This window comes from Gavia stellata, chromosome 19 (assembly GCF_030936135.1).
Source record: "Gavia stellata isolate bGavSte3 chromosome 19, bGavSte3.hap2, whole genome shotgun sequence".
Classification (NCBI taxonomy): domain Eukaryota; kingdom Metazoa; phylum Chordata; class Aves; order Gaviiformes; family Gaviidae; genus Gavia; species Gavia stellata.
The window spans coordinates 19,096,188-19,157,135 of NC_082612.1; the positions used below are offsets into that span (position 1 = coordinate 19,096,188).

General features: G+C 46.9%; 4 protein-coding genes across 8 annotated transcripts in view; 3 read left to right on the forward strand and 1 right to left on the reverse strand.

Moving 5' to 3' along the window:
- NUDT9 (nudix hydrolase 9) overlaps positions 1 to 6,875 on the reverse strand; it is an 8,699-nt gene extending 1,824 nt beyond the window's left edge. The window contains exons 1-7 of the mRNA XM_059826898.1: positions 6,742 to 6,875; positions 4,937 to 5,173; positions 3,408 to 3,503; positions 2,521 to 2,607; positions 1,092 to 1,203; positions 533 to 679; positions 198 to 282 (exon numbers count right to left, since the gene is read on the reverse strand). Of these exons, the coding sequence (XP_059682881.1) occupies positions 198 to 282; positions 533 to 679; positions 1,092 to 1,203; positions 2,521 to 2,607; positions 3,408 to 3,503; positions 4,937 to 5,173; positions 6,742 to 6,875 (898 nt within the window). The remainder of the gene's footprint in view (positions 1 to 197; positions 283 to 532; positions 680 to 1,091; positions 1,204 to 2,520; positions 2,608 to 3,407; positions 3,504 to 4,936; positions 5,174 to 6,741) is intronic.
- Positions 6,876 to 7,651: 776 nt separating this feature from the next.
- On the forward strand, positions 7,652 to 15,076 carry LOC132318687 (estradiol 17-beta-dehydrogenase 11-like). Of its 2 annotated transcripts, XM_059826810.1 has the most exons (7): positions 7,652 to 7,941; positions 9,403 to 9,510; positions 10,095 to 10,226; positions 11,252 to 11,358; positions 12,733 to 12,870; positions 13,127 to 13,243; positions 14,723 to 15,076. In XM_059826810.1, exons 1-7 carry the CDS (start codon positions 7,732 to 7,734, stop codon positions 14,808 to 14,810), a joined length of 900 nt encoding a protein of 299 aa, XP_059682793.1. In that variant the 5' UTR covers positions 7,652 to 7,731; the 3' UTR covers positions 14,811 to 15,076. The 2 variants fall into 2 exon arrangements, with proteins under 2 accessions (XP_059682793.1, XP_059682794.1); XM_059826811.1 differs by lacking the exon at positions 9,403 to 9,510.
- Positions 15,077 to 17,840: 2,764 nt separating this feature from the next.
- LOC132318688 (estradiol 17-beta-dehydrogenase 11-like) lies at positions 17,841 to 23,330 on the forward strand. Of its 2 annotated transcripts, XM_059826816.1 has the most exons (7): positions 17,841 to 18,065; positions 18,931 to 19,038; positions 19,625 to 19,756; positions 20,782 to 20,888; positions 22,010 to 22,147; positions 22,404 to 22,520; positions 23,229 to 23,330. In XM_059826816.1, exons 1-7 carry the CDS (start codon positions 17,856 to 17,858, stop codon positions 23,314 to 23,316), a joined length of 900 nt encoding a protein of 299 aa, XP_059682799.1. In that variant the 5' UTR covers positions 17,841 to 17,855; the 3' UTR covers positions 23,317 to 23,330. The 2 variants fall into 2 exon arrangements, with proteins under 2 accessions (XP_059682799.1, XP_059682798.1); XM_059826815.1 differs by lacking the exon at positions 18,931 to 19,038 and having other exon boundaries at positions 17,856 to 18,065.
- A 20,447-nt stretch (positions 23,331 to 43,777) lies between these two features.
- On the forward strand, positions 43,778 to 57,676 carry KLHL8 (kelch like family member 8). 3 transcript variants are annotated; one of them, XM_059826820.1, is made up of 9 exons: positions 43,778 to 44,020; positions 47,334 to 47,882; positions 50,491 to 50,677; positions 51,366 to 51,509; positions 52,727 to 52,838; positions 54,934 to 55,102; positions 55,677 to 55,836; positions 56,808 to 57,009; positions 57,448 to 57,676. In XM_059826820.1, the coding sequence occupies exons 1-9, from the start codon at positions 43,805 to 43,807 to the stop codon at positions 57,569 to 57,571; spliced, it is 1,863 nt and encodes a 620-aa protein (XP_059682803.1). In that variant the 5' UTR covers positions 43,778 to 43,804; the 3' UTR covers positions 57,572 to 57,676. The 3 variants fall into 3 exon arrangements, with proteins under 3 accessions (XP_059682803.1, XP_059682804.1, XP_059682805.1); XM_059826821.1 differs by having other exon boundaries at positions 47,562 to 47,882; XM_059826822.1 differs by lacking the exon at positions 47,334 to 47,882.
- The last annotated feature ends 3,272 nt before the right edge of the window (positions 57,677 to 60,948 follow it).

Sequence of the window (60,948 nt, forward strand, 5' to 3'; positions counted from 1 at the left end):
ATGGGAACAACAACTACCTGTCACAGCTGAACATCTTAGGAGACAAGAGACCCTCACACCCATTGATTTTAGTCTAATATTTTACACCTGACTTGCATGCCCCCCCTTTTCATTGCCAATCTCAGCCCAACATACATCCCAATTTCAAACCAACACACAGTAAAAAGGCAACTAAGAGCACACGTGGAGACACCCACCGGTTTCGTCATGATAGTTCACCGCCTCCGTCTCCATCCAGGCATTATCAGTGTTACGAGGGTCATCCACATATCCTCTGTACACCTAAGGCCCCGAACAAACCGAAACAAGCTCAGAGTCCCAACAAACAAGGTGGAATCAAGAAGAAGATTCTTTTCTTTCCCTCCAATACATTTGCGCTTACAGAGTTTTTCACCAGTCCCTTCCACTTCCTACACCGTGACAAGCCAAGCGTCACAGTTTATTTTCATTTCAGCTACACTTTTTCAAGTTCCATACAGCCACGAGTTATATGCACAGCTCAAGAGGCTATCACAAGGGGGACAGAGCTCACCACAAAGTGTTCCTGGCTGAACAGCTTGTGGAGTTGCTTCTCCAGTTCTGCTTTCTCCTCAGGTGATTTTTGCAAGGAGTTCAAGGCTTCCTCCTCAAATTCCCGCTTCAGGGTAGCACTAATCTTCTCCCCTGGGTCCACCATCCCCTTAGAGGGGAGAAAGAAAAAAGGTGACTATCCCTCAGATTCCACTTGTTTTTACTCCCCTGTGGCTCTTAGTATGTATGTTACATCCATGCGCATCACACTCTGGACAGCGGAGGAACTTTACACTTAGTTGTAAAGAGCAAGCACGCGCATCCTTCAAAACCTGCAAGGGATTACATCATGCCTGCACTAAGCAAAATACATGGTCAGAATTAAATACGAATACCGCCTTGCAATGCAGAAACAGCAGCAGGCATATCAGCTTGGGCAGAGCTAGTTTAAGGAGCATTTCTCCTCACCTCTGCAATGCGAGGTCATTCAAAAAGCATGCTTATGTCATGCGCATGCCAGTTATCACCTCGTGGCCTTACCAGCAGGGAAACGTCTACTGTCTCCGGAGCTTTGCTCTTACCCCTGGAATGGCCCACTCCCCACAGTCTCTCCTCTTGATAGCTACGAACTGCAAGATGTTTTTGCCAGTAACTGGATGAGCAACTTTATTGCCACTTCCATCCCTCTTCCACCTGCAGCAAACGACAAAACAAGAACATGCTTTGCTGCTGCTTGACAGGAGGGCCTGGGAAAGGAACAGCAAGGCGCCCGTGCTGTCACCTGCGTGGGGGCAAAGTGGAGGAAGAATAGTCACGGGAAGGGGGGGAACAGATGGATGCCGCCCAGCAGATCGCAACCAAGAGCAAAACATTGAGTTTTTCCACACACCTCTACCAACCATGTTTTCCTCAGCCGAAAGGGCAGAAACCACCCAAGAGACCCATTTCAGTAGCCACGCTGATAGCAGCAGCTCCTTTGAGAGCTACGCCCAGCAAGTCCTATCAGCTGCAGTGCTCACCGAGCTGCACTTGTGCCTATCCCTAACGAGAGAATGAGTATGCCTTCTGCTAGAACAGAACATACATGCAGGCTGCAACACCTCCAAACCATCACCCAGCACAAGGCCACAAACACCCACCATTGCCTTCAGTAAAGAATTAAGAACTACTAACAGTTAAAGCAAAAAGCTATCTAAACAAAGACAAAATAAAAACAGCATTTCTTTTACTTTCAAGGAAACAACTCAGTAGCATTGGCAGCCTTCTGAAAAGGGGGAGAAGTAAAATGCATTAGGATGATTTTCACACTGGTTCTATCTTTAGTACGGCACTTCCTAGCTTGCACCTTTGTTAGCTACACAATCTTTTCTGAACTATTTCTTTATGTAAAATAGTTAACACGTACACACAGATCCCACTGGCAAAAGCGACATTAAAACAGAGCATACGCTGACCAAAAAAAGAGCCTAACCCCACCTCCTCCTACAATATACTAAGCCAAGTTAGTATTTCTTACAGAGTAAAAGCAGGCACATTGCTTTTTGTTTGCAGTTGAGTCATTATGACAGAAAAACCTATCCCCGCAATTTAACGTGCCTCATCTAAGGCCTTCTGGCATATTACATATACAGTATCGAAGTATCACGTAATCCTTTGTTTTTACATTCGTTACTGAGGATTATTTGTATAATGTATTTCTATTGAATTACACTTCCTGGGTTATTTTTTTTTAAATTGACTTCCTCAGCATTTCAGAAGCGACTTCTTGTCAGTAGCAGTGAGTCCTTACTCTTTTCCAGAGGCAAAGACTAAAATATTATGAAATCCGTGTTCCACATGTCTATATAATCACTCCATTCAGATACCCGTATCTGAATGGGCTTACACATAGAGGAACACACACAAAAGGCCCACAGAAAGTAATAGCCTGTCCAGAGATGCACAGAATAAGCAAAATGCATAGGGTTTTTTCCTCTACTGGAAGGCACCTTTCAGTCACCTGTCCCTTACCTAGTTACAACAGGATCAGCAGCATGGTTTGGTCCCCAGCGCCCTAACAGTCCTCTGCCTGCGAGGCCAGTCCTTCCCACCGGATTTCTGAAATAAGCAGCACAGTACATGAAACATATTTACTTCCCCACATTGAAAATATGCTCCAAGTAGTCTAAAAAAGCAGCTTTAAAGAAGCTTAATTAACAACAAAAGAAGGGATAACAACGTACATGCAGTGCCACCATATGCTTTAAAGAGAAAGAGAGACAAAGCATGGTCTTCTCCTTCATCAACCTCTTTGTGTTTAATAGTACAGGGAAAGGAAATACAGAAAATGGCTTTGTCATTTCCCAAATCTTGTGCCCTGAGACACTCCTGATCAAGCATCAGCCTCATTGTGCACACAACCTTGTCTGAAAATGGAATCTAGTTTCCAAGACTACAGATGCAAAGAGCATTCAATTACGTACAAACGGCAGAAAGAAAAGAAATTATTTTTAGGTGAGATTACCCATCTGTGCTATGCCAGGACTTGACAGTGGAAGGAAACACTCTTCCGCTCTGCCATAGCACACAAGTGGTACAAAAGCTTCAGAGTCCAACACCTGGTCAAACTGGGGAAACAATTAATTCAACAGACCCTACCATTAACAGTGTCAGACCTCCTCCGCCACCAGCATCACCACAACCCTCTGTTGTGGTAGTACTGGCTAACCTTTTAGTGCCTCTCTGCCACAACCTTCTTCCAGAAAGAACTCTCTGGCCTTGAGGTATCATTTTTCCTGTCTCTAGGGGAGGCTATCTTGATTTTGTTCTAGCAGGTACAGGTCTGTCAGTTTTGATACATGGTAAGAGCTCTGAGATGACATGACTGAAATTAATGTGCAAACAAAAAAACCACTCACCGGGGCCTCCCATTTTCAACCACATATAAGCCATTCAGACTCTTCCTCTCCACTTCTCCATCTCTCTCATTGAATTTGGGAGAAAAACCTTTATCGCTAGGTGGAAAAGAACAATTTAATAGAGATAAGTTATAAAACGCAAAACACCCCTCTGCCCCACAAAAGCTTGAAGGCCAGCCACCAGATCGGCAACACCCATTTGACCAATGAGCAGCTTTTACCAGAACTTAAGTTGCAGGCCCTCCCTTTTCTACAGGAGGCTATAAAGTCTCAACCTTTACTGACAACAGTCTCCCGGCATTTAGTTCTGCAGACCTAAGTGCGCCCCTCTAAATTATTTAACATTGCGTCTCTCTAGATTTTCATTTAGACAAAGTGTTTCAAAGGCATTCTTGTTAAAGTTAGAGAACATAGAAGGACGTTATCCACTGATAAAATTAAAAAAGATGTTGCTAATTAAAAAAATTGAGCAGAAATTTATGAGATATGATTTATCAGAGCTGCAAGCTAATAATCACCCATTTTCAACATTAGCTTAATACCAGTTTTCAGAGGTGCACATAGGAGACTGGCATCTGTCTACAAAAGTGTATTTCCTTTCCCAAAGCAATTCCTCTCAAGCCATCACAGGTTTCAAACTATTGATTAGCTTCTTCCACACATAATTCATTTGGGAATTTACATTAATACCTAAAAAAACACCCTGCATTTTCAAGTACTACAACACCTACTAAAAGATTACCTGACACTTTCCCAACTCTGCCTTGGCACAACATCAGCAGCCCTACAGACTTTGAGGAGTAGCATGCCTTGCAATCAGCAGAATATTAAACCAAACTAAGAGCAAACAGAAGCACATGTTCACACAGCAATGGGAAACAAGGCAAGTAAGGCTGAAACCTCCAATGCCATTATCTTCTCATCTTTCTACACAGATGTGCAGACACATGAATCACCATTTCACACTGTCACAAGTTAGACTCGATGCATGCATCTAACCTTCTCGCCAAAAAGCATACAGCTTTCCCCGAGAGGAGAATATATTCACAGAATCAATAAAAATGAATACACATATTTACAAAAAAAGAATTACAGTCACGCATTCAACCTGTCACATTTCCTGAGTCAGAGCGCTCAACTCAATTCTACTTTAATTCTCTTCTCATCTTGCATTCAGGCCATGAACAAACAAGCAAGTATACTAGGAAAATGTTCTCCCAAATTCTTAAGGAGAATTAGGAGATTTTTCACTTAGCTCACAACACTGAGAAGCAGCACTACACAGCATCAACAGCTGTCCGTTATTCCAATTAACACTACTCTTACCTCAATCCCCCAGCTCAGTAAAATCATGTGTCAAAGACCTTCACAGCTAACCCAAACCATTCAGTTCTCTAACCACCATTTTTCTAGGTCTTGACTTTCACACACCCCTGTAGAATCATGTGTCACTTAAGCTGATGATCTTATTAACTCAGCTGATCCTGCTTCCATGTTCACAGGAGAAAAGAGCCACAATCTCCACTCACTTAATTTGGGGATCTGCCCAATTGGGTCCAGCCAAAACAGACATTGCAGTGTACTCCACAGGATTATAATCTTTCCACTCAATCTGCCAGCCCACTTTATCTTCAGGAACTTGGCTACGCTCAACATGTGATCCAGGATACGGGGAGGTGAGAGCTTTGCTGTGGTAGAACTTAACATGGTAACTGTTGAACATGTTAACAGGATGAAAACGGGACCAACAGTTTCCAGATGAGTTACTGAAAGAAAAAAAGAGAAAAAAGCACCTCATTCATTAGGCTTTAACCCTGTTACTTAATCCCAGATCTGCACAGTACATTACAGCAAGCGGAACAGACACACATGAAGATTTCATAGCATGAGTGAGAAGCTGAGAACTCAAACTGCCATTCCGGACTGTGTGGAACGCTGACCAGTTATTAACCATACACAAGGAAGACCTCAAAGATACTTACCATAAATGCAGCAGGAAGGCCTGCTTGAGCATTACATCTCCCTGTGGGCATTTCATCGACAAGCCAACCCAGCCTTACAAGAGTCCTGCTCTCACATCCAGTGGTAGACCAGGCAAGAGCAAGAACAGACTATCCAAAAGCCTGAGCAACACAGTTCTGAGTTACTGTGACCACCAAAATATCATTTTGTGCAACACCGAGTAGGGTAACGCATACCTTGTTTTTCAATTTCAAAGCAGGCTAGAGCTATCAAACTAGTTAAGTTAGAAGAAAAAAAAATACTTGAGACATCTAATGATTTTACTTTGCATGGGTTTTCCGGAGCTGAAAGACCAGTCAACAATAAAATATTTCAGAGCAGATTGGGTTACAGTGCCTGATCACCAGCTCCTAAAAACTCTACTGAGATGCAACACACAAAGCAGCCTTCCTGTCCTCAATTTTTTTTAAATTATTACAAAAATAAGGAGAATTACTCTAGACAAGAGGCTCAAAGCTCAGCAAGGGCCTAATAACCTACAAGAGTACTCTAAAAACAAGATATTTATTTAAAAGTTCTTAGGGTAAAGCTTTTTTCTAAAACAAAAAAGAATCACTTCCAGCATATAAGGAAATGTAACTCCTCTGCAAAAATGCATCCAGGTTTTAACAACACCTGAGCAAGGTGATGATGGGGCCAATGAGTTTCAGATGAAAAAGAAAAAAACAACTCATACATTAAGTATTAACCCTGCTATTTGAACCTAGATGTGAATTATAACTAGCAGAACAGGCCAGGCTTTTTCAAAAACAGCAGTCCCAGTTCTAAACCTCACTCATGCTATGAAATCTTCAGGTGCATCTAGGAGAGGAAGTTCTGCTTCACGCTGACGTTAAGAATGCATTGCTCGCAGTTACAGCGTGCGTGTGCTGCTGTGTTCACTGCTGAGAGGGTGTTCTCAAGAGCGCAATTCAGCTCACAAACCGCTCGAGGCTCATAAAATCTTTAACAGAGATGGGGAAAAGAGCATACTTCATAGGGTGCCAACCTCCACCTGCAGGTCAATGTTACATCACTTTTGTTTTTTTTAATAACTACATCAGTTTAAAAGCCAGCCTGATTTTTGTTTCCACCACACCCAAAAGGGACACCCTCAGCTACGCAGCACACCCCGTGCCAAGCTCCCCCTCAGCTGGCAGGGGACGGCACGGCAGCCCTGAGACCTCGGCCCAGCCATGAGGTAGCTGCTCCCCTGAGAACAGGGCACCACCTCAAGGCGACCAAACGCCCGCCGAGCCACCCAGGCGGGCAGGCTCCGAGACTGGGGAGCGCCGGCCCAGCCCGAGCCCCGACCAGCTTCGGTCCACGGTACCTGAGGGGCGGGCGGCGCTGGAGAACACAGCGGGCAGGCTGGCTGGATAGCACGACAGCGAAAGAAAACACGGCGACCGCTCGAGCGAAACCGGGCACCGCCGCCGCACGCAGGGAGCCGGCGAGGAGGAGCATCGACGCCGCCACCGACCTCACCTCGGCGGGAGCAATCCCCGCCTACAGCTCCACAGGGCTGGGCCCAGGCCTGAGATGCGGGCGCGGGCCCAGGCCTGAGATGCGGGCGCGGGCCCAGACCTGAGATGCGGGCGCTGGACCGGCTGGGCGAGGGAGCCCGCTCCGAGCTACCGCCCTCTCCCCGAGCCACGGGCACAGAGCCGCCGGGGCCCCCCAAACACCGTCCGCTACGGGCCGAGCCGGGCCGGGCCACCGCGCTACCGCTACCGCCCCACAGCCGCCGCTTGCCGCCCCGCCAAGGACCCTCTTTAGAAGCTCACCTCTCATTGGGCGAAGCGCCACCAATCGCCAGCGCCTCCGGCCCACAGGCTTTTCCCCGCCCAGGGACACGCCTGTCGCTCTCTGATTGGTTGATACGCCCCTGCGAGGTGGGGCCGGGCGCGCGGCCGGTCCCACCGTTAGCGGCCACCGCTCCTCGCGCCCCGATGGCGGCCCGGCCCCGGCGATCGCGGTCGCCGCGCTTCACGGAGCCCCGCGGGGCGAGGGGATCCTGGGGCCCGGCCGGGGCGGGCCGGGCGGGGCGCGGGGAGGGCCGCGGCCAGGGGGTGGCTCCTACCGGGGTAGAGGCCCGTGACTGACAGGACGAGCGGGGCGCGCTCCGCCGGGCCGCGGGCGCCCCCTGGCGGCGGTAGAGAGCAGCGCCCCCCGGCAGCCCCACCGCGCCCCGGCGAGAGCGGCGCTGAGCGGCATCAGCGCCCACAGCGGCCCGCCCCGCTCCCGCCCCGGGCCCGCTCTGCTGCGTCAGACGTAGCAGGGCCCAGCTCGGTTCGGCAATCAAAGGCCCTTCAGCAGAACAATGAATCCGTTTCTAGATCTTCTCCTGTTTTTGGCTACGCTCCTCTACGCCTACTTAGAGGCTTTCGTGAAGCTCTTTGTCCCCGCGAAGAGAAAGTCTGTCAGCGGAGAGCTCGTTCTCATCACGGGTGCCGGCCACGGCGTAGGGAGAGCGACTGCCTTGGAGTTCGCCAAGCGTCAGAGCAGGCTGGTTCTCTGGGACATCAATAAGGTAACTGTGCAGTTCGTGGCTTGACTCGTTAATCTCCGAGGCCGCTCGGAGGGCTTTGAACAGCGTAAGCAGGGCCGTGTCCAGACTGCACCCACATCACCTCCTCCCGTGGCCGCTCCCCTCGGCTCCCTGACCGGGACGCTGAGCGCCAGTAAAGGCTTCGGCCCCACTCGCACCAGAGGACGCAGGTGTCTGGGGCCCGCGGTTACTCGCTGCTGGTCAGCGAGGTCGCGTGCGCAGCGCGTCAAAGAGTACCTGCGAGAGGGAGCGCAGGGGTCAGCAAGCTGCCGCTGGAACCGCTGCCTAGCTGGCAGAAAAAGGCACGCTCAGACCCGGAGCCTCTTTCTACAGAGAAGCAGCTTTACCTTCTGCTCGCTGTCTCTCTAGCCTCAGCTATTTTGCGTACGTTGCTGGAGGACGCGTCTCTCTTCACTCATATCGACGGGCATCACTGCGTTGAGCTGTGCGGGAGCCCTGCTGCCCTCTGGCACAGTTACACGTGTAGACGGCTGCTGCCGAGTAGAGCGTCGTCCACGTTCACTGGAATGGGGGAAAAAGGAATAAACTTAGTAGCGAGTGAAACCTGGCTTTGGTGCTGGGAAACGTCATAAGGGTGGCTGTAAGCAGACACTGAAATACAGTAGCGGAAGAGGTCTTGGATCCCAAAGGTTTCAGGAGTATGCTTCCCCAATCCAACCGCCTTGACCAAGGCCTCGCTCCTGGGGGCTGTCAGCCTTAAGCAGCAGCTGGGGCTGAGTGGAGCTGCCCGGTCGCCCGTCCCAGGGACCTGCACAGCTCCTGTCAAGTGCTGAGCTGTCCCAGGCCATTTGTGAACTGGGTCTTTTCGCTGCCTGGGTCCCCATCGGCATGGCTTTCTGGCATCTGGGGACAAGGCTACAGCAAAGTCACTTCTGCCCTCACTTAGTGGGTTGATATAATCACTGTGGGGAGCTTCTGTTCTGTGCGTGCCATGCTGTTCTCGTCAGAAAGGTCTCTCTCTGCATCGTGCGCTTTAGAGCATGCCTCTCTTCTCACATCCACTCTGTGAATACAGAAACGCGCAGGGCCCCCATTTCATATCTCGGGGGTGTCAGCTGGGCCCGTGTCTTAAGAGCTCTGCTTACAGTCACAGTGTCTGCCTGCGGTGCTGTGAAAGTCACCAAGTGCCCCCTTTCTGCAGCCCAGCGAGGTGTGCTTTACTAAGGCAAACTCACTCTTGGTGCCACATTCCCTTTCCGGCAGTCCCTCTAAGCAGATCCGAAATTTAATTAATATGAGTCCTCCCACAGAGCCCGGCCAGAGCTCTTTCCCTGGGCAGCCATGAACTGTTCAGGGGCTGGGCAGCGCTTACACCCTCGAAAGACATCTTCAGCCTCCACCCGGGCTGCCGCGGTGCTTGAGCAGCAACATGCGGGCAGGGTAGAGTTGCGCACGCGTGCCTGTCTTTTCTGCCTCTTACAGCATGGCGTCGAGGAGACGGCAGCAGAATGCGAAAGGCTGGGAGCCACTGTCCAAGCCTTCGTGGTGGACTGCAGCAAAAGGGAGGAGATCTACAGCACCGCAGAGAAGGTAGGGGAGCAGGGGCATGTCCAAACGCTTCCACAAACGTGCTTGATTTTCAGAGGAAGTCAGGAAAACAAGAGGAGAGGTATTGTATGCAAATCATGCAAACCCTTGGGATCTCTCCACTTCTCGCTGCTTTCTGTACGGAGAGTGAAGTAGCATTTCTGAGACAGCAGCCAGTCCCATCCTCTTTTGTGAGGCTCTGGCGTATCGCGCCTCGTTGCCTACTTTAATTCTGCCTTTTAGTTTCCTGAAAAGCACACACAATCATTTTCTTGTAAAGGATATGGTCCAGCTGGCTCAAAACACTCTGTACGTCCATAGTCCCCACGGTGACTACACAGAGCACACTGTGTCTGTGGGCAACGTGTGGACGACTATAAATGCCGGCAGTAATTAAGGGAGAAGCATCAGATCGAAAGCTGATTTCACGGTACTACTGCACAGTTCCTACCATGTCTGGAAAATTGGCGTGATCTTCCTAAAAGAAACGGCGTTAAGGATTAAATCAATTGTTGCTCATCTTCCACAGCCTTGCATTTTTTTTGTAACGATGACACACACCTTTCTGTTTTTTTTCTGTCCAAAAGGTGAAAAAGGACATTGGGGATGTCTCCATCCTGGTGAATAACGCTGGTGTGATTACCGCTGCCGACCTGCTCTCGACTCAGGACCACCAGATTGAAAGAATGTTTGAAGTCAACACTCTTGCTCACATCTGGGTAAGGGCCGCTACCATCTTCATACCAACATTTTTTGGGAGCATTGTTGAGGAGGTGTGTTTAGACTAAGAGTTGTTTTCAGCTACCAGTGAATTACAAAAGCGTCTTTCGGACGTCTGTAGCACAGGGGCACCCAGCCAGACTGACTGTTGGGAAACGTGATGAACCTCTTGCTGATCTGAGCCTGGCCCGGCTTTTTCATGCTCTTTTCTCTGCGTGAGCTAGCCGGCGACGGCCTCGCCTGCAGCACGGGTGGGTCTCTGTCAGAGGGGTATTAGGGTTCCTCATCGCATCGGGTAGTTTGGGCACCCGCAGCTGAGTGCCAAGACCCTGCCAGTAGAAGATAACGCAGCTGAAAAATACAAAGGCATGTTTTTAGTGGCTGACCTGCACAAAAGGCGGCCGGCACGTGGCCCGAATGGCCAGGCAGGTGCAGGTCGGGCAGAGCAGGGGAGGGCTGGCCCCGCAGCTCCCAGCACAGCCCGGCCATGGGGCACAGCGAGGCCTGGCCCCTCCCTGACTGCAGCGACCAGCCCGGCCGATCTCCCTGGGCACTCTTGCCCTCGCTGTTTGGACCTCGCTGTGTCGCCGCCTTCCCTCTTGGCTCCTGCAGCCACTTCTGAGGCCGTCTCCCATCAGTCCTGCCTCTCCTTGTGATTTGTACCTCTCTCATCTCTCTGCTGACTTTCTCACAGCTTTCTCCCAGCAGTCAGAGTGGAGGTGACACAGCTGGGCCCCGTCCGAGCTGGGCCTTGGGTCCCTGGCACGTCCGCAGCTGACCCCTGGGCTAGGGCAGCTGCCAGCTGGGCTTACAGACTGGGAGGGGTTCAGCAGTTAAGGACTTGTTGGGTGTGGCAGAAGAAGAGAGATGCTGCAGACTGATGGGCGGTTTATTGTACATGCGATAGCATTAGTCACTTAATTAATGATAGTCAGGGTCAGTGTTGAATACACCTGAGAAAACATTGTTCTTTTCCTCCTTTCCCCCACCCCATTATGGCCTCTTGGTTTAAATGACTTTCAAGACCACAAGAGCTTTTCTGCCAGCCATGATGAACAACAACCACGGTCACATTGTCACGGTGGCTTCGGCAGCAGGTCATTTCGTGACTTCTTTCATGGTGGCTTATTGGTAAGTGCTTTTCAAAGCAGCTCTCTTCATTTTTTTAGTTTTAATTGTGTCTTCTCCATCAGAAAGCACAGAGTAACCAAAATAAGCCTCCCACTGAATACAGTAGGTCCAAAGGACGGTGCCACAGAGGGAAAAGCACAACAGCCAGCGCTTAAGGGTGCCTGTCAATGTGCTTATTTAACCGATTTAAGCCCCAATTTAACTTAACTGCCGATTTAACATAAGGTTCGATTAACCTTAACCGCCGATTTAACTTAACGTTCCTGCCAATTTGCTGCTTAGCTCTGACTGAATCAGGAGCAATGCTCGTATGAAGAAACAGTCATGTGACACATCAACTCATGAAAGCTTCTCCTTTTTTCTCTCCCTCACCCATCCAGACTTTCGCTTAGCAAAAAAGGTATCCTCTTCCCTTCTCCTTCTTAGAAAGTAGCGCTTCTGTGAGTTTTTGCAGTGTTGTCAAGTAAAGCCCTAATGAGTAGCTTTTGATCTTTCTACTGTTGTGGCAGTGACTGTAGTGTATAGAAATACCTCTGCCATCGTGAGTTAAAATTGCTTTTCTACTTGAAACACGCCTAGAAAATCACGGCACGTGAACAGAGAGACTGTTCGATGATTGCCTATTGCCGTTCTGCGTCAGACCTAGCCCTCTGTAACAGCAGCTCCAGGCGGAGCAATCTTCCCCTGGGAACCCTCCTTCTCGGAGAGTCGCTCACTGCTGGCAACATGAGAGCTCCCCAGCCAGGGATTTTACTGGGATTGCAGTGTCCAAATCAATAGCAGTCCATAAACTGATTCTCTGGTTCTGCTTTCTTTTGGGGTGATTTATACTCCTGGCCTGCACCAATTTCTGTGGCGTTAATTGCCTCCATTTTGCACGCGTAACACTCCTCTATTTCAAAACTCACACGCGAGCGTCACGAGACACTCCTATGTAGTACGAGAAACACTAGAGGGTTGTTCTCCATTTCCACCCTGCCCATCCTTCTTCATGTTAGGTATTCAGGCTGCATTCCTTCTACGAATCTTCTCACATGGGAAAAACAGGAACTCCATCGATTGATGCACATCAGTTATCATTTTCTAAGAATTCCTGACGTTTGTCTGTCTGCTCACAACTAAGGCGACTTTTTCTGAAAGATGCCAGCTCTGCTTGCCACAATTACTCCCCCAAGCAGCAATGTCTAATCCAGCACTACACTCCGGCACAGGGAAAGTTAGAATTATTCCCTGCCCTCTCTTCTCACCTGGATTACGGGTTTGGGTTTTTTGCTTCCTAGTCAGTGCTGTGTGATGTTTTAGGCCCTTTCCCTTTGTAGAAAGCTGGAAATAGTATTTCTGCCTTCTCATTTGTGCTTTTCCCCCCTCCTGCAGTTCAAGCAAGTTTGCTGCGGTTGGATTTCATAAAGCTCTGACAGAGGAGCTGTCTACCCTGGGAAAGGACGGAGTAAAAACTTCATGTCTTTGTCCGGTTTTTATAAACACTGGATTTGTCAAAAACCCCCGTACAAGGTAACTATCAAAACTCTGCCTTCCTCTCCTTCCTTCTTTGCATCAAGACACTACCTAGTAGCCCCAGCTTTAGGCCTCGTGGTCCCACTGGCTATATAAAACCAGAATATAGTGTGGGCTCAAGAAAATCTGCAGTGTCATTTAACCCACGTCACGGTTGCGTCTGAATTACCTGGGTTTGCGCGTACGTGAAGCATCAGCCCGTACCACCCCTGTTTTACCTGCCTAGCTCTTACACGTATGCTCTCCTGTGTAGGCTTGGGAAGATTTTGGAGATTGAAGAAGTTGTAGAGGCCCTGATGGAAGGAATACTGACCAACCAGAAAATGATTTTTGTTCCATCACATCTAAACATTGCTTTACTTTCTGAAATGTAAGTAGCAAAAGAAAAAATAAGGGGGGGGGAGGAAAAAACATATTGATGCTAACTACCCGAGTATACAAGCATCAAACGTGTAAAAGAGATGGTTTGGCAGCATAGAGAAACCCTGGAATGACAGATGGACAGCAGAAGTTCACATTTTACCCACTTCCATTTATTTTCTATTAATTATCATCAGTGTTGGGCATCACTATACTTAGTCATTTATCAGTCCAGGTTTGACATTGATATGCCTACAGTAACTAGATAACATGTAACTGTCTGCAGGAGAGAGTATTGTTCTTTAAACAGCCACCCATCTGAAATATTTTACTATGAGAAGAACACATAACAAGGTAATGAAATAGCAGTGGTTCTTTCAAACGACGACAGCAGACATCATACACAAAGATTTTTCTGAGCCCTCAGAGGTCCTTGTGATCCACTTTCTGCAGCTAACTGTTCTCAGTGGAGAACTCGACCGCTCTAGAGGCTGATAGGGAAGGAGAGGGAGAACAAGGGAACACTTTTTCTTCACAGATAGCCGTTTCCCTTGGGCTTGCAAACAACAGCTTCTCTGAACCAGCAGCTCCAGCGTAGTTCCAGACAGAGCTGAGGACCTGCTGCTTGTTAGTGTTTGTTTCTTCATGTCAGCACCAAAGACTGAGGTCACAGAGGCTGGGAACGCTGCTTCAAAAGGGCTCTACTGCTTCTCTCTGCCGCGCAAAGCAAGATTTGTCCTCTCATACGTTTTTAATACCCAGCGTAGCTGCTCTGCTGAGGAGGCGTTTTTACCAGAGCGCAGGTTACAAATCAGGAATTCACATCAGAACAACTAAGTTAACTTTTCAGTTAACTTCTACAGTATTTCATGAAACACTCAGTAATACCTTGTTTGCAAAACCCAACACCAGAGAGCAGGAAAAAGCTTCTAAGTCTTTTTGCATCGTAAAAGAGCTGCATGCTGACAGTGCAAGTCTGCAGAAGTCTGTAGACAACTCAAATCTAATGCTGTCAAAGCCCTTAGGATACTTTTGCTTTTTTTGTCTTAATCTGGGGCAGAGGGACACAAAGAGACATGACTCATAAGAGAAGAAATCCTAGGAGAGGAAACTGCACCTCGGTTTTAACATCTCACCCTTCCATAGGCCTGCTGCTTTTCAGAGCGTAAACCACTCAATACACACCTATCTCTGTTCAGTATTGAACCTTCTTGGATCCTGCAGCAGTATTGCAACCCAAATACTGCCCAGTGGGTACCCGGCCTTGGAACTGTCATAAAAGGAGATGGGTGGGATTGGAGTTAAACTAGACTAAGATTGACGAGGGCTACGTATTCTTTGGAACTAACACCTGGTTTAAGCCTTGGTCTCAGCCTATGAGTACACGCTTCTGCTCCCAGACCAGCTCTTCCCTCACCTGCGGCACTGCTTTTTCCCATAATTTCATTTTCTTATCCTACATTTAATTGCCTGTTATTATCTCTTTCAGGTTGTTTCCAGAACGTGCCTTGGCCGTTCTGAAAAAGCTGACCAATGTCAAGTTTGATGCGGTCGTTGGGCAGAGAAGCAGCCAGTGAAAAGCAAAAATCGATCCTCATTTCCCAGTGGCACGAGTGAAAACAGAACATGTGCTGAGCGTAGTTCAGCTGGTTTGATTCAGAGCAGGACTCAGACAGATGCTGCCAGGCCACCATTTCCAAGCACACCTAAGGGTTTACCCCACACCTGCAGCAGGGACATACCTGCATAAGATGGAGCATTAACAAAGCAGAGCTGCATCTCCAGAAGCCTAAAGGGCTGCTTTGGCTGTACGTCACGTTGCTAAATAAATACCGTTCTCTAACCCAAAGGTGTCTCTCAGCAATAAAAGTGGTAACCAGGTCCGAGCAAGGGCGGCGGAGCAGGTGCCGCACCAGTGAAAGGGCCAGCCAGAGTCTGCCGACTACCAGGCCGGGCTGCGGGGACGAGGCAGGTCCCCAGTCACACCAGGAAGCCACTTCAGGCTCAGCGAGGTACAGGGCCAGGCACGGCACGCCAACAGCGCAGCCCACGCAAGGGCTGCGACCAGAGCCAGGGCTTAAATGCGGGTGGGTGCCAGGCCAGGGGCAGAGGGTGCATGGGGGAAGGCTCCCGACGAGCCTCCTCACAGCTCCTCATCACAAGCCGGCGGCTTGCTCTGACGGGACCCGCCTGACCAGGAGGTTGAACCCCCAACGGTCTTTGGCCTGCGGTACAAGAGAACGGCAGCTGATGAAAGACGGGTCAAAGACCTCCTCGGAGCACCGATTCTCTTGCCACATCCTTGTGCAACTCCCGACTGCGCCAGGGGCGTGCTGGCTCCCAGCCATCCGAGGGAGGCCTGAACATGTTGCCACCTTCGGCACAGCTGGAAATGGGCGGCTTCCATAGAATCCAGCCCGCTCACCTCTGCGTTTCATGTTGCCCTGTAAAGTGAGGTTCTTCAGAAAAGGGAGAGCCCTCGTCACCCAGCTCCTCCTGCTCTCAGGTGGCAACAGGTAGAAGTTTGTGCTGCCGGCGGCACAAATGGTTGCTAAATGTGCTAAATGACACAAAAATGGTTTCCTTTTTGCTCACATAACATAGATGTAACAGGACATTCAGGGTGCATCAGTGCAAGCTGGGAACTTGTGCTTCACAGTGCAAGATTCCTATAGCCGAGAAAGAAAGAGGGATTTTGCAAAATCCAGGGCATCAAAAAAAAAAGTTAAAAGCCAATTAAAGGATACTTCGGTATGGTTTCTATTTCAAACCAAAGCCAAATAGCATGTTTTGTGCTGGCCCTGCTTTTTTTTGAGCTGTGTATTGCCCTCTTGCTAAGATGAAAGTCCTGTCACATATGTCAGACACTTGAAGCCAGAGCACAGCTGTGTGGCTTTTTCATTACGTTCACTTCCACCTATTCTTACCTAGTGAGGAATCAAAGGGTCTAAAAACACAGAAGCTTCCAAAACCCTGTCAGAGGGAGCAGCATACTGGCCAAAATGTTTGTCATTAACACTGGAGCCTAACGGCTAAATAATTTTGTATGATGATTTAAATGATTTGTAGGTATTTGACAGTTGTGTCTTGTATCGCTGGCAAACATTCTTCACTTTCCACCCAGCTCAGCCCTTCCTCGTACACACCTTTCACATTTCAGCTATTTCATGGCTTGAATCTGTGCTCAAAGGAAGGGTACAGTACGGTCCAAAGACTCCGAAGAAAAAGCTCAGAAAGACCCCCACGATAGACAAGTCAAAATCCCGATGTGTAGGCCCTCTTGTCAGACAGAGGAAGGACTGGCTCCAGTAGGACACATCAGACAAGATATTTGGCCTCTCCTGGCCTGCTATTCCCACTAGCCCTGGGCATCATTCCGACTCTGATGGCAGCATTACATTGGAAGACAAAATCCATCTAGGGCATGATAGACAGCGCTCTCCTGCAGAGACTGTTTCTCACCACACTTGCACCTAAGGAAAGGAAGGCTCTGTTCAGTCCTGCTTTGCCAGATCTAGTCCAGTCTCTCTGAGCCCAGAGGAATTACCAGGCAACGCAACATGTGTGCTACTCCACACGTGGCTACGGTTGCTCTCTGTCTCTCCTATGGCTGCAAGTCTTCTGCTTGGCATAAAGAAACAGATGCAAAAGGAAGGATTTAAGCCTTCATCTCCTGAACACCTGGGACAGAACTGAACCATCAAGCCTTCTGGGCTCCTCGGTTCTCTTCCTGTCCACAACAGACAACTGAAGCTTATCCCAAAGCCGGGTGCCTGGCAGGAGCCTCTGCGAGCAAGCTTCATGCAACTGCCTACAGCTAAGTCCCAAATTTGAAGAGCGGTACCTCACACCCTGGCTTAGGACCCATTAAGAGTCAGGTTCGTGACTCTGGCCTCATGCTCTGCCTCCCTCTGAGGCGTCGCTCGGAGTCGGTGCTTCTCTGCCCTCCCTGCCTCCTCCGCCTCGGCCACAGCACTGACTGGAGCCCCGTGCCAGGAAAACGACAGCACCGCTGAGCCGTGCAATTAGGCTCCGGCCCAAATGCCGATGTATTAATTAAGAACAGAAGGAAGTTCCAAGAGGAAAGTGGGAAGTGCCTAGCTCTGAATCTCGCTGCTGGAGCCCACCCAATCTCCTGCAGACAAGATGGGTACCAGTGCAGCCAAACCACCAGGACAAAAAAAGTCCTTTTCAACAAGGCTAATCTCAACGGGAGGCCGATTTTGGTCAGAGGACAGAGCAAGGTGAGCAGCCATAGCGTAAGACGGAAGGCCTGCGTATGGATAACTAACTAATTAAACAGCAGAATTAGAGGGAACAGCCAGCCAAGAGCTCACCTGCCGAGCGCCGCCAGCCGAAAGGCCTCGCCACCGAGCCCAGCACCGCCCGCCCACCGGCTTTTCCCCGCCCAGGGACACGCCTGCCGCTCTCCGATCGGCTGATGCGCCCGTGCGAGGTGTGGCCCAACGACTGGCGGACACCGCTACTTGCGCCCCGATGGCGGCCCGGCCTTGGCGATCGCGGTCACCACGTTTCACGGAGCCGTGGGTAAATGAACAACCACATCCTTATCAAAAGAGATCGAAGTTCAGTCAGGCAATCAAAGGCCTTTCAGCAGAACAATGAATCCGTTTCTGGATCTTCTCCTGTTTTTGGCTACGCTCCTCTACGCCTACTTAGAGGCTTTCGTGAAGCTCTTTGTCCCCGCGAAGAGAAAGTCTGTCAGCGGAGAGCTCGTTCTCATCACGGGTGCCGGCCATGGCATAGGGAGAGCGACTGCCTTGGAGTTCGCCAAGCGTCAGAGCAGGCTGGTTCTCTGGGACATCAATAAGGTAACTGTGCAGTTCGTGGCTTGACTCGTTAATCTCCGAGGCCGCTCGGAGGGCTTTGAACAGCGTAAGCAGGGCCGTGTCCAGACTGCACCCACATCACCTCCTCCCGTGGCCGCTCCCCTCGGCTCCCTGACTGGGACGCTGAGCGCCAGTAAAGGCTTCGGCCCCACTCGCACCAGAGGACGCAGGTGTCTGGGGCCCGCGGTTACTCGCTGCTGGTCAGCGAGGTCGCGTGCGCAGCGCGTCAAAGAGTACCTGCGAGAGGGAGCGCAGGGGTCAGCAAGCTGCCGCTGGAACCGCTGCCTAGCTGGCAGAAAAAGGCACGCTCAGACCCGGAGCCTCTTTCTACAGAGAAGCAGCTTTACCTTCTGCTCGCTGTCTCTCTAGCCTCAGCTATTTTGCGTACGTTGCTGGAGGACGCGTCTCTCTTCACTCGTATCGACGGGCATCACTGCGTTGAGCTGTGCAGGAGCCCTGCTGCCCTCTGGCACAGTTACACGTGTAGACGGCTGCTGCCAAGGAGAGCGTCGTCCACGTTCACTGGAATGGGGGAAAAAGGAATAAACTTAGTAGCGAGCGAAACCTGGCTTTGGTGCTGGGAAACGCTGTAAGGGTGGCTGCAGCTCAGCAAGGTGTGCTTTACCAAGGCAAACTCACTCTTGGTGCCACATTCCCTTTCCGGCAGTCCCACAGAGCCCGGCCAGAGCTCTTTCCCTGGGCAGCCATGAACTGTTCAGGGGCTGGGCAGCGCTTACGCCCTCGAAAGACATCTTCAGCCTCCACCCGGGCTGCCACAGTGCTTGAGCAGCAACACGCAGGCAGGATAGAGTTACACACGCGTGCCTGTCTTTTCTGCCTCTTACAGCACGGCGTCGAGGAGACGGCAGCAGAATGCGAAAGGCTGGGAGCCACTGTCCAAGCCTTCGTGGTGGACTGCAGCAAAAGGGAGGAGATCTACAGCACCGCAGAGAAGGTAGGGGAGCAGGGGCACGTCCAAACGCTTCCACAAACGTGCTTGATTTTCAGAGAAGTCGGGAAAACAAGAGAAGTATTGTACGCAAATCATGCAAGCCCTTGGGATCTCTCCACTTCTCGCTGCTTTCTGTACGGAGAATGAAGTAGCACTTCTGAGACAGCAGCCAGTCCCATCCTCTTTTGTGAGGCTCTGGCGTATCGCGCCTCGTTGCCAACCTTAATTCTGCCTTTCAGTTTCCTGAAAAGCACACACAATCATTTTCTTGTAAAGGATATGGTCCAGCTGGCTCAAAACACTCTGTACGTCCATAGTCCCCACGGTGACTACACAGAGCACACTGTGTCTGTGGGCAACGTGTGGACGACTATAAATGCCGGCAGTAATTAAGGGAGAAGCATCAGATCGAAAGCTGATTTCACGGTACTACTGCACAGTTCCTACCATGTCTGAAAAATTGGCGTGATCTTCCTCTCCCTAAAAGAAATGGCGTTAAGGATTAAATCAATTGTTGCTCATCTTCCACAGCCTTGCATTTTTTTTTGTAACGATGACACACACCTTTCTGTTTTTTTCTGTCCAAAAGGTGAAAAAGGACATTGGGGATGTCTCCATCCTGGTGAATAACGCTGGTGTGATTACCGCTGCCGACCTGCTCTCGACTCAGGACCACCAGATTGAAAGAATGTTTGAAGTCAACACTCTTGCTCACATCTGGGTAAGGGCCGCTACCATCTTCATGGCTACGTTTTTTGGGAGCATTGTTGAGGAGGCGTGTTTAGACTAAGAGTTGTTGTCAGCTATCAGTGAATTACAAAAGCGTCTTTCGGACGTCTGTAGCACAGGGGCACCCAGCCAGACTGACTGTTGGGAAACGTGATGAACCTCTTGCTGATCTGAGCCTGGCCCGGCTTTTTCACGCTCTTTTCTCTGCGTGAGCTAGCTGGCGACGGCCTCGCCTGCAGCACGGGTGGGTCTCTGTCAGAGGGGTATTAGGGTTCCTCATCGCATCAGGTAGTTTGGGCACCCGCAGCTGAGTGCCAAGACCCTGCCAGTAGAAGATAACGCAGCTGAAAAATACAAAGGCATGTTTTTAGCGGCTGACCTGCACAAAAGGCGGCCGGCACGTGGCCCGAATGGCCAGGCAGGTGCAGGTCGGGCAGAGCAGGGGAGGGCTGGCCCCGCAGCTCCCAGCACAGCCCGGCCATGGGGCACAGCGAGGCCTGGCCCCTCCCTGACTGCAGCGACCAGCCCGGCCGATCTCCCCGGACGCTCTTGCCCTCGCTGTTTGGACCTCGCTGTGTCGCCGCCTTCCCTCTTGGCTCCTGCGGCCACTTTCAAGGCTGTCTCCCATCAGTCCTGCCTCTCCTTGTGATTTGTACCTCTCTCATCTCTCTGCTGACTTTCTCACAGCTTTCTCCCAGCAGTCAGAGTGGAGGTGACACAGCTGGGCCCCGTCCGAGCTGGGCCTTGGGTCCCTGGCACGTCCGCAGCTGACCCCTGGGCTAGGGCAGCTGCCAGCTGGGCTTACAGACTGGGAGGGGTTCAGCAGTTAAGGACTTGTTGGGTGTGGCAGAAGAAGAGAGATGCTGCAGACTGATGGGCGGTTTATTGTACATGCGATAGCGTTAGTCACTTAATTAATGATAGTCAGGGTCAGTGTTGAATACGCCTGAGAAAACATTGTTCTTTTCCTCCTTTCCCCCACCCCATTATGGCCTCTTGGTTTAAATGACTTTCAAGACCACAAGAGCTTTTCTGCCAGCCATGATGAACAACAACCACGGTCACATTGTCACGGTGGCTTCGGCAGCAGGTCATTTCGTGACTTCTTTCATGGTGGCTTATTGGTAAGTGCTTTTCAAAGCAGCTCTCTTCATTTTTTTAGTTTTAATTGTGTCTTCTCCATCAGAAAGCACAGAGTAACCAAAATAAGCCTCCCACTGAATACAGTAGGTCCAAAGGACGGTGCCACAGAGGGAAAAGCACAACAGCCAGCGCTTAAGGGTGCCTGCCGATTTGCTTATTTAACCGCTTCTGTGAGTTCTTGCAGTGTTGTCAAGTAAAGCCCTAATGAGTAGCTTTTGATCTTTCTACTGTTGTGGCAGTGACTGTAGTGTATAGAAATACCTCTGCCATCGTGAGATAAAATTGCTTTTCTGCTTGAAACACACCTAGAAAATCACGGCACGTGAACAGAGAGACTGTTCGATGATTGCCTATTGCCGTTCTGCGTCAGACCTAGCCCTCTGTAACAGCAGCTCCAGGCGGAGCAATCTTCCCCTGGGAACCCTCCTTCTCGGAGAGTCGCTCACTGCTGGCAACATGAGAACTCCCCAGCCAGGGATTTTACTGGGATTGCAGTGTCCAAATCAATAGCAGTCCATAAACTGATTCTCTGGTTCTGCTTTCTTTTGGGGTGATTTATACTCCTGGCCTGCACCAATTTCTGTGGCGTTAATTGCCTCCATTTTGCACGCGTAACGCTCCTCTATTTCAAAACTCACACGCGAGCGTCACGAGACACTCCTATGTAGTACGAGAAACACTAGAGGGTTGTTCTCCATTTCCACCCTGCCCATCCTTCTTCATGTTAGGTATTCAGGCTGCATTCCTTCTACGAATCTTCTCACATGGGAAAAACGGGAACTCCATCAATTGATGCACAACAGTTACCATTTTCTAATCATTCCTGATGTTTCTCTGTCTGTTCGCAACTAAGGCGACTTTTTCTGAAAGACGCCAGCTCTGCTTGCCACAATTACTCCCCCAAGCAGCAATGTCTAATCCAGCACTACACTCCGGCACAGGGAAAGTTAGAATTATTCCCTGCCCTCTCTTCTCACCTGGATTACGGGGGTTTTTTTTGCTTCCTAGTCAGTTCTGTGTGATGTTTTAGGCCCTTTCCCTTTGTAGAAAGCTGGAAATAGTATTTCTGCCTTCTCATTTGTGCTTTTCCCCCCTCCTGCAGTTCAAGCAAGTTTGCTGCGGTTGGATTTCATAAAGCTCTGACAGAGGAGCTGTCTACCCTGGGAAAGGACGGAGTAAAAACTTCATGTCTTTGTCCGGTTTTTATAAACACTGGATTTGTCAAAAACCCCCATACAAGGTAACTATCAAAACTCTGCCTTCCTCTCCTTCCTTCTTTGCATCAAGGCACTACCTAGTAGCCCCAGCTTTAGGCCTCGTGGTCCCACTGGCTATATAAAACCAGAATATAGTGTGGGCTCAAGAAAATCTGCAGTGTCATTTAACCCACGTCACGGTTGCATTTGAATTACCCGGGTTTGCGCGTACGTGAAGCATCAGCCCGTACCACCCCTGTTTTACCTGCCTAGCTCTTACACGTATGCTCTCCTGTGTAGGCTTGGGAAGATTTTGGAGATTGAAGAAGTTGTAGAGGCCCTGATGGAAGGAATACTGACCAACCAAAAAATGATTTTTGTTCCTTCAAGTCAACGCATTGCTTTACTTTTTGAAAGGTAAGTAGAAAAAAACCCAAAAGGAACAAACCAAAAAAACCCCACATGTATCAAATACAAGTTGCTGAGTGTACAACCCTCGGAGTTGTGACATCTGATTCAAGATTAAGTTTTACTTTAGAACACATCACAAAGTAACCAAGTAGTGCAGCGGGATCTTTCTAATGACAACAGCAGACATCATCCACAGAAGGATTTTGTTGACTCCTCTCCTAGGTCATTAAGATCCACTTTCTGCAGCTAACTGTTCTCATGGAGAACTCAACCGCTTTACAGGCCGAGAAGGCGGGAGGGGGAGAAGAAGAGAACGCTTCTTCTTCACAGATCGCCATTTCCCTTTTGCCTGCAAACAACAGTTTCTCTGATATTTCCCAAGAACTCCCCAAATTAACCAGATAAGGTTTTGAAAGCAAAGAGAAAGCAAACGCACACGTCTATGTTCAATATTAAAACTTCCTGGATCCTGTAGTAATATTGCAACACACCCGTCCTGGAATCGTCATAAAAGGAGATGGGTGGGATTGGAGTTAAAACAAGTCAGAGATTGATTTATTTTGGAAATAACACCTGGTTTAAGTCTTAGTCCCAGTCCATGTGTGTGCACGCATTCTGTGCCCAGACCAGCTCTTCCCTCACCTGCGGCACCGCTTTTTCCCATAATTTCATTTTCTTATCCTACATTTAATTGCCTGTTATTATCTCTTTCAGGTTGTTTCCAGAACGAGCCTTGGCTGTTCTGAAAAAGCTGACCGACGTCAAGTTTGATGCTGTCGTTGGGCAGAGAAGCAGCCAGTGAAAAGCAAAAATCAATCCTCATTTCCCAGTGGCATGAGTGAAAACAGAACATGTGCTGAGCGTAGTTCAGCTGGTTTGATTCAGAGCAGAACTCAGACAGATGCTGCCAGGCCACCATTTCCAAGCACACCTAAGGGTTTACCCCACACCTGCAGCAGGGACATACCTGCATAAGATGGAGCATTAACAAAGCAGAGCTGCATCTCCAGAAGCCTAAAGGGCTGCTTTGGCTGTACGTCGCATCGCCTCTGTCTCCTAGTGCTGAGGCAGACAGGAATTCCCACAAAGCCCGTCTCTGGGACAGCACAGCTCTGCATTTGAGTGCAAAGGGATTGCCTGGGAATACGTTAATCTGGACTCATCCCTGGCAAAATTATCTTGCAAGAAGGAGGTGGGTGGCCTGTTTCAACTCAATTTATCTTTTTAAATTTAAAAAATGCTCTAATGCACACTGAATTTCACGTGCTTTTGTAGCAAGCACCTGAAATAACACAGCCTTGTTTGTAATTACATTGATTATCAATTATGCATTAGGATCATCAACATGCCTTATTCCAAATAAATACAGTTCTTTAACACAAAGGTATCTCTCAGCAGCAACAGTCATAACCAGGTCCTAGAGGTGCGTTTAAAGTATGGTATCAAGTAATACACCCTTTCCCCAGATCATTTTTCACACCTCTCATCTGCAATTCCCAGACACCTTTAGAACACCTTCCTGTGAAAACAGTGCAGTATTTCTCTACAAATTACTGGGTGCCCTCCTGCATTTCATGCATGCTAGAGAATGTGATTTATTACATGAGAACGCGGACCAAGTTGGACTATTTTGCTCCTTAGATTACAAGGCAAATAATTCAACCTAATGAAAATTCTGCAGTCTGTCTGCTTCAGTATTCATAAGTCAGACTCGTGTATTAAAGAAAAGAGCAAGGTTCTGCTGAGCCAGGAAAGCCTTTGTTCATGTGCAACAGGTGAGTTTAAGTTGAAGTCCACAGGGCACCTGTGTACCATGCAAAAGAAGGCCTGAACCCCTGGAAACTCCTGAATACATCTTCATTTTGACTAATTAACACATTCATCACAGCACAAAGTTACATCCATACAGACACCGGATAACATATATGCCTCCACATACCTCTTTTCCTTCTGTCTTTTCAAACACACGTGCACCAGGCTGAGCGTTTATGTATTCCGCTCCTCTGAAACGCTGCCTTGCTGACTGGAGAACATACTGCAGCAATCACATCCCTGTGTGATCCTGGGCTTTACCTGTGCAGGGGAGCAGCGGAGCCGGGGTTCTTGGCAGGAGGAGGCACGCCAGGTGCCGCAGGTGGGGGTGAGACAGGCATCGCACCGACGGGGCGCTGCCCCACTGCTCCCGAGCAACGGCGGCGGAGCAGGTGCCGCACCAGTGAAAGGGCCAGCCAGAGTCTGCCGACCACCAGGCCGGGCTGCGGGGACGAGGCAGGTCCCCAGTCACACCAGGAAGCCACTTCAGGCTCAGCGAGGTACAGGGCCAGGCATGGCACGCCAACAGCGCAGCCCACGCAAGGACTGCGACCAGAGCCAGGGCTTAAATGCGGGTGGGTGCCAGGCCAGGGGCAGAGGGTGCATGGGGGAAGGCTCCCGACGAGCCTCCTCACAGCTCCTCATCACAAGCCGGCGGCTTGCTCTGACGGGACCCGCCTGACCAGGAGGTTGAACCCCCAACGGTCTTTGGCCTGCGGTACAAGAGAACGGCAGCTGATGAAAGACGGGTCAAAGACCTCCTCGGAGCACCGATTCTCTTGCCACATCCTTGTGCAACTCCCGACTGCGCCAGGCGCGTGCTGGCTCCCAGCCATCCGAGGGAGGCCTGAACACATTGCCACCTTCGGCACAGCTGGAAATGGGCGGCTTCCATAGAATCCAGCCCGCTCACCTCTGCGTTTCATGTTGCCCTGTAAAGTGAGGTTCTTCAGAAAAGGGAGAGCCCTCGTCACCCAGCTCCTCCTGCTCTCAGGTGGCAACAGGTAGAAGTTTGTGCTGCCGGCGGCACAAATGGTTGCTAAATGTGCTAAATGACACAAAAATGGTTTCCTTTTTGCTCACGTAACATAGATGTAACAGGACATTCAGCGTGCGTCAAAGCACAAGTTCCCAGCTTGGGACCTTCTGCTTCACAGTGCGAGATTCCTGTAGCCGAGAAAGAGAAAGAAGGAAGGAGTTTGCAAAATCCAGGGCATCCAAAAAAAAAAGTTAAAAGCCAATTAAAGAGTATTTGCCATGTGTTGTATTTAAAACCAAGACCCTCCCAACCCCAGAACTTTTGAGAGAAGCATGCTTTGAGTCCTGAAGGATAAAGGAGGCCAATTTGTACGCATGTTAAGTGAGTTTTTCTAAGTCTGTTTTCTCTTCCTCAGAGGCATCCCCCAAATCTGAGAACACTAATATAATGTCTTGTGTCTACTCTGAAAGAAGTTCTTTGGGTTGGGCTGCTTCTGCTTTTATTTGAGCTACATATTCAGCTCTTGCTAAGAGGACAGGCCTGTCACAACTGAGAGCCACTTGCTCATCTCCATGTTGCCTGAGGCTGCAAGTCTTCTGCTTGGCATAAAGAAACAGATGCAAAAGGAAGGATTTAAGCCTTCATCTCCTTAACACCTGGGACAGAACTGAACCATCAAGCCTTCTGGGCTCCTCGGTTCTCTTCCTGTCCACAACAGACAACTGAAGCTTATCCCAAAGCCGGGTGCCTGGCAGGAGCCTCTGCGAGCAAGCTTCATGCAACCGCCTACAGCCAAGTCCCAAATTTGAAGAGCGGTACCTCACACCCTGGCTTAGGACCCATTAAGAGTCAGGTTTGTGACTCCGGCCTCGTGCTCTGCCTCCCTCTGAGGCGTCTCTCGGAGTCGGCGCTTCTCTGCCCTCCCTGCCTCCTCCGCCTCAGCCACAGCACTGACTGGAGCCCCGTGCCAGGAAAACGACAGCACCGCTGAGCCGTGCAATTAGGCTCCGGCCCAAATGCCGATGTGTTAATTAAGAACAGAAGGAAGTTCCAAGAGGAAAGTGGGAAGTGCCTAGCTCTGAATCTCGCTGCTGGAGCCCACCCAATCTCCCGTAGACAAGATGGGTACCAGTGCAGCCAAACCACCAGGACATCGGCTAGAGGTCTGCGGAGCTCCTTCCCCAGCTCTTGCAGCTGTTCCACTTTCGGAGAGCACAGGAGTGCGAGGGCCCCCCAAGGAGTTTATGTACCAGGTGCACTAGGTATTCCCCGAGCTGCTGCACCCAGCGTGCGGATGCCCTAGAGCTGTCTTTGTAAGCTACGTGGCCAGGCGTGCGCTATTTTGCAGTCATCCATACTGTCGAAGTGTTAGCGTGCTGCCTGGCATAGTTTTGGCCCATAACCGTGCCTGGCAGCACGTGCTCCGGCATAGCATGGGGGCAGTGCGTCCCCGGGTACAGAGCTGCCGGGCCGGCAGCGTGGGTGAGACCATCTGCTTTGCAAGAGGAGTGGAAGATGACGGACACAGAAGTGTTCCGGGGACACCATCCAAATCAACGCTGATTAAAACAAAGGAGCAGCTGTGATAGTTTCCCTTTGTCCACTATATATGCAGACCTGACTGGTCTGAAATTTGAGAGGCTCATTATTAAAGAATGCCATTTAACAGCAATATTTAATGCAATAGTTAACATTCATAATTACTGTCTTCATCACGATAGGTAAAATTTTCAAGAGTCTTTAAGTGGCTTCAGCTCATCTCGGTCACATCGAGTCTTACTGAATTTCTAATAGCACAAATTAAATCTCCCCACAGCACCACAGCCTGATCTGTCTCTTCAGCAAAGTCTGAGAGTACTTCTTCACATTTTTCCAAAGTCCTTGAATCCTACTCGGAATGTTAGGAGAAGCATCCCAAATTGTGTTTCTTGTCACAAACCTAGGCCACTTACAAGTGAAAATCACGGCTGTACATCTTATTGCCGCTGCCTGCTAGCACTGAGGCTCCAACCTCATGATTGGGGCAATACTCATAGTATTTTAATGCTTGCAGGTAATGCCAGTAGGCATCAAAAAAAAAAAAAGCAATTCTAGACAGCATTTCAGAACATGGATTTCTAAATGCGCAGAACTTCTGAACACAGAAGTTCAATGAAAGGGGGTTTTGTTTTGTTTTTCTCTATTGCTCCACTGAAATTAAGCATCTGAGATCACTGGCTGTTCAGTGTTGCAAAACTGTCTGCAAAATTCCATTCTGAAACAAATTTTTGGTACCCTAAAGCTTTCAGATTCTTTCATTCTGCATCTAGCATCTGGCCATGTGTTTTGCTCTTTTCCAAGCAGATCTCTTGCTTTCTGTACTTATGCTACAGTTTGAGCTCACCACTAAGAGGATCACATTTTTACTGCAAAACCTCTATTAGAGTATGAATAAGCTTACAGTTACTCAACAAGCCAGGTGTTACTAGAAGTAAACATGCTCTCATGCAAACTATTTCCCCTCTGCGTTCTCAGCCTTTTAATGTTCACAGCTGGTAGCTGATCATTTTCCAAAACATCACCATCAAAATGTTTTTCAAGAAACATTCTAGTTAAACAGACGCTGCCACAGGAAGATAGGCTCGCTGCTCAAAAATAATCCAGTGATAATAGTGACTGTGTTTTTATACAAAGGTATTCCAGACGCTCATGTTCGCTAGTACCTCCCAGCTTGCTAATCACACGGTAATCTCTAATGGGAAAAAAACCCAAACACTGAGCAGGAACTTGCACTAATCTTTTGATGACCACATAGCTTTGATGATGAAATGCTGCTGCTTTCTTTTGAAGGGTTGACCTGGAATATTGTACCTAAGAAGGTCTTTGAGCCTTATAGTGCTGACACCTGCAATCTCAGAGAGGTGAAAAACTGAAGATCATGTAATAACTGTTTTTAATATTAGGCACAGGCGGAGGGCTGCATTTCCTCTCATCTAGTGATTTCTGTGTAGCTACACCAAAATTACACTGGCAAAAGACAAGATTCAGGTCTCTCTGGAATGAAAAACAACAAGGGGAAAAAAAAAAGTATTTATCAGAGCACAGTTCTCAAAGCCCTTACACGTGCAGTTAAGACCAGTTCTAGCTGCACAGCCTAATCATCAGCGTTATCTTCCTAGCTAAACACTTTGTTCACCTGGCACATGGCCACTTCCATCCTCCTCTCTCTTGCTGACATAAAATGGTACCAAGAGCCTTTTTAAACACAAGCACAATTCCAAGGGGATTTTAATGAGCTTGTCTGGGAGGAGGCTACACCATGATTTACAGCAAGCAAAGTAATATGGGACAAAAAAGGATAAAACATTTTAGATGAATCGGTCATTTCCTTGTAAGTACCCTTTTAGGTCACTCAGAGCTACATGTCAGTTCCTGTGAATTTAATGAATACTTTCAGCCAAAAAAAAAAAAAAAGTGTAAAACATTTTGAGGAAGATAAATTGAGCTAAGTTTAATTTTACGGGGGACAAACAAATGCAAGGTTGTTTGTTTTTTTTTAAATTAAGTCCCCAAGACAAAAATATGTGATTTCCATGGCTCTGATACGGAAAAGAAAACCTTTCCTCTGGGCTATGACGATGCAGATCCTGCTTCACAAAGGCTCTGCATTTTATACATACAGGCTTGTTGTTATATGACAGATCTCTGTTTGGCTAAGGAGGCTCTGCTTGGGCCCCAGAGCTAACATCGGCCACAGGACACATCAGGACCCCACTGTGCCAGTTTAAAATGACACATTTGACAGCTGTTTCTCATTTTAGGAAGTTTAAGAGTACAAGTGCAGTAAGAATATTCTACTGAGCATGAGCTAAACTTTATTCCTCACAAGGACAAAGGATGTAAGAGCAAAACCAACCTGACATTAGCAGACTAATTAACAGAGGCACAGTTACAGCTAACACAGCCACGTTGCTCCCGAGATTCAAGTGAGTATCTCAGCACAGGACTATGGAGGCACTTTGTGAAGGATACTCCTTTTATCTCTGTTAATTGTAATGGATGCAACATCAGGAATGAGTGGCTGAGAATCATTCAAAAATGCAACACTTTATGAACCTAGTTTATACTGTTTACATGTTCATTTTCTAGATGAAGAATTCCTGACTCACAAGAATCGTTTTGTTCCTAATCCATACAGTTAATCAGTAACCAATTTAGCGGCAGGAGTAGCTGTAGCTCACTTCATGCTCTCTCTCCTCAGGAGCATAAAGAGGAAGGAACAGCAGCACATGCCAAACGGAGGTGCATTCTCCTTTAGCAGGATCACATAAGTCCATGTATACCCAAGGCCTATAGATAAGAAAGCAGCAGCAGATTTTTCAGGTAGTTATTTTTCAAGCCACGGATTGTTTCAATTTTGCCCTGTCACACACAACACTGTCTTTACATCTGCAGCCTCAGAAGTCACGAAACTTAGGACGCTCCATACACAATTCCATTAAGCACAGATCCTCTCAAGTTCTTAAACACATAATATCGGTCGCAGACAACCAAATCCTAAAGCACGATCCTCAAAACTCTAAAGGCAGTTTTAGATAATGTCTGTACTGTGCAGTGCTGAGCTACCTCAGCGCTAGCTCAAAGGCACCGAGAAAGAGGTATTTTGCCTATATAGGTAGCCCCATGCTTATCTGCTACCGTGGAGCCTGGCTGGCAGTGGTAAAGCTGTGCTAGCGCAGCTCTATGGTAACACGCTTGGGAAAGGGATTGTTCTTCACTCACCAGCTAACTCGAGGATCTCTGGACGATGCCAAGTAACACAGTGCAAACCTGTACGCAGTGCACGACACCTTCGTGGCAAGACACAACTATCAGGCATTCAGTCTCTATCCGAAGCCTCCTCAAGGCGGGTGTTCATGCTCCTGGGGGATCTCACCCTGTAGGCATAACTGGCACATACTGATTTAGCTGAGCTTAGCACACAAAGCCACAGTCACTCAACACCCAAAGATCCTTTTCACCCAAGCTTATGTCCTGTCTTGGAGCTGTCAGGTCACGATGTCTCTTTTGGACCAAGTGAGCTTCATTTTTCCCCCTGGAGAGTAACACTGGAAAAAAAAAAAATCAGCTATTTAAGCTTTCACAGTTGGCTCTTTAGTCATTAATCTGCTTCTCTTTTTTTTTTTTTTTTGAGAATTGTTACTCTCAGGGAATAGCAATATTTTTAAATTCGTTTTTCAGAGAGCACTCCTGTTCTCAAAGCATCCCTGCCTGATAAAAAGTCTCTAACCCTTGCCTGACTGCCCACAGTTGGAAACTATTTCTTAATTTGTTAACACTAATCCTGGATACAAGATGTATTAAAAACAGACAGCAGAAAGATACATGACAATAAAGGCCAGTTTTAAGAATCTATGTTTTAATTGGTTGCGTTTCTCAGTTTAGTAAGTCAGCCTTTACAGCAAGGAGATAAAGTATCGAAGTCTTACAGATACCTTAAAGCCAACCAACCAAGTAGCTTAGCAACCATCCAGGCTTTATTCTTTTGTTCTAGATTATTTTAAATGATCACTAATCCTGCTACGAAACTTTCAATTCCATAGGCTCTACATCGCCTAACTTCAGATACAGTCCAAGGCTTGGGAGTCTGAGGTCCCTTTCACTGCTAACATGCATCATGCAGCACAGCATACACAGGCTAGTCTTTTGTGTTCTTAAATTGTTGCAAAGCTAAGGAGATGGCTGAATAAACTTAACTAAATACATTAGACTAATCAGATTTCCATTTCTTAAAATGTAATTCCCGACCAGTGCAATTTTATAAATACTAACTGCATTTTCTAGAAGATGTTTTTGGATCCTACAATTGCTAACCCAACGAGCCAGTATAGTTTTAAACTCAAGTCTTTAAGACAATCCAATCACATAAGTTATTTTATATTTACTAACAGAATAGAGGAAAAGCATTTGCCAGAACAGTCACAACGGATCGCCAGGAATCCAGCCTCAAAGTCTCTCCACGTTCAGGAAAAAGTAACCTCTTTCTGTCACCAGAGATTATACATCACACATGTAAATCGCTACTTGCAAGGACTTAGTAGATGTATCTGAGGGCAGGAGTGGAGCAGTGTGCCAAAACCCCCCGCGGCAACCAAACTGAATAACGGCATCTTTGTGGGTTGAAGGGCTGATCAAACCATTACTGAAGTCAACGGGAGTCTTTTCGGTGGTTTCCGGGGCTGTTGGACAGGAGCCACAATACATTACAAGCAGTATCGCTAACTCTCAAAACCAGAAATAAGAGCACAAAGGCGTTAGTTTCTCATTTAAAGTAGCAGTCTGCCCACTGATTCCTCCCACCTTTTTTTACAGAACAGGGCGATGAGCTTGCTCAAAACGCCGGCGCTCATTTCAGGAAGTTGGGAGGTAAGATTTCCTACAACTTCTGAAGCATCAAGCTTTCATCTTGAAGAGAAACAATCCGGGGAAGTAAAGCAGCTGCCAGGCTGGCCATGGTGGACATACAACGTAGAAACTGTGAGGCCAACAAAGAATAAAAGCGTGCGCTATAATAGAAGGCAAGAAAACTGCAAAACACAAAGCTCTGACAAACTTGTTCCCCCCCAGACCATCGGCTGTGTGCCTGTGGTTCCCGAGGCCCGCTGGGAACCCTCTGACCAGGAGGTCTGTCTCTGTGGGTCAGTTTGTCCGATCACAGCCTTCCGGCAACTGCTCACGGCCGGCAGCATCTCTGCCACCGACATACAGGTTAGTACCTTTCAAACACATGGGTGGATTTGGGGAGGATTGCTTGGTTTTTTGTATTCAGAAAAATAGCCATTAAGGCATTGCTGAGTTGGACTTTCTGAGATGTACTTACACAAAAGCTAAAATGTTTGGGGTTGATCAAAACTAGCGCACTCTGGGCTGTTCAGCACATCATGTAATCATTTCAGCTGTTTGCTACTGAATTTTCACCACCTCTGACCTCTGTGAAATACATGGCGGGGAATAACAACCCAAACCCACTCAAGAGGTGTATTTTAGAAAATAGCAATTATCCCCATTTTCCCACCAATAGTGTCCTGGTTCTTTCACAAACAGGCTGGCTCAAATAGCAGTGTTATTTAGTGGGACATTTTTGCCTTTAAAAACTCCAAAATAAATGTGCATCTCCTCCTAAACATAGGGTATGTCTATTCTGTGTGGAACTGTAAACCTCCAGCCACTCATTCTCAGATAAGCATGGATTTAGAAAACACCTTCCCACTTTTCAGCAGATTTGTGTTGCATTCAGGAAAAAAGGAAATCCTGGAATTATTATGCACATCTATAGAGGTGAACTTGGCATGCAGCATGAGAGTCCAGCTTTCAACTCTGCAGTGTGTAACTGGAAAAACTATTGAGCTATTTAGCTGCGGGGCTGGAGGCGGAGGGCATTTTCAGTTGGCGAGCTGTGCTCGCTTTTGTGCAAGGCAGTTATTTAAGACGACTCTGTACTTCCCAGGGCATGTATTTCTTTAATAAGGTCTTTCTTTGATTCTAACAGCCTGTAAAACATTCCTAGCCGACTCTTTTCAAGTTCTCAAGTCAAGCTTTAAGCAAAACGGGACCAAGACTTACCCTTATTGCTCCACAGGCAGAGAGAGGCACTACCAACAGATCGAAACAAATCTGGGGGCAAGTGTGTAATGGGGAAATGTATTCCTGCACTGAAGGGGGTGTATGGCAGCACTGAGGGAGACATGTATGTGTGTATATATATATATACATACACACACTGTACGGGCCAGAGCTGGTGGACAGGTGGGGAGGAAGGAGGTGGTACAGCCTTTTCCTCTCGCTCCTAGATCCTTCTCTCTCTGAACTCATGGAGAGCAGTTCCTCCAAAAATCTGAAGCAGGATCACTCTGATCTGTATTACCTAGGAGATGGGACTAGTTCAGGTTTTGGGGGGACAGGGTGATTGATGGTGTTTCTCAGGAATCGTTCTGCCTGCCCCTGCTTCCCATTGAAGGGCAGCTTTTTTCCGTGCCAAGAGGAAAGGAGGTAAGCTTTGGTACATGGCATTGAACCAGAAAAGGGAAACACGGTTCTGAGAGAATAGCAAGCCAACAGACTCATTTTCACCGTGTAACTGCCCTGGGACAGATGCCTAGCACGCGCTCCAGCGGCACTCGCGTGCCTTTACTCGTGTGCAAATTTGGGGTTTTTTTAAATTGGCCTGGAAAATACATTTTTCACACAAACCACTCTCTAATGGAAAGAGAATAGTCAGAGACCAACTATAGCAAGAAGAGCAACTATTCTCATACGCCCCTTGCTAAACGAGCGGAGCTGGCACGGAAGGATTAGCTGCCCTGCTAATCCTGCCATCAGCTCCTGCCAACCTCCGCGGTTCTCCTCTGCCCGAGGAGACTGAATGAAGGGTTAAATCACTGACGGTCCCTGGCTGAGACCCTACTGTGATACATAAAAGCTTTACTTGCATAGTTTTAGTTATTTGCTGAGCAGAGTTGATAATAGGATGTTTCAAGACATGTAACTCCCTTCCTGACAAGATCAAATGGGCCTTGAGGTAGCTTGTTATGCCTCCTGAGTGTATCAGTGATAACAGGGACTCGGGACGTTTGTGTCAAGATAAGTGCCAAAGAACTAGTTCAAACTGACCCTTTTGTAACATTCCGAGGCCAAAGGATGGATGAGCCAATTCCATAAAAAATAAACTCTGCAGCCGGCCCGCTGTTAAATAGTGACGGCGTGCACGTTCCCCTTTTTACTGCCAAGCTTGCCTTCTCCCCCCTTTCCTTCCAGCTCCTCGTTTCACAGCAGCCAAACCCTCGCGCGCAGCCACCTCCCTTCAACGTGCCGTTTTGCCCACGTTTCCTAAGAGGCGGCCCAGGAACTACAGGTGCTGCAGCACGGAACGCAGTCCCCTCAGGTACAGCATGGCGCTGGCGAACCGCCGGGAGGGGGGAAAAACGCGGCATCGCCTCAGGCATGGCCCAAACCTTCCCGTCTCGTAAGGGGGTTCTTGGGCTGGGGAAGGAACATGGCATCGCCTCAGGCACGGCCCAAACCTTCCCGTCTCGTAAGGGGGTTCTTGGGCCGGGGGGGTGGAACATGGCATCGCCTCAGGCACGGCCCAAACCTTCCCGTCTCGTAAGGGGGTTCTTGGGTCGGGGCGGGGTGGGGGGGAAGAGGAGCGCTGGGTTTCCGTAACGGCCCAGGCCCGAGGCGGAAGCCGCCCTCAGCCGAGTGGCCTCGCCGCCGCGGGGCCGCCTCACGAAAGCGCGCGCAGCGGAGCAGCCCGCACGAGGCGGCGGACCGCAGCCCCAACGGCCGCCCCGTCCCGCCCTCCCCGGCGCCGCGCATGCGCCCCGGCCCGCCTCCCTGCCCCGCGCGCGGGCGCGCGTCCCGCTCCTGCCGGCCCCTCCGCCGGACTCCGGCTCTCCGCGGCGGCCCAGGTGAGCGGGGCGGGCACCGAGGGAGGGGGGGGACCCGGGTCTCTCGTCCCAGCCGGCGCGGCCGCCCTTCCCCCGCAGCGGGGAGAGCTGCACCCCACTCGCGGGCCCTTCCCCCGCGGCCGCCCCTCGCCGTCTGTACCGCGCTCGTCCTCGTCAGGGCCCGCCGCCATGGCGGGTCGCCCCTGCCTTTATGTAACTCGCCCCCCTCCCCTCAGGTGTAACGGGCAGCGGGCCTGCTTGCTCTGGCTCGGGCGGTCGGGGGGGGTTGTCCTCCTCCTCCTCACAACCCCCCGGGTCCCTTCTTACCCCCGGACGCCCCGGTCCGCCTCACGCCGCGCCGCCGGCCGGAGGGTAGGGCGGCCCGGGCCCCGCTCCCCCCAGGCGCTCCGCTGAGGGGCCCGGCTCCCTTTCCTTGCCGAGGGTTATGGCCACGAGCGGCTTCAGGGAGCCAAACCGAGCGTGGGTTTCTTGTAAATGAACCTAGAACCGGTGCGAGTCCCGCGGGGCTGGATAACGCCCCTTGCAAGAGCACACAAGGTGGGGGGGGAGGCCGCCTGAGCTAGCCTCCCCTCAGTATCGGGGGGCTTTGGGGGGCACCCCCGGAGTCCTGTGCTCCCGGAGCCCTTAGCTGCCATACGACTCAAGCACGGAGGCAAAACCACGCAAATGAACTGAGCTGAGAGTCTGCACATTTCAAGATGCTGCAGAGACCGCAGCACGAGAAACTAGCGCCCTGTTCAGCTTAGTGTTGACATCTCGTAATGGAGAACAAGTAAAGTCACTTCATTTACCCCAAACCAAATATTTCGTGGGTTGAAAACCCAGCAAAAACTACCTGTTGTTACTGAGGAAAGCCTCAGGAGTTCCCAGCCTCTCCTTTCTCAAATAAATGCAACTATCAGTTGCCACAACTCCACCAGCTCTTTATATTGCCTGCTTGAGTTTCCTTCCTGCCTCGATCGGTTCCACCTTCCCACCTCCACTCAAGCCAATTGCTTGCTGGCTGCTGGGAAGTATCAGTTAATCGAGCTCATATCCATAAGGGGTGTGGAGGTAGTTCACAAACCAAATAGGGCCTCCTAGCTCATAGATCTCTGTTTCCTCCTTTGCCTAGTCATTCCTATGTATTCTGCAGTAGTAAAAATTATAAAACTCAGAGATACCTGGCTTTCTCTGCCTGTTGCAAAGGCTTCTGGAAGCATAGTCAAGAAACAATTCACACATGTGCTACTATACAAAAGTACCACAGCAGGTTAAATAGCTCATCAAATGTTAACAAGCTAAAACCACAACAGGTGAGTCACACATGGCTCTGATTGCTCGTAATGGAGGTTAAGCTGCAAAAGGTTCAGCCGCTACCTTTAAGCAATTGGGTCTGAGGTTTTTGAGTTAGTTTGGGCTGATTCCCTTACAATCTCTGCATGAACTCTTGTGCTACCTAAGAAGTGTGTCCGCTTTGTAACGTGCCAAGATTGTACGTGTAGTTTCTGTGCAGCATGTGATTAGCAGTGTACTCACGACCTGGTTTATTTTATCAATTGTTAGTGAGATGTCAGCAGCCTGGCATCCGGTTTTCTAGTTGGCCATTTATTTGTAAAAGTTTAATCAGTGTGGTCACAAGAGGACACAATCATTGTGTAATTACTGCCAGTAATTTGATGCAAGGCAGCATAGTACCATATTAGCCAGTGTCTTAGTTCTTCCAGGCTTCACCAAACAGATTTTGTAATAACCACTTCCTGCATCACTAGTTATAGCTTCTTGGGTTGTGACGCCTTTTGTCTTCTATTACTTCTGCCTCCCCTGATTTCAAACAGATTTTGAAGGAGCCTTACAGCTCTGGGACTAAAGGAAGATGATATTGCTTTGTGGTTTGAGCCGTTTGACTTGAGTGTAACGTGAGGCTGCAGCCTCAGTGAATCTCGACTCTAGACGAGAGAATAAGATGATGGTTGGCAGCTAAGCCCTGAGAAGATGGGGCTGGTGGGTGTAAGGGAAACAGTGTTTGGCTACAGCTCTGGGATGCTCTGGTGGGTACCGTGCCTTGATTTACACGTCCAGGATAAAGGGCGGCTGGCAAATGACTGATGTAGAAATTATTTTGCTCTCCGTTAACACTTCTCAGGAAGGGCTGGACTAAACACTGCCGTGGAGACTGTTCAACTATTCTTATTTTTGATCAGGTCCGTCAGAGAAGACAATAGTGCCTCTCCTTGGTAAGGGCCTGTTCTGTGTTCTTACGAATGTAAAGTACCAGTTAACATTTTTATTACATAGCTATCAACACTTCACTATGCTCCCAAGAACTGCACTGATTTGCAGTGTTTTTTCTTTTGTGTTCTACTTTTTGGATATTCTCAAGATTACCTTGCATAAATAAATCACTTCTTAACCACACCTCTACCTGCAAAGCAGAGGAGTTCTTCGCTGTTCTAGGGCTTCTGATAGGGTTTGGTGGTGTTTCTGAGGCAAAAGCAAATCAAGCATAAGTAAATCATGGCATAGTAAGTTGGTTGTTTGGTTTTGACTGTGCAAAATTGAACAAAATTGTCAAACGGTCATCCCATAAAGCCTAGAAGACAGTTGGCCTTTCTGGTGTTCGATGGAAGCTGGGATTAAGCCTCAGTAGAACTTTGTTGAGCATATTCATATATTGGATCAAAGGAGGCAGGGAAGAAGCTGTCTCGAAACAGGATTAAGGGATTGCCAGGCAGAATTATTTCCAAAATGAGATTTTATCTGACTATGCTTTCCATGCTCTACAAAACACCTTTTCTGTCCTTTTTCTGTTGCATTTTTCCAAGAGCAGTCCTCATTCATTCACTGCTCATGTGCCTACAGCACTGATGGGGTTTTGGTTATAGGGGCAGATGAAAGGCGGTGCCAGCTGTACCCATTTCACTGTTTCCTGAACTACCTGTGTGACAAGTAACACAAAACAATACTACATGTCAGTTTTTGCTACAAAGAACCTTTGAAATACTGAAAGGATCTGGAAATTTTATATTGGTGTTGTCTAAGAATTTTTTTTTATGAATTTCTACAAAAGAGAGCCTGGTGGTTTTAAACAAGCTAAACCAGTTAGATGTGTGGTTCCTGGTTTTTTTCTTCCTTTTTCTGTTAAATTAACTTTCTGCTGAAAAGTACAGTAGGCTTAGGCTTGTTATACAGTGTGTAACTTCCCCGTGTTTTCCAGCCTTGTCTGATTTGACCTAATTAGCATGGGCATCTGAGCAGTTTTGCATGAGGTTTCCATAACTCCTTTGATGGCATTGGTGAATGGAGAAGGGGAGAGCACTGAGGTTTTTCTACACTGTTTTGTCTATCAGTTTTTCCCCCCACCCATGTTCCTCCTTGGTGATGCAGCTGTAACCAGACTGAACAGCCGCTTGCGCCAAAGCCGCTGCTTGGCTGCAGTTCGCACTGCAGCTGCCTCCTGCCCTTCCCTCTTCTCTCCCTCTGTCTCTTCCTTAGCTCTGCCAGCTGCCCTCTTTTCAAATGTTCCAGTTTTCTTGGTACAACAGCTAGACTTGTTGTGTTAGCTAGATTAAACTGGAGAGGATCTTGTCACTGCATATGCTTATCTCATCTTGTGGTCAGCAGCACCAGCGTATAATTACCTGCAGAGGCTCATCTGGCTCTGTATTAGACAAGTTAGTTTTACACAGCCACACGTACCAACTTGTATATATATTCATATGCATGCAGTCTGTTTCTACTCGAGTCACTTCCAAAACCTCCCTGCTCGTAGGGCTGCAAACTTTGCATTTACACAAGGCAAATTTCTCGTCTCCTTCAATTAAAAGGCCCTTTTGTTTTCTGACTGAGGCTAACTGCCCTTCTCTGCACAGATCATGATGTGCTTTTTGTTTGTCTTGTGGGTGGGTAACCAAAATTACATACAGCGTAGTTGGTGAAACTTCACCTGTATCTTCATTTCTCCTGGACTTCTGCCTTCTTTTTTCCAACTTCACTACCACTGCTCATAAAGAGCATTGGATTTAAGGGTGTCATCGTACCTCCCATCTGAACGCTGCCTAGTTGCAGTTATAGTGGGAGTCTTGATTTTGTTTCTGTTCTGTATCACTGAAATGTCTTCCTCCCTTGCATCAGTGGAAGAACAAGGACGATCCCCTCTTTCTGGGGCACTGTCTCCCGAGGTACCTGACAGGGAGGAGGCCATGTACTCCAACATCTAGGTTGGCTTGTTGGCCAGGATTCCTGGGGTTTGATTTCATGACAGGGGAAAACAGAGCGATGCTCATTCATATCCTGCCACTGTCTAACGTCTTCCGTTTCTTTTTGCTTCAAAATTATTTGAGGTGTTTTACCTCTACTGAACATAAATACTCTATGTGACTTGAGGAATTTTACACTTAATTCAGTTTCAGATTTGGCTGGAATGTCACTTTAGGATGTTACTGTTACCTGAATTGCAGCAGATACAAGATAACATGCTTGTGCTCTGACCTCCCTTTTTTAAGTTTGATAGTGAGGAATAGCTGGGAGGGGATCCTCGGTCCCTTGCCTGAGGACCAGAACACCAACTCCGGGGTCTGGAACAGCACCAGCACTCTGGGAACAGCAGACATCATCAATATTTCTAAATATTTAACTTGAACAAGAAAATTGCTGACCTGTTCTCAGCAAACAATGGTGAGCTATAAACAATGTGTGGTTTGTTTTTTTTATTCAGACAGTTACTCCTTCATGGAAAGTGTCAAGCAGATGTCTGCAAGGAATAACAGATGATGTTATGAATGAGGCAATTCCTTCAATTCCCTTAGAGTCAGTCACTTTCTGTGATGGTCACTGACACTCTTCGTGTAGCCAAAATAAGAGACTGTACTGAGGCTGGAAGACTTAATTGCCAAGATGAAAAGGGAGTACATGTTATTGAGGTTTTGAATGGCCATGGCAGTGTTTTGTTCTAGAGAGGAAAGACTCTGTGTGTGTGTGTAAGTCTGCAGCATTCACCCAGTACTAAACTAACCTCAAGTAGGTGGCTGTTATTTTTGCATTGCTGTTGATTTGGGGGGCAAATCTGTAAACGGCTCTTCTCTCTCAGTTCGTGGATTCTTAGTACATCAGTAACAGAGCATCACGAACGCTAACCTAAATGCTGATTAATCCTTCTAGCTAATGGTTCTTAAAACTAGTGAACTTCCATATAATTAAAAAAAAATGTGAAAATACAACTTCAAGTTCTTGCTCTTTTCGTATGCTATCCCTTGAAGGCTGTGCAATGACAAAACTATTTACCATTCCACTTCAAGCTGGAAGGAGTAGGAGGTTTGGAGTTGAAATACACTGACCTTCGTAACTTCTGCGTGACCTTCAGATTTCCAGAGTTTAGTATCTTGATTCAAGCGCTGCTAAACCTCATTTCTGTTCCGTTTAAAATCTGAGAAGAGTAAAGGCCTATAGCTAAGCGTTCAGATCAGCCCAAACCAGTATTTTCTGCAAATGAAACATCTGTTCTCTCCTCCCATCGGGGTCGTGATAGATTGTATCACGCGCTTCAGTACATTATCTTAATATTGTGGTTTACATCTGTAACGTTTCTTCTCTTTGTGTTTAACTCCAGTAGTGCACCGTGTTGATAAGACTGGCTCTTTACAGAAGTTAAGTACGGCAGTGGCTCTGGACTTACTTACCTTAAATGTCCGATTGTGAAAAATCCCTTGATTTTGCACATAGATGATATAATTCATAACAGTGCTATTTCTCAAGCCAGATACAATTAACAGCCAGCTGGATATATACAGTGACCTGGCCCTCCTCCAAAGTTAGCTCTACAGCTGTCTCATGGCTAGAGCCGGTGCTTTCCGCAGTAGATGATGATTTGTTTGAAGACTCAAACTGTGAGATGCTGTAATTAAGACAAGTGGAGGATTTGTGGATAGATATCTAAAAAGATTTGGATGATCGAGATGCATTGTCACAGAAACAAGATGCTCCTGAATTGGTGACTTGGGGGAAGAATAAAAATCTTACCTAAGATACTATTATCTGTCACAAAGTCTCATCAAAATGAAACTGAAGCATGCCAGACTTGCTATCTGAATATTTCCTTAAGGTTGTATTAAACATGTTAATTTTTAACATGTCACGGAAACTTCTTTTTACCTGAGGAGCAGTAACTGACTTGCTCTCATGCTCCCATACGCTTATTTGATATGGCCATACTGGGAGCTCCCTCGTACAGGTGATTCTCCTCTCTATGGATATGTGCCTGAGTAATGGCCTTGGTCTCCTCTGGTGTGATGGCTAGTTTCTTCCCCTGCAATATCAAGAGTGTACTTAATATATACTAAATATATAAATCCAAATATGCGCTCCACTTCTTTTCTTAGAGGTGAGAGCTCAGAGCATCTCCCAAGAGCTTCATTTGATATAAGCATCAGATACGGATGAAAAGCATTGCTTAAAATCAGTTATGTTTGGCTTTTGTGTTATGGCTCAGTTTATTTAAAACATTAAAAAAAAAGTCACCCCAACAGCACCGATTTATCTTAAGACTCACGGGTTTTGTGTTGCTATTCACAGTGGCATGCCCAGAATAGGTAAAACGTACACCATCAGCCTCTTCTACAGTGAGACACAGAATAGTTTTGGAAAGTATATGTGCAGTTGCAGTTAAAGCATGAGGATAAATGTAGCATATATGCCAGATGAAAAAACTTTACGATTTGGGAGCTGCAAACTATCGTTTAGTAGTCAATGGCAGTTCTGTCTACTCGGCTGTAAAAAGACTATTAGGTGTGCGTAGCTGGGAGCGGTGAAGTGGGAGTGTCAGTTAAGGACCAAAATGAGCAAGAGTTCCCTAGAAGTGTAGGCTAAAGACACTGTATCTTACCTCTGAATGAATAATACGTGATGCTTTTCAAAACCCTCGTACAGCATTTCAACTTCTTTTTCCTCCTGCTTGTCTGCGTTCACTTTTGTAACTTCAGTAGGTTGCCGCTGAAGCTCTGTGTTAGCTTCATATCAACGGTAATAGTGACTTCTTCGAAGGGCATGTTAAACCAAGCAAGGGTGGTGCGTACCAGTAATGGAAGATTAATTTGAGGTTAAAAGAGGAGAACGAAAATATCAAGATTTTTCCTCTTAACGAACTAGAAAATCGTCTTAGTATCGTAATTTGTCAAATCTGGCATAATAGAAGTTAAGTTTTCAGCAGAAAAAGGTATTCCTTGCTATAAACTATATAAATACCCCAGGATCCGTAGTATCTTTGAGCTAGTTCGTGGTTTTGGAAGAAGTAAAGTCTTTCTCTTAGATACCTTTTAAAGGAAGAATACTTACCTTCCTTACAGCACTGTTAGTGAATATTCTACGCGCATTTGATCTTGCTTTAACGTGCCTGGCCCAGCACAGCCAACAGCCTTGTCACCGCACAGGACACGGAGCTGGCAGCAACCCTGTAACCTACAGCAGAAATGGGTATGATCGCCTCAATTTACTTCCTGCTCTTCCTCCACTAGCGATGCATAAGGAGCTGTAAATTTAGTAAGAAAGAGGCATGGACACTTTCAGAATATCCCAGAAGAAAATCAGTTCTGCTCCCAGGCACGTGACTTACATTTTTATTGTAGAAGCATTTTTTGTTACTTCAGTCAGTCCACTTCCTCCAGCACCAGAGTTGATGAGCAGAAATCACTGAACCACAGCTATCATCAACTCTTAGCGTGGAATGAAGAATGAATGCATAATAAATTAACCAGAAAACAGGAAACCCAAAGCTAGCCAGTGTAAGAGAGGAACACGCTGCTAAATATGCTCTGCAGAGACTTTGTCTTAAAACCTTACAAATCCATCTGCTTCCCTTGCCAAAATGTAACAGAGCTCTTGTTTGTAAGCTGAATCAGTAACTCCGTGCTTTCAAACAGTATTTCATTTGTTCTTGTGTACTTCATAGTCTTCCACAAAGCATGTGGATGCACAGCCTAAATCTCACCGAGTTGGCTTTCGTGGCTTTTAGACACACAGAGCTGAAACTTAAAATATGCTACCGAACTGGAAAAAAAATTTGCTCTTCCCCTACTGCTTAACTTTTTTTTTTTTTCTCCAAATAAAAAGGTGGACTTCAAGCTTAACCTAACTGAAGCTCACAGTAGCTGGAAGAGTAAAATATTCAAGTGACAGAAGCAGAAAAAGCCTTCTCCCCGTTGCCTGTGGTATCCCTGATTTGTCTGTCAGCCCTGGGAAAGCTGTGATGTCAGGATAACTAAGATTCCTTTAATCTGAGCTGTATAAATCTTAGACACCTTAAATATCCTCAGCGAAGCTGGGGAAACAATCTAAAATAAAAGCTAGCAAACAGGAGCAAACTTTTGCCTAACACTCGTTGTCATGCTTTAAATATCAGTCTGTTGGATTAATAAGGTTGCTAGATAAAAGGAAATAATTTTAATTCCGAGATTTTTCTGTAAGCATGAATTCTCATTCTCTAGTTTTGTAGAAGCTTTTTATATTTTGCTTCGTTTGCATAAATGCACAAAGCCCTTAAGCGTTGGTGAAGCCCTTAGGTTTTGAAGAGACCTAGGGAAGCTGAGTAGTAAGTACGTACAAAATACCTGTCGGGGCCAGATCAATAGTCTGTCTGCGACAGCAGCGATGAGAGATGCACAGCTGTCTGCAGGCCACATCCCTTCTGTTCCTCTGCCATCCACAGCAGTGAGATCAGGAATGTTGGAAGATACAGCCTTGCCTTTTCTTTTTCATGCCTTTTTCAAGAAGCGTGGGCAACAAGTTCACAAACAAGAGCTTTTCCTAAAGGTACCCGCACAGGGTTCTTGACTGGGGGTCTTCCCCCTCCCCCCCGCTTCTCTTCCCACCTTCCCCAAGTAAGATTATAGGCAGTATTTATAACGTGTAATCAAAGTGGTAGGTGCTAGCAGTACCTAATGTCTCATCTGCTTTTTTCTGTGTTTTTTTAAACAGGAAGATGAACAGACCTTAACTGCAGTTTAGGACTTGACTCCTAATGGGCTGGATTTTGTCTTGGCAGGAGTTTTTGAAGATTCACGCAGTGAAAGAAGAAACAGCCAATGGCTTCAGAATCCATGGTCCCAGAGCAGGCGAAACAACATCTGATAAAGGGGAAAAGGCGGCAGCAGCAGCAGCAGCAGCCGCCGCCTAGGTCTCCCAACGGTGACGGTGAAGATGACATCTTTGTATTTGAAGCAAACGAGGCTTGGAAGGATTTTCACAGCTCTCTTCTTCACTTCTTCGAAGCTGGAGAGCTCTGCGATGTTACACTGAAGGTGATGTTGTCACACATCCATTGCATTTAGCAGTCTGAAGATTAAGCTACAAATAAGTGTGTTGGAGGTGGCTGTGAATGTGGGCAGGGGTAGGGAAGCCGTAGAGTACCTGCTGGATCTGAGGCATCTCTAGCTATGCTCGTGTTTTTTTTCTTATTTAGGAAGTTTTTAACGGAAATGTAAACACTTAAGATATTGACAGTCCGAGAGAGGAAGTACATGACTTTGACCTCACCCAGCTTGCCTTCTAAGCAAGTTCCCACGGTTGATCAGTCTATTACTGTGCAATTTCAGCTCCTTGTAGCCTCTTTGTTCTCACACACTTTCATCCCCAATTTTATCTCTATTTTTGCATTCTGTGTTGCTCTGCTAGATCTTTCCTGGCAAACAGGATTTCTGGAACAAATCTAACTTCCAGCATTCTCAAGGAAAGAAAAAAAAAAACCAACACAAACCCCAGACAATTACATTCTACAGCTGATCAAAGAGTAAAGGAGGAGGAGGAAACCAGTTTTATGATTCTTGCATAGCATTGCTTTAATGCATTCTTTGTAACTCAGCTGTATATTACTTATACCCTGGTCACAATAAATTTATATCTAGCATCTGTAACAGTGGTTGCCAGCACCTACAAATACTAAGTATTGCTTAGCTAGACATCTTAGTAGTGCAAGATAGTTATTTAAGAAAAAGAGATGAAGCATAGCGCCTATACCAAGAACAAATGACAAGTGCCTTTGGGAGAAATCGTCTGCCTGTCACTTTTACTATCAGATAGTAACAGGGAAAATCCTTGACAGCTGTGCGTCCCTGGTGCGCCCTGAGTAGGCATCTCACCTTTCTAAAATGCTTGGGAGACAATGGCAATCTCTCGGAGGAAGAGGGTTTCTCTCCCTTCCGCCCCAGTGGACAACAGGAGTAGAGTACCCAAGAACATCTTTCTGTTCTGCTTCACAGCAGATATTAAGTTGCACGTCACCAGGCGCTGAGCGGGCACTAGATGCAGCAGCGAACAGGTCCAGTGGCTCGTAACAGTTGAGTTAACGCTCACAGGACACGGAATGACAATACTGAAGCGGCTCCAGACAGCACGAGAGCCATGAAGCAGAACTTGCCTGAGAGCTCGTCACCAGGTCTTTTTATAGCTGTAATTTTAAAAGGCATTTTGGGGAAGTAGGCTCATGTCAGAATTCTTAACAACCCTCCTCTTCCCTTTTCTTGACCTCATCCCCGCCTTTCTCCCTTTCCACCCACCCTTGCAAGAAAGGCAGAAAGTTTTATGTAATAAACATAGTTAAACGTATACTCCTGCTAGGGAAGCTTGGCTTGGAAAATGCACTTTACTGTGGCTGCAGTTTAACTTCCCCTAAGTTAGGCTTGTATTAATGTTCATTTGTATTATTTGTGTGGAGCTACTTTGGCAATTTAAGAACATTAGATTGCATGACTTGGCTTCCAGTCCTCAAGTAGAGAATATACATCTGTGGAGGCTAGAGCAACCTATGTATGTCTTACCGTAACGCTTCCTAAATCAGTGGTTTTCAAGTAACTGGTAATTGTATCTTGAACTAGAATTTTCTGGAGGGCTTGATTTTTCTTTCTGTAGTGCTCAGGCATTTCTCATGTTGTGAGAAGAATTACTTCTCTACTGAACTTCCTGCTTTTGTGTGTGCCCTCTGATAGTGAGCAATTCTGGCATTGCTGTTGTCAGACCAATTATTGATTTAACTGCTGGCTCTTAAAATGTGGTAGTTTAATAACTGGAGGGGAAATCTGATTTCAAAATGCCAAGAACATGCTAGATTTTAAAACTGAGCAGATTTGAGTAAAATAGCGAAGCCACTTTACTCCAAAAGTAAGAGCTAATTAGAGAGTGGGATGATGGGCAGAATAAACATCTCTGAAGGTGGGAATGGCCTAGGAGCTTTCCCTGATACAGCAGACCAGCTGGTAGCATCTTTTGGCATCAGCACTATAATTAGTTGGAGTGCTGAGACTGTGACAGTGATAAAACTGCGGGAGCACACAGGGAGACTTCCTCTGCTCCAAAGAGTTAAAATGTGGAACGTACCACCACTGTCATATGATCAGCTCCCTGTTAGAAGGTGGAGAGTGGCAGATGCATACCCTCTGCTTTGCTCCTGTTGGTTTGGTTTTTTTTGTTCATTTGATAGGTTTATGAATTGTTCTTTCTGGAGTGATCTAATTAACTCACACTGAACCATCCATCTTTTCCTCTCTTTTAATCTGCATCCTCTTTCATGTGTGTTTGCATTCTGTACTCAACTTACTGCTCACCAGGCAGGTTACGCTTGCATTGATAATACACGCTTTTAAAAAGGGCAGAGCAATTGTGTATTGAATCAGAGCTAGGAAAAACTCCAAATCAACCCTTATAATTTAATATCCTTTCTTTTTTTAATTGCAAGACAGGTCACTGTAACACCTTCATCTGAAAATGAACATATAATTCCAGTCTGTCAGGGAAACTGGTTGTTTAACTTGGCCATCCCTTTATGTTAGTGCAGACCGCAGAATGAGAAAGGTATAAGAAAGCACTTCTGTAACACAAAGAAGTGGATTGTTCATTTACCTTCAATATTTACATTCTCATTTAATGTACTTGAAGTCTAGAATTTTGTAAGTGAAAAGCTTATTTTGCGCTTTCTGATCAGAATTTTGAAAAATACCTCGTCTTTAGGGGGAAAATACTCTATCTTTTGTGGCTAAACAGCTGCTAAAAATCTTGAAGTGATTGGTAACTTTTAATAGTCCCTGTAATAGCTGTTATTACTGCAGTTTTACACGAATTTGCTTCTATAAACAGCATTATCAATTCCTCAACAGTAGTAAAAGTCCAGAGGTTTAAATTAAGACATCTAAAAATGTCACTTTAGAATTTCTTCCCCCCCCCTCCGCCGCCCCTTAAAGTCTCTGAATACACATAAAACAAACAAGTGCCTAGCAGTCTCCTCCCATCTCCAAGATGCATCTAGAAGGTTCCTAAGGATATTTCATTCAAAAAATAGGGCACGGCTCTGAAAAAAAAGCAAGTTCAGTGCATCGGTGCTATTGCTTCCTTGTGTTTTGGCCTTGCCCTACTCTGGCGGCCAAGTTACAGCTCGGATCTGCTTGGGATACAGTGATCTAATGTCAGCAGTACAGGGCAAATGGAGTTAATTTGTTTGAACAAAACACAGTAGCTCAATGCGTATCGAGTTCAGAATTCTTATTTCAGCTTAACTGTCTGTCCTTTCATAGCTGAAACTGACATTGCAGTAAAAGATTGGGGTGGTTTTTTTTTCTTTTTCAGGTTGGTTCAAAGCTTATCTCCTGCCACAAACTGGTGCTGGCTTGCGTTATACCTTACTTCAGAGCCATGTTTCTTTCGGAAATGGCGGAAGCCAAGCAGACGTTGATCGAGATCAGGGACTTCGATGGCGATGCAATAGAAGACCTAGTGAAGTTTGTGTACTCCTCCCGGCTTACTCTGACGGTGGATAACGTCCAGCCTCTCTTGTACGCTGCTTGCATTCTTCAGGTGGAACTGGTAGCGAAGGCGTGCTGTGAATACATGAAGCTGCACTTCCATCCCTCCAACTGCCTGGCAGTCAGGGCATTTGCAGAGAGTCACAACCGCATTGACTTGATGGACATGGCCGATCAGTATGCTTGCGAACATTTTACAGAAGTGGTGGAGTGTGAAGACTTTGTGAGCGTGTCACCGCAGCACCTCCATAAACTCCTGTCCTCCAGTGACCTGAATATTGAAAATGAAAAGCAAGTTTACAACGCTGCTATCAAGTGGCTGCTAGCCAATCCACAGCACCACGCTACGTGGCTGGATGAAATACTTGCGCAGGTAGGGCAGACCGAGGCGCCGGGTGCCTGTCTCGTCGCTGGTTTAATTGTATGATCAACTGTTTGGACTTAGGTAGATTTCAAGATGAAAAATGCACTTAGCAGTTGGTGGCTCATCTGGTGTTCACAGTTGTGAGTTGACAGTGGAAGCAGGTTTCATCTCTTGGGTATCAGGAAGAAGTTGTATCCTCCGGTTTCTGTAGAGAGAAGAGTACTCACTTTATGCTCGTGGTTGGGGGGTGGGGAGCCAACAAAAAGCTGCATCTGTGTTAGAGCAGAAACTTCTTAGATTTACACAGAGTGGCGAACGTAAAGCCATCGCGTCGCTTGGTTTGATACTACTACAGCCTGAAACGCTCACTTCCCTTCCTGGTAAGTATTTGTAATTAAAAAAGGAGAGAAAAGCTGTTAGGGAGGGTTTTTTACCCAGCTAGGAAAGTACAACTGCAACAGAGATGTGTCACATCAAGTCACGCTACTTCTAGAACGTTCCGTATATTTAATTTACAAAAGACCGAGATGCGTTAGCCCTACGAGCAGGCTAGGAAACGCATGCTAGACCCTTTAACGCTCGCTAGACTAGCACCGCTGGTTACCTGTAGGATCCAAAAGGAGTTTGCAGTTTAATCGTCTAGACTTGATGCGAGTCCACTGCTTCTGAAAGAAACATACAGGTATCAAAAGGTTACTCAGCTGCATTTATTTAAACACCCATCGCACCTCCTCCAGTCAAAGCATTAGGTACTTCCAATTATTCAAGCTCCGTATGTGCTGGTTATGGGAGTTTAAAATACAGTATTTGAGACAGCTATGGAGAACCTGTGCTGGGGAGGAGGAGGTACACGCCATATGCTGCAAAATGCCCTATGTATCTTAGCAGGTGGGATCAACTGTGCTGTTTCAGTTGTCACTGAACTCCAACTTGAATATTTTGCATTTGGCAGAATTGCTAAAATTAGCATCATGTGAGTAACGAGAGGGCCACCAACATGCTGCTGCCATTGTCTTCACGCATCATTTTTCACATGTCCTGGTAAAAGATCACAACTGTTTATTAACTAACTGCCTTCCAAAAACCTTCAGGTTCATCTAGACTAGCACGAGGTTTTTGGTACAAAAAACCCCCTTCTTTAGTATACTATAATTAAATTTACAGGCAATATAATTTGAGATTTAGGAAAAAAAATTATTTCTATTGCCCAGTTGTGCTAGCGGATGAGATAAACAGCTTTATTCTATTCAGAGAAACCAGAGTCTAGAAAGAAGCAATGAAAAAGTAAACCCCTTCCTGTGAATATGGGTTATTTGCCAGAGTACGTGGAGCCATCAGTTGATTTGGACATTATTGCTAGCAGAAAACATGACTGGGCTTCTTGACAGTTACTGTCCACATCACAATCAGCCTTATGGGTTTCGCTGTTACAATGAGGTTCTGAATTTGTCAGCCTTGAGTTCTTACCGCATCACTAACCTCAGGAGTCTATTAGCGGGGCTACGGCGGTGCTTTTAATCAGCCTAAAATGAGCCGGGCCAAAGTAAAGGAAAAAGTGGGACTGAAAGCAAGTGGGTAAGGCAGGACACTTGCTTACTTGAGGACAGGGACACTTGTCAGCCATATAACAGCACCATCCCGCTGCTCCGAGAAGCTCTGGAGATACTGGACTTCTCCTTTACCATTGCTGCTGAGCTAACTGGGAGCTGCTTGACAGCGTTGACTCCAAACCTGAGGAAGTCAGATGGTGGTTTACTTCAGTTCCCCTCTGCTAACACCTGTTCTCCCCCTTTGCGCCTGATTGTGCTTCATATTCCTCACCGTATCTCTCACAAGGACAAATGAAAGGTTTGCTGAAATAAATGACTGTGGGGAGGAGGACATTTCAAGGCAGCCTTGGAGAGGCTGACCTTCAAATCTGCCCCGTCACTGGCGATTGCTCGGGGCAGTGACCGCCTGTAGCCTCACCCAGGAAGAGCCGTCCATTCCTCAGCCTGGTTGCCAGCTCTCCTCTGGGGAAACCACAGGAAGGATTTCGGGAAGGAAACAATTAGCTCTCAACCTTTTTTTTTTTTAATCCTGTAGTCTGACAAGTCCGCACTAGAGAAAGGTGCTATTGCACTAGCAGTACCTCCTTAATAGACACTTAGTTCACACTGACAGTGTTTCCTTTTTGACTTGCCACCCAAAGAAAATGAACCATTCTAGCAAAAGCCCTCTTATGCTGGCATAGCAATCAGCTGAAAATTCATACGCTCAGCGGACTAACCTGGCGCGGGCTATCCTGGTAAGGTCACAGATGCTGCCTGCGTCACGTCGGGCAGGCGCGGTTGCAGTACCAGCAGCGGCACGTCTCTCCTCCGCTCAGCCTGGGCCAAGGGACAGTTCTCCACTACTGCTTAAATGCAAATGGTTGTAGCAAACGTTTGTCACTAAAAAGAACTGTTCATATCGCTGTTACGGTGGAAAAAAAAAAAAAATGAAAGCCGCTCTTTTTAGCGAAGAGCGTGGGACTGGCAGCTGGCTCAGAAGCTGCCATCTGTTATGCGTGCGTCACTGTAAATGGTGAGACTCAGTCAGTTCAGCCGGTTACTCCAACTGTGTTCATTTCTGTCAGGTACGGCTGCCGCTCTTGCCCATTTGTTTCCTTATGGGTGTTGTGGCAAAGGAAGAGATTGTCAAGCAGAATCTAAAATGTAGGGATTTGCTGGATGAAGCAAGAAACTACCACCTTCACCTGAGCAGCAGGGCAGTGCCAGACTTTGAGTACTCCATTCGCACAACACCAAGGAAGCAGACTGCTGGTAATTAAATGTGTGTCTGATTATCCAGTAGGGAGTGGCGTGGAGAAGAGGCGGCGCATCCGCATCCGTGCAGGGTTAGATAGCTTGGCATAAATGACTTAATGCAAAATTGGGAAAGCCATTGTGTACCTCTCTGGTAATTAGGTTATGTGCTGCATTTTCCTAGCAGAACTTTAGCAGTCATTTTCTTTCTTTAAAGCATTATTTATTTATCTGGATCGGCTCTATCTCTATAAAAGCTAGAACTGTTAAGTACATTATGACCAGGCAGTGTGCTCAAAGCTATACCAAAACCAGCGGACGCTTATCTTTTGGTGCGAGAAGGTTGAGCTAACTTTTAAACTCTTTGTCTAACCTACACCAAAAGTGAGTGATGAGCATTAGACTGCAGATCCTGATTTTTACATTGTTACATTTAACAAGCAATCTGTTTATCTCCCTAAGCAAAATCACAAAAGGCGTATTTAAAATACGCGTTGTTTTTGCAAGAGCATAGACAGTTTAATTGCCATAGCAGCATGCCAAGCAAAGGCCAAAATCCAGCATCCAGTTATGCAGGGCGATGACTGTGCCCCTTGAAGTGAGATACGACTTCTCCCAAACTACGTAATTTTCAGTTCACTCTGCTATACAACTTGATCGCCCATCTTCCTTCTAGTTTTCTGGAAACCTGTTCTGTCTTCTTCAGGTGTGCTGTTCTGCGTCGGTGGAAGAGGTGGATCGGGTGACCCATTTCGCAGCATTGAATGTTACTCCATCAGTAAGAACAACTGGTTCTTCGGCCCTGAAATGAACAGCCGGAGAAGGCACGTGGGTGTGATCTCTGTGGAAGGTCAGTAACCCTATTCAAGCAACCCCATTCAAAAGGCACTTGTTTGCTCTTTTTGCTGGAATTGGTACTTTTACTAAATAAATCTGTCTTGCAGCAGCTTAACTGTTAGATATTCTTCCATTTAGTAAAGCTTCTTCCCCGTGAAGGAGTTTTTGATTCTGAAACAATCTGAGAGCATGCTTACTGAAAAGACATTGCTGTGAACTGAGAGAGCTGGGGTTGTTCAGCCTGGAGAAGAGAAGGCTCCGGGGAGACCTTGTTGCGGCCTTTCAATACTTACAGAGGGCTTATAAAGGGGGAGAGGCTTTTTAGCACGGCCTGTTGCGATAGGACATGGGCTAATGGTTTTAAACTAAAAGAGGGCAGATTCAGACTAGATATAAAGAAGAAATTTTTACAATGAGGGTGCTGAAACACTGGAACAGGTTGCCCAGAGAGGTGGTAGATGCCCCATCCCTGGAGACATTCAAGGTCAGGCTGGACGGGGCTCTGAGCAACCTGGTCTAGTTGAAGATGTCCCTGCTCATGGCAGGGGGGTTGGACTAGATGGCCTTTAAGGGTCCCTTCCAACCCAAACTGTTCTGTGATTCTGTGAACTGTATATAGCCTCTTGCCTTAACAGGTGATCTGATTTTTTTTTTAATCCATTTGTAAAGAAATGGCCTTACACAACATAGTCACCCAAAATTGGCTAGTACTTACACTAGTTCCCTTCGTACTTAAATCCCTACAGGTAAGTTACTAAGACCGTAACTCTTCCAAGAGCAGACCTACCTTTATTTTTGGGTCTCCATCTTCTGAAACCAGCTCCATGCAGTCCAGAGCAGCTTAGGACCCACGATGCAACTTTTCCTTGTACACAGTAGCTCCTGTGTTGCTGCAGCAGAACAGAGATTTTATTTTTTTCCCCCCATAGAAAATCTGGAGAAACTGATACCGATGTTCAAAACTGATCTGACTTGCAGTACTTGAGTTATGGGAAGATTTTTTGTCTACATATCTCAAGCTTTCTATAAAAGTCCACGTTAGAACAGATCTCTGGTTGAGCACAGCATATAAAAATATAGAGTCCGTACTTTTTAAAATCCTGATATTGAAAACATTTGAAAACTTTAACCTTTGAGTTTTTTGTCTCTGCGTAGGCAGGGACATTACGTAAATGAAAACTAAAACGTTGCCAAGCAATCTCTGTATCGAAAGATGTGTATGTGTTTCAGGTAAAGTCTATGCAGTAGGTGGACATGATGGAAATGAACACTTAGGAAGCATGGAAGTATTTGATCCTCTCACAAACAAGTGGATGATGAAGGCATCAATGAACACAAAGAGGTACGTGTCCCGAGAACCAAAATTTAAGTCCTAGTCTGTGATATATCATTTCTTGCTGATGCTGAAAAACGTCACGTCTGTCCTGCCTTTATTTGGGTTTCCAAACTGTGCTCTTTTTAGGTATTTTTTGTTTCCTATTTTGGGGCTTTATGCTATCAAACACCTTTATTTACTAGCTGTAAAGCTAACACAAATCTGCATACATCACATATTTGCACAAACACAAAGTTGTGCCTAATATGCTCTGAGTATTTCAGTGCAAAACTGCGTAATCCCTCTCTTTAGGGAGAGGCCCCGGCTGGTAACATTGGTTATGTTTACGCTTTGGCTTTCTTTGGTCACTCTATTATCCTTTTCTTTCTCTTTTTTTTGGGCTGGCTTCTGGAACAGAGAGCTCTTCTACTCCAGCTGTGTGTACATTCAGATATCTAGGGCCTTTCTGCTACGCTCAATAAAGAACTTGAAACTGATTAACTGGTTCTGTGGGTTTTTTGCTCTTTTTAAGAATGAGCAAGATAACTGCCAGCAGAACATGCACAGTGAAATACTTCATGCTCAGGAAACCAAGAGCTGCCTACGTTTTTGCCGCAAAAGGCCGGAAGCACTAAAACACTCAAAGTCAGATTGAGGATTTTTCTTGCCTTTTGACATTTAAGATTCTTTTAAGGAGCTACCGGACTCAGAGATTTGTAATTTTTTGTTACTGCTGTCATTTAAATCAACCTCATTAATGCTACATTCCATTTTGTTATTTGTTGTTCCTAAAAGCATCACGTACAAGTAGGAGTAAAATACTGAGCATGGCTAAGTCCTACAGCTATTTGTAGCTGCGACCTAATCGAAGTAGAAGACCCAGGCTCCTCCAAGTGGCTTCTTGCTCCTCTTCCTCCCTCCTGCACCACCCCCCAGGGCATATTCTCCGCAAACATCAGCCCTAGATTTCTGTGTTGTTTTTTTACTCGGTGCCTTGGTAAATGAAAAGGCTGCTGTGCCTTGGCTTCGCTCCGCTCCTCCCACTCGCGGAGGCGGTGTCGGAGTACTTAGTCGAGAAAAAGCTGCCACCATCGATGGTGTTTGTGTTATCTGCTGAGGCAATTTAAGATAAGCCCAGGATATTGCCACAATGTTTGTTCTGTAAAAAGATTGTGCCTCCCTTGCTCCCGCCTAGGTATCTGCGAACCTGCCCTCTGCGTAACGAGACAAGAATGTTCTTGGTGAAATGATAAATCACCTGTCTTGGTAGTTAAAGCAGAAACTTAATGCTTACATTCTAGGCTATACTCTTCATTTTGTAGTACTGATTGTACTCTCACATTGGTAGATTCAGTAGAAAAAAAATCTGACAACTGTTTTAACACAGACTTAATAGAAAATAACAGAATGGAAGAAATTGCAATTAAATCTCGCTAGAGTTCAGTCATCTAATAGCCAGCACAGGTTTGCCTTTTCATATAGATTAATATCACCCCCTAAAAAATCATTCCCAAACTGTAGCAGCAGCTATACCAACAAAGTTAAAACCAGCAGGTTTTGGTTCTCTGTCAGATTCAATAAAACAAGATAGGAGGTGTAAAATTCAGTACCGAGACAGAGAAATTAAATAACTAAAACAATCTCATATATCCAAGCAGGTAAGTAGAGGACTCGTGCCTTATGTGACATTCAGTCAAAATAGCATTCCGTGCCCCCCTGCCGTTATTTTTTTTTATTTTTTTTTTTTAAACAGGAGCTTTGTCTTTTTACAGTCTAAAAATATTGTAGGTGCCACAGTCCTGTTCACGGATCACACGATAACATGCAGGTGCCTGGGAAAGCTGAGGTGAAGTTAAGATAAAACTCTAGAGCCCCTCTAACGGGAGGCTGCAAACATACAAAAGACTTTCAGGATCAAGCTGCAAGACTGACACAGGCGTGCAGAGGGCCAGCAACAGTTACTGCTCATTGTTTACTACGGATTTCACTTTTTAAGTTTTCATGACTTTTTTTCCCATAGTTTGAAACAGGTGCCAGTCAGGTAACATTGCACTTGACGCGTCTTTCCCATTCCCTTTCCTTAAGGATTTGCACTGAGGTATTGATCCTCTGGTTTTCTTAGGAGAGGAATCGCTCTCGCCTCCCTTGGCGGCCCCATTTACGCAATAGGCGGTTTAGATGACAACACTTGCTTCAGCGACGTGGAAAGATACGACGTCGATTCTGATCGATGGAGTGCAGTCGCCCCAATGAACACCCCCAGGGGAGGAGTCGGCTCCGTGGCCCTTGTGGTAGGTGACTCTTTCCTCCCGGCTCGGGGCCAACCGAGGAACCGACCTGCTTTTCAAATCCGCTTTTACAAGGCAGAACACGAGATTTTGAACAAAATGCAGCTAGTGGGTCTGAGCACCTCCGGTCATCAAAATCCTATGGAACTGTGCAAAAGGTGAGGCTATTTAGGATAATACTCGTATCAAATTGAAGCGCGCTCCCTGTTTCAACAGTATTTGAGGTACTGGGAGCAAGTACCAGGACCCTTCTAACAACATCAGGCTCATGCTTCATGTCTCATTCAGAAGACTACGTTTAAAGGCACTGAATGCATCTGCACTTTAACCCCCCTGTCGCCATGTACGCCCTGCAAAATGTCTGCAACACTACGTAACCTTTTCACTTCTTTAACTGGAAGATAGCGTTTACGAGTTGATAGGTAAATAAGTCTGTTGTAGGAATTCTTAAATAAAACTAAGTAATTAGGACTGTATGGATATACCATGTTTTGCTATAATTTTAACATTGCTTACGAAAAGCTGAGTAAATACATACACAGTACCAATAATCTTTCTCCGTACAACTGTCCTCCAGAACCACGTTTACGCTGTGGGTGGCAATGACGGTGTAGCATCTCTTTCCAGTGTGGAGAAATACGATCCCCATTTGGATAAGTGGATAGAAGTGAAAGAGATGGGTCAGCGACGAGCTGGCAACGGCGTCAGCGAGCTCCACGGCTGCTTGTACGTTGTGGGTGAGTAGGACCGTGGCATTTGTAGTGCTGTTTCTGCCAAGTACTGGCATTTGGAAGAGGCTGCTGTTGCTAGAGGAACTGGGGAACAGAGAGGCCTGACCTGTACTTTGTGTTCTTGGGCAGGAGGAGAAAGCAAGCACAACCAGGGCATGCTTAAACGAAGGTATGTTAGCGAGGAAATAAAAAAAGCAGTTCCTAACCCACATTTCAGGAGGGCTGTACTGTTCAGGACAATACGTCTATATAGAAAATCCTCTCTCTGAAGACTCACTAATCTTGAGTTTCCTTTTAGGAAAATGATTCTTAAGTTCCCACACTTTTAGAGCACCCTAGTTCTATTTTGAGCTTTTTCGCAGGGTGATTGCGCTTATTCCACAGCCTGCTGACCTAGGCCTGTCTTGTTCTGCTCTGCCTTGCCTTTACCCGCTTTCCTGAGGGAAGAAGATGCCAGGCAGGTATGCCATCGTGATACTTGCAGAGCTCTGCCTTGTGTATTATCATAAGCGAATAAAAAAGTTTTGAGTAAAATGCTCCTCCGACAGCTGCCCCAGCAAGGGGAATGCATCGCTGAAGTCTTACTTGAGGATTTTTTTTTTCCTACTCAAGTATTGAGCAACGCTGTAATTTGAAAGCACCGGAAGAGCATGTTTTGCTTAAGCCGAATAAGATCAGGACCGTCCTTTTACCAGCTGTTTCACTATAACTACACGTAAGATTAATTCAAGGAGAAAAATAATAGAAATACTTCTCTGTGTAACTTGAGTAGAAGACGACTGTCACTCTTGGTGACGCTTGTACGGTGACAGGAGGGAGAGCTGTTAGATTAATTATTAGGAGCTTGTAAAATTCACATAAAGAAACAGAGCTGGACGCTAGCCCACTGAATGCGGAGAACAGCCTGATAACGCCAGTCCTGCATATCGCCAGCAATAGAAGTGGCTAAAAACCGATCGTGTGACGATTCTTTGCAGGTGGCTTCGATGACAACTCTCCCCTGAGCTCGGTGGAGCGGTTTGACCCACGCAGTAACAAATGGGAGTATGTAGCAGAGCTTACAACTCCGAGGGGCGGCGTTGGCATAGCCACCCTGATGGGTAAAATTTTTGCCGTCGGAGGTCATAACGGCAACGCGTATCTGAATACAGTGGAAGCATTTGATCCCATAGTGAACAGGTAATTTAAATTTTTTTATTTGGCTTAATAAGACAATGAAATCTGCCTTTATGAAAACACAACATAATAGAAACAGTGTGCAGCAGGAGTCTACCTGTTGGTTCCTGGTAATAAGTGAGTAATATCCATGACTAGCGATGCAGCAGTGCTGCTTATGCCACTAGGTTCTTCCTGTAAATATTTATGCTCCTCCTCCTCTCCATCCCTTGTCCTCTTCCCTTCATTCAGTAAGAATCTACATTCTCCTCCCTGTTACGATCTGATTTAGCGCTAAATTTACCAGAGAAATAATAAGAAGAAACTAGCGGGGTGTGTTTTTGTGCAGAGTAAACAGTGGGGCTGTATAACAGAATTTCAGACACAGAAGAGAAATACTTTAAAGTTGCTCAGAAAAGAGCGGAACTTACTTTTCTTTTTCCCCTCTGCCGTCTCCTTTAGGTGGGAACTCGTCGGCTCTGTGTCACACTGCAGGGCAGGCGCAGGCGTGGCCGTGTGCTCTTGTCTCAGCAGCCAGATCCGGGATGTGGGCCAAGGCTCCAGCAACGTTGTTGACTGCATGTGAGCTCTGCTGCCGCCTCCAAATCCCAGAGGAATGACAGCAGGGAGGCACTGCAGAGGTTTTAAACACCGTGTTTTGTATGGTAGGCTAAGAAATAAAACCAATACATTTTCTTTGTGAAAATGTTACCTTCTGCAACTGTAAAGCTTTTGGTGGCTTTCTATCAATAGCGATACAGAAAAGCCTGTGAAAACATGGAATAAAAGTGTGACTCACGGGAGAAAACCTGCCAAGAGCTGCAATCATCCCATTTTTGAGAAGTTGTAATTTCAGAATCATCTGAGGCAGCTGTTCCGAGGACTCATTATTGAACTGTAAAGCAGGCGTGGGGTGAGGAGGGAGAGCAGCACTTAGTACTGCTGAGCCTTACCCAAGAGCCCTGCTATGTGTTTTCCGGAGGACTCGAGTGCCATTTAATATAACTTATTTTCAGGAATGTAGTCTTAAACATTTCCTAATTGTACGAGAGCTTTGTAACACAAAGCGTCTCAAGTTTTAGAAGGTAACGACGTCCCTGTTGCACACTAGGGTAACTGGAGCAGAGAAGTTCACTGCCCACCTCCCAAGGGGCTGCTGGCAGCAGTGGACATTGCAGGTACTTGGTCTGAAACCTGTCTTTGTGAGTACTTTCTCAAGCTAACACACTTGTTAGAAAGCCAGAAAGATTCTTGACCTGAGTTTAGCCACTGGAATACTGGAATTCTCAAGTCTTCAACAAAATTTTAGTAACTACTCCCCCCCGCCAAAGGCAAGTTTCTGTTGAGAGGTCATTCCTGAAGTAACTGGTGTAATCTGTCCCACTTTGAGATGACAGTGTGTGAAAATGTAGGCTTCAGTGGTGTCTGAATCACTGTTTTTATACAAAATGGAAACACATAATAAAAGCTGCAGTATTCTGTAAAGACCTTTAAATGCGACTCTAGGAAATGACGTGTCCCATTTCAGTATGCAGTAGCAACACTGTGGTAATTGTAGAGGTACTGGCTCTTTGAAGATAGTTAAGCCAGGAAAGTCTAGCCTCAAAACAGGTGGAGGACTTAAGGCTTACATAAACCAAAGAGAATCAGCAACAAAAAAGAATTGGCAATAAACCAGTACTTACATCAAACACTGAAATAGGAACTTGACAGTGCTGTGTACAAAGGCATCTCGTTATGCAGTCAGAAGCCCTGAATTCCCAGTGAAGTCCAGCTGGAAAGACTGCAGATTCCTGGTCCTGCATCACCTTTAACAGGCCAACAACTGACAATCCTTTCTGACCAAAGCTTCTCGTTACCAGGCTGTTCCACGGGACCAGGGAGCGCAGCACACTCCTCTGCATTCAGTACCAGGGAAGAGGCAGGACAAGACGAGCATAAGGCACAGTCACGTTTTGCTGTTGGGTTACATAATTTAGCTTTCCTGTTTCAAATGGCTCGCACTTTGGTAGGGACAATGTGAACGGTACTGTAAATAATGAAACATTGCAATAAAACATTTGTACTTCAAAGCATCTTGTTTATAGTATGACTCGAGTGTGCTATTGTGGGGAAAAATTACAACATTGAGTTATTTTTTGCTTTCCGCAGAGTATTAATTCTCAACAGGGAACCTTTGTCAGCAGGGAAAACCCCGCGTTACAGCCGCGAGCCGTACCACCCTGCTACCGCCCGTGCAAGGATGCGGTCACCCTTGTGGCTCTTGATCTGACCGGGAGGGGGTGGAAAGAAGAGGTGCAGGTTCCCTCTCTGGAACACACAGCTTCTTCTATGGATGTCCTGGCTAAGATGGAAACTTAAAAAAAATAAAAAAAGGCAAGTTTTCCACAAAGTAACACTGACCATGAAGCCAAGTAGCCTGGCAGTGCTGCTTGCCAGCTGATAGATGTCTCCTCTTGGTGGGAAAGCATCAGCACCCATGGGTGCAGCCTGTAACTCGCATGCATCTGGACCACCCTGACAGCCATCGCCTTCCGGGCACCGAAGGGAGACGCGCGTGTTCAGCAGGGAAATGAGGTTACAGCAAAGGCGGTGGGATTCTGTCCGGTGTGGGAGGAGCTCTGCTCTCGGCCCTGTAGCTGGAAGTCAAACGGTACTAGTTCTGAGCACGAGCGCAAGACAGACGCTCATGTTGTACTGCAATTCGCGTCCCCCAACAACATTTGTGCTCGGGCTTCTGGAGGCGTATCGCTAAGGGAAATGTGATAATGATGTCAAAGTATCAAAAAAACCCCAAACCCCGAAACAGTATAGGATTACTGTGGCAACAAACTGTAAGGGCATGGTGGGGTTGGGTTGGTGGTTGGACTTGATGATCTTATAGGTCTTTTCCAACCTTAGTGATTCTGTGACTTACCCGTGTACAAAGCTGTTGTGATTTAACACCAGCAAACTTGTTTTTCTTCTTCCAGTACTGGCAACAGGATCATGATGGCAAAGAGGAAACCGCCCCCGGCGCCAGGCTGAGGGGACAGGGCAGCCCACGCTGCCTCCGTGCCGTGAGGCAGCCCTCCTGCGACAGCAGGCCCTACCTCCCACCCCGTCTCCTAGTTTAAAACGAAACTCGGGGTTTGCGATAGCAAAGTCTTGAAACATCCAGAGTCATGAAATCGTTTCACCTGAACATGACGCACGTCTGATCCCAAATGTGGAATTGTTCCTGCTTCTGTTAATGATGTTTTTCCTGCATCTAAAAGCTTTGGCCTCACCCATAAAAATCACAAGCCCAAAGATGTCTATTAGTACATCCTTTAGACGCAGAGAAAAAAGTCATTTTGGAAGAATCAAGTGTGGTCACAGTTACTCACATCCAAGTTCCCAACCTACCGATTTTAACCATGTCACAGGCTTCCGGGAGGAGCAGGACCAGACTCTGGACCGCTCCCGACCAGCCCCCTTGGCCGCCTCTCTCCAGCCGTGCGCGTGCAGCCGGTGCTTACGAGTCGCCTGGCCGCCCCGGCTTCTGGGACGCGCCGCCTCCCCGTCTCGGCTCTCCCGCTGCCCCACGGCAGCCCTTGTGCCCCACAGCTCCTCACCTCAGGACGTGGACTGTGGCTTCCCAGTTCCTCCCAAACCACTCTGCTGCCATGGGCAGCGCATCATCTGCTGTGCCACCCACAGCCATCTTTGTCTTCAGGAAGTTTTAGTCTGAGCACTTTTATGTATGGAAGATCGATACAAAGACAAAGATTTCTCTTTGAGTTAGATTTGGGATCCCTACATTAAAATTGTAATTTCTAATTGTATTTTTTTTCAGGACGTGCCGTAACACCGTGATGACGCAACGATCTTGCACGTACGAGTGTTAATTTCCATTTTATAAAATATGTCCTTTCAAAATAATCTTAAATTCCTACCTTATTGTTTAAGTTCAAAGGGGATCGTGAGAATTTGGTTATACTT

Coding starts and splice junctions, on each gene's coding strand:
- LOC132318688 (XM_059826816.1), top strand. CDS start 17,856: ATGAATCCGTTTCTGGATCTTCTCCTGTTTTTGGCTACGCTCCTCTAC. Junction 18,066..18,930: donor TTCTCTGGGACATCAATAAG/GTAACTGTGCAG, acceptor TGCCTCTTACAG/CACGGCGTCGAGGAGACGGC. Junction 22,148..22,403: donor GTCAAAAACCCCCATACAAG/GTAACTATCAAA, acceptor TCTCCTGTGTAG/GCTTGGGAAGATTTTGGAGA.
- KLHL8 (XM_059826820.1), top strand. CDS start 43,805: ATGGCTTCAGAATCCATGGTCCCAGAGCAGGCGAAACAACATCTGATA. Junction 55,837..56,807: donor CGGCTGCTTGTACGTTGTGG/GTGAGTAGGACC, acceptor GATTCTTTGCAG/GTGGCTTCGATGACAACTCT. Junction 57,010..57,447: donor TTTGATCCCATAGTGAACAG/GTAATTTAAATT, acceptor CGTCTCCTTTAG/GTGGGAACTCGTCGGCTCTG.
- LOC132318687 (XM_059826810.1), top strand. CDS start 7,732: ATGAATCCGTTTCTAGATCTTCTCCTGTTTTTGGCTACGCTCCTCTAC. Junction 7,942..9,402: donor TTCTCTGGGACATCAATAAG/GTAACTGTGCAG, acceptor TGCCTCTTACAG/CATGGCGTCGAGGAGACGGC. Junction 13,244..14,722: donor ATTGCTTTACTTTCTGAAAT/GTAAGTAGCAAA, acceptor TATCTCTTTCAG/GTTGTTTCCAGAACGTGCCT.